The sequence below is a fragment of the Siphateles boraxobius genome, unplaced genomic scaffold (genome assembly GCF_051911475.1).
Source record: "Siphateles boraxobius isolate OS27281-9 unplaced genomic scaffold, OSU_SipBor_1 94, whole genome shotgun sequence".
NCBI lineage: Eukaryota > Metazoa > Chordata > Actinopteri > Cypriniformes > Leuciscidae > Siphateles > Siphateles boraxobius.
Window position 1 is genome coordinate 1,063,963 of NW_027509224.1, and position 72,089 is coordinate 1,136,051.

Below are 72,089 nucleotides of genomic sequence, written 5' to 3' on the forward strand. Positions count from 1 at the left end.
TTATTTGTTTGTTTTTCCAAATTATGAGAGACAGACAGAGAGGGTGAGAGATTTTTTCTCTCTCCTTTTTCCTTCTACCATTAAATTTGAACACTGGAGGAAACTGAATTTCACATGGCATCTTTATAGAAGTAAATAAATCAAAATTTGATCTTCACGGTCATGGTCATCTTGGTTCTTATTCACTTGGTCATTCAGCAGCTTCTGAAACACCTCATATTTTTACAGAATTACACATGACCAATTTGAATGGCCTTTACATCATCTTTAACACAAACACACAACTTCATGCAGAGTTCCCACAACTTTCGACGAATGAATAACGTTGTCCTCCTGTCATTTTTACAGAATGGGAAAAGCTTAATGTAAAAATAGTATATTTGCCATCGGGGAATCTGTTATCTTATTTTACAGGTTTAACACATTCGGAGGGGATGTAGCCTACAACTATCTGCACAAGTGTATTTACCTTGTTTGTGTTTGTGCGTCGGAGGAGCTGCGGTTATACAGGCCTTCCTGTGAGGAAACCTCAAGTTTCGGTTTCTGTTGTCATTCAGGACTGAACGACATATGATTCATGGGCGCAGCCAGGCAGAGTGACGTCACAAATATAGGCAGGTCGATTCATCGGTCACAGGTTTGGTTGTTAACTTGTCTAGGCCTATATACATTATATTGCAGATATTTTTCAACTTACCAGGCGGATAATATATATATATATATATATATATATATATATATATATATATATATATATATATATATATATATATATATATATATATATATTAATGAATTTACCATTGCTAAAAATAAAAACAAAAGAGTTTTCCGGGTTGGACAGTGTTTTGTCCTACAGGGGGCGCCTGAGGCCTCGTGATTTAAATTCCTCTCGTGAGTAGCGTGTGGAAATCTTTTCAAAACGACTTAATAAACAGTGCTTTGTACAATAATCACAACCACTGCCATATTTCTTCCTAAATGTCAAACAACATGGCAAAAACCAGACCAAACCACAAATATTTCAGCCAAAGAATAGAGCTGAGACGTGGTTTGTGTCTGAACAGAATGGGTCTTTATTCAGGAAATCAAAGAAAAAGATTGTAATCAACACCCCATTTAAATACAAAACAAATCAAAAAATAAGGAACAACATGATATTCAGTTTGCATATCAAAGAGCCATTCAGTATAATTACAGTCTGAACACTTCATAAACCACTTGTGTGAATCTATACACAAACTTGATTTAGAAACTAGAACATTAACATTATTACAAAGATTTTAGCTTTAAAAATAATTCAAATTGAAATAATATCTTAGCAGTTAGCATCATAAAATTATATATTCATATCTTTCCACATAAAAATACAAAATAATATTAATGACATATAATATGAAAAATTATCCCAAATATTTCGCTACTATTAGAGTAAAATTAAAAAAAAAACAAGAAATAAAAACAACCAACAAACAAAAAAGAAATAGAAATATGCATGAAAAAGTTTCTCCTTTTGTTAGCAAAACACTATCCAAAATAACTACAATCATTTACATCAGTACAAAGATATCTGGATTTAAAAATAGTTGCAATGAAAAAAAGGGGTTTCATCTTTTCTGACAGTAAAAAATGACACTGTGAATCAGAAATTTGCAAAATATGCAATGAAAAAAATAAATCTGCATTTAAAAAGGTATACACTGCAATTCTCACTTTTTTTTATACAAACATTAGAAACAGTATTGCACGTCACAACACAGATTCGAGGTTAGTAAGCCTTTCAAAATGTGTTATATTCAAGTTTCTGAGTATCAGTGAGGGGAGGGCTGATACCCCTCCATCTAACCAGGGAGAGTCTCAAGTGTTTTCCATGAACATAGTAGAACCCTCAATGCTTCCTTCCTTTAAATAAACTACACCACCAACTTAAATAGTAATCAAATCCATGTGTGCTAAGCAATAATACATAAATAGATTCATACACACACACACACACACACACATACACAACTGCACGGACGATGATGATTATGATTCAAGAAACAGCCTTTTGCGTGTGAACATAACCATAAATACGTGGGCAAATCAAGTGAAAGTCAGAGGTCTACAGAAATAGAAAAATACAATTTAAATCAAATAGTTATCTGTCTACAAAAATAGTCAAATAAATATGATTTTTCAAAACGACAACAACGAAAACCCACACATACACGTACGAAGCAACAGTGTTGAACACGGAAAAAGGACGGCGGGTTTCAGTTCCCAGAAACACCTTCGCTACTTATTCAGAGCGGATGACCATAATCTGGGTCCAGCGTCTTACACAATACATCAAATAAGTTACTATGCAAAAATAAAGATATTTAAATTATCCAATAGACTTAAAATAGGTCGCAATTCTTCTAGAATGAAATAGTACACACACACATATACGAAACAAAAAAGTGACGTGATTCAAAATAAAATAAAGACTGTTTTGCGTTCGACTCCAAACGTCAGGGAAAGAGGGATCGGTTCTCTCAGAGGAGAAAGGAGAGGAGAGAAATCGAAAAAGGTAGTGCATCACGTGTCCTCCAGAGTCTGGGACACGTCAACAAATAAATATACACATATGTACGCAATAAATAAAACACACTGTTGACACTCACGTTAAATCACATACACGACAGTACGACGAGGGCACTGAATTCTTCACCAAACCCGCCAACACAAGGATATATAGAGTGCAAAAAAGAACGACAGAAAGAACAGTACAGAAAGAACAGTACAAAAAGAACGACAAAAAGAACGACAAAAAGAACGACAGAAAGAACAGTACAGAAAGAACAGTACAGAAAGAACAGTACAGTACCAAACGGACGGCCGCTCCACTGCTTCTGTAGAGATTGTCCACAAGACTGATTCGATCAAACACAGAGAATCACCCGATCGCTCTGAAAATCAAAACGGCTCCGCTAAACAAATATAATCGCCGACAGGTTTCCTTTCGTAGCGTCTCTCTCCTCTCTTTTCTCCATTTCTGTTCATCTTACCGATAGTTTTTGAGTGGAAGCTTTTTCCGCCACGTAATAAACAATTTAAAAGATAATTGCGACTTATTATCTCACAATTCCGACTTTATTTCTTGCAATTCCGACTTTATTTCTTGCAATTCCGACTTTATTTCTTGCAATTCCGACTTTATTTCTTGCAATTCCGACTTTATTCCTAGCAAATTTTTTTTGCAGTAATTAGTTTATCCGGTGGCAACGGAATACAAAGATATTTACATGGGTTGTAACTCTAGCATGAGAGATTGCGCAAAAACTGCATGCGTCGAACGCCTGTGTAAGTGTATGAGTCAAAAGATGTAGAAAGGCTGTGCGTTCGACTGCATACGCGTAAAAAACGAAATATACTTTCTGCTTGACGCACCGTGGGAAATGCAGGGCTCAGAACTGTCACTGTCCCAATCGGACCAGTGCTGTGTCGTTAGCCTTGCTAATTTAAACATTCAAGCGCAAGAAGACATGAAAGATAACTCGCGCGCACTGTGTGAGAAGTTTTGTCTGCGCAAACTGCACATCCGAAGCACGCTCCCAGAATACTGAATTAAGCTCTCCTTCACATCTTCTTGCGCTTGAACGGACAATTTCACAAAAAATTGTCAAAATGTCCGTCTTGGGAGTATCCTAGTAAATTTCGACTTTATATCTCGCAATTGTGAGTTTATGTCACGCAATTCAGAGAAAAAAAGAATTGCAAGATGTAAACTCACAAGTGCAAGAAATAAAAAGTCAGATTTGCGAGATAAGTCGCAATTACCTTTTTTATTCTGTAGCGGATACAAGCTTCCATACTTTTTGTCCAGGGAATAAACTAGGAAACGCAGAGCTAGGCTCCGCCCACACACAGACAACGAACGACCAAAGGTACAATTCCTCCGCCAGTTCCTACCAACTACATCAGAGCTACCACAGAAAAAAGCTCTTGTCCTGCGCTCCAGCGACTACTGTAATACGAAGGTTGGAATTTAGGGGTGTTCAGGAAGGGCAAAGGTTAAATGTCGATCCTCTAGATCGTAGAGTTTAAATCGAACTGAAACCTCAATTCATAACTAGACTCACACTGCACGAAGACAAGACACGAAAACCACAGGACAGCACACCGTCTCTTGACTAATTATCGAGTTACAAAATGGCAGAACTCACTACTCTAAAAACTAACGTCACTTCTCTCGTAATAAGTTCGTAAAGGAATCATCACAACAACGCATGCAAAGGTTTACGAAGAATTTTACACAGTTTTTTTCCTTTCATTACTAGTATTGATTATCTAAGAGTCTGACCTTTTTTTTTTCGCCTCATGCTACATAAATTCCTCTGTTTATCGTTAATATGCATCTTTTTTTCTTTTCTTTGTTATATGTGCTGGTAACCTTTACACTGCATGCAAATGATGTACAGCCACAACCATGCACGAAAGATTTCACATTCTGTGTTTTCATGCCGCAGATCGGCCATGTCGTGCGAGAGGGAACGGACTGCATTTCTGTGTATGACATCGCCAGTGACGTCACAATGGCATTTCATAGAACACCGACACTATCTATTCGTTACATCCTATATAGCAGCAAAGCTTCTTCTATAGCTTGTGATTAAATTGCAAGAGTAGAGCAACAACAAGCCAGATTAATATTCTGAGGTATTGTCTTTTCTTTCTTTTTTTTTTGCCAGTGGAAAATGGAAAGTCTCAGTAATTCATTATTGAATCATTCCTATTCCTCTTAAGAGCACATTGGAGTGAAAACAATGGGGAGGGGGAAATATTACTCCTTATTTTGTATTCGGCGGCAAACGTCTCATTTTCAGGCCGCGCGTTTTGCTACCTTTGGTTCGAGATCCAGGGCAGGCATCAGAGATCACGTCACCAAGAGACAATTGCGCACTTTGCCCACTAGGGGGGGATTTAGCAGCAGACGGACACGCGACGGACAGAACGAATGAACAGAACGGACAGGCTGCCCCCCCCCCAAGCGAAAAACATTCTCGTTTCTACTTTTTTAAATCTCACATATAAAAATAATTTGAAAAAACTACAAAAAATCAATCTCTTTTTTTTCTTAATCTCCTTTTTAAAAAACACGAAGGTACCACAAAAAACTCTGTTCCGAGCCTGAGATGTGCAGGGAGGGAGGGAGGAGAAAGAAGTGGTTTGGTGAAATAAACTGAGGCTTGTAGTGTTTCTGGCTGCTACAAAAGATAAAGATATATTTATATATTTATAGACATATATATTCTCTATATACTGTATACGGTTAATTACTCTATACTGACAGCTTGGGTTCGGGGGATCAAACTAAGCATCTTTTTTTTTATCTCCCCGTAGCAGACGCGATGTTTCCGCTTCGTCTTGCATGCTGCCGTTCCCGGCTCTCCAGGGACTCCCATCTTTAGTTCCAGCGGAAGTGGATCTGGCGGGGACGGTCGGCTCCCTCTTTGACCAGCGGCTTGTGAAACTCGCGTCCGGCGCGGGAGTGGATGTTCGCCCAGCAGAACTCACAGTAATACTGCAGGCAGGTGACGTTGGCGCAAAAGAACGGGGCGAACTTTCCCCCGCAACGCGCTCCCTGGCACTCGTCACACAGCTGGTCGTCCAGCACGTACGGCTTCACCTCCACCTGTGTGACGCACACATTAGAAAAACACGATTGATTTCTGCTCTGATAAAGTACAGCAGCTGATGTAGTCATCAATAAACAGTACTGTAATATAGTTAGTGTGGACTAAAATGTGACGGGTGAAATAATGATACGTTTATAGCCTTGATTTACTGAAGATCTGTATATCATTCAAATGTTGTAATACTTTAAGAAAATAGGGTATTATGATTTAAAAAAAATATGATTACATGTAGTTAATGCTGTATACCACAATGCAATCCCTTGTGAAAAAGAAGTGCTCTTAATTGTATCGATTGTGCATTTGTAGTGTACTTCAAATCTTATAAGTTGCAGAATAATTGAATATTGAATGCACTTTCATTACTATGTTTTTTAAAGTCCCCCTGTGGTGAAAATCCAGCTTTTAATGTTGTTTATGTGTCTATGCGGTGTTTTTAATATGATTTTAGACAAATCATGTGGAAATTCATAAGTCGACAGCATTGCTGAGTATTTTCTCCTTAAAACTGCAGTGAACCAAAGACAGTCTCAAAAACACGGTTTGAAATCGCTGGTGTTTCTAACGTCACAAACTACCTTGTAACCAATCAGATCAACGTGTGATCGTCAACGAGTGGATCTCTGAGTTGAGTGAGTGAGTGGAGGCGGGGCTCATTTGCATATTCATAGAATCGCGTATACTAAATGAGGGAAGGGTGTAGAGTTACATTCAAGCTATTTTATGGCATAAAGATTTTTTTTTTAAATGTAATTTTGGTGATCAAAGATGAGTTTTAAGAGATAAATTATTGACTACAGAGGGACTTTAACATTTAAGTAAGCTTTTGAGCACATTATAATGTCCAGCACCAGCATTAAGTACATGTTAAATAGTCGTTTTTCATAATATTTTGTCGTGCTTTAAAGAAGTACATTTACTTCGATGTGTTGACTCACATACTAAAGCATATGTAAAGTACTTGATTATAATTTTACCTTTTGATATTACATTAAAAATTAATTTATTTGAAAAACTTACTAAATTCATTCCAACTGTGCAACTACAAATATGACACACAAGTTTCAATATAAATTACATTAAAGTAAATTTGGGTTAACCATAAATACTTGTGAGTACATTCAGCAGTACACTTTAACCATATTTCAAAGACAATAGAAGTCATTATTAAATTACATATAAAGGACTAAAATCATGATTATGGGTCAAAATAAGCTCTAAACTGTATTCAATATGAAATTAAATTATAATGCATTTTCATTTATTGTGTCAGAAAACATTACATTCAATTCACACTTAAGTATATTATTTCTGTAACAAGTACTGTTTTACATTTTCACATAAGATGCACTCATTTTGACCATCTATGTTCAATGTTATAGAAGAACTGGAGGAAATACCAATTGCAGTGTGGTGTACAGAATTTGTTGTTCTTTGTTATAATGCACCTTTTGCCAAATCTAGCACTTGGGTATTCTATGTACACAGAAAAGTAAAGCACAGAATGAATCCTATACACTGAAACAGCAAGTGTAAGTGTGTGTGTGTGATGTAGCTAGTCTCAAAGAGGCCTCTGGTTACCCGTTTGTCGATGTCTCCGTGCTGCAGCTGGACGAACCGGGCGCTGATGGCAGCGATGTAGCTCTGTTGATTGGAGAAGGCCACACGCCCCGCCCCCTTCGGGTACTTCAGCTCGGGATCCGTGTCGATGCCCGCGTAACACACGCCACCATACAAGCGGTCCATGATCATGGCCAGCTCCACTGCAGAGCACACACACACACACAGAAAGAAAACTCATAAAAACAATATATAGATAGAGAACATGATTTGAATTTTTCACATTGTTTGAGATAAATTGCGATTATTGGCACAGGTACCAGCTCTCAGTGGGCGGGGCACTCCTCCCACGAAGATGGTTTTGCGAGGGTCCAGCGGCTGAGATCCGTCCATCACAAAATCACTGTCACTCAGGTTCCACGGACGAATCTGGACCTGAAACAAACACCACACACAGATCGTGCATGTCAAACAAAGATACACCGCCAAAAAGAAGTTTGCACTTGTAGTGTACTTTAAAGGTGTATACTTGAAAAAAACTGTACTAACAGATTATGTAATATTAATTAAAATAAGTGCACTTAAATAGAGTACACTTTCACGACTGTTCCTTAATGCACTTAAAAAAAAAATGCACTTCGCAATAATGTCAAATTAAAAGTGTTACTTTAAAATGCATTTTAAAATCATTAGGTTTTAATACTCTTTTGTCGTGCTTTAAAGAAGTACGCTTGTTTTGATGTGTTGACTAACATTATAATATTAAGTGAGTTATTTAGTTTTACATTTAAAATATTTTAAGTGTACTAAATTGCAAATGTATTTTTAAAAATGTGTAATTACAAACATATTTAAATACATGACACACAATAGAAATGACAATAAAGTATATTTTAGTTCACCATAAATGCTTTTCAGTACATTTAGCAGTACACTTTAACCATACTTCAATAGAAGTAATTCTGAAATTACATTTAAAGATGTACTAAAGTCCTACTTAAGTGTTAAAAAACACTCAGCTACATGAATTTAATATACATTTAAACTATAATACATTTTCATTTAATTGTAAATAACATGTAATCAAGTGTCTGGAGACATTACATTCAGTTCGCACTTACATATAATATTTCTGTAACAAGTATGCTGAAGTGTACTTCTATTTCACAGTCAGAGCATATTCAAGATCAGAGCTGTCCCAAAGCAACTAAAAACACTTCTTTAAAACCCAATGGCGAGTGTTTATTCTCTGTTCTGAAGAACTGAAGTTCTCTTTACACAAACTGATGTTTTGCTGTGTCACATTCGGTTTAAATAGTTATTAAGGGTGTTTTCACACTAGAGTCCTCTTTAACAAGAACCGAACTCAGACTCCTGTAAGTGGACCAAGAGGAGAACCAAGTGAAAAAGGAGCCAGTTCTCTTTACGTTTGCACTGTCCCTGAAAGAGGACTCTGTCTTTTTTTGGTCCACTTAAGAAGGAATGTGGTCTCAGACCACATCTTTGTGTTCATACTGTTGCTTTTTGGATCTAGTTCAGTGCCAGCTGAAAGCAAGCCGTACTCAAACCGCCTCCTGAGATGGTCTTGGTTCGGTTCGCTTTTAAGAGGTCTGAGATAGTTTGAAGTGTTCACACATGGGCCAAAAATCATGCCCAGACCCCTGAAAAGATCCTATCATACAACCGGTGCAATGCAAGTGTTTTTTTGCTAGTTTCAGCCTGATGCAGTTTTCATTTTCACGTCCTGCGCCAAGTTATTCAAATATCAAATGGATTTGCGCCCATGGGCTGCGGGTCTGAAAATGAGATGTGTTTGGGCGCATTGTTGTCGCGTTGCTATTTTGAGGTGACTGAAATAGACTGCGCCATTGACCAACTAAAACCTGGTCTAAAGTCAGTGGCGGAATATTTTATTTGTTATTTAAAGAGCGCATTAGTAATGTGCGTCTATAAGCGGGTGCACAGCATACGTACACTCTGCTTATTACACACACAGGGACCTGCAGCAGCACACAAACATGCCAAATATGAAAAATAAAAGGATTACAATGTTAAAGATTAATATTGTGTACATAAAGATATGGTGAATCCAGCTTGTACCGTAGATGTTCTGCTTTTCCCGCCATGTAAATATTGAATCCGCCATAGCGCGAGCGCAACTGGCTTTTAAAGGGAATGGGAGGTGAGACTCTGATTGGTTCATTGCACGTTACGCCCAAAACACAACCATTACTCATTAAGAGAATAGGGACCACGCTTTTAGACCATGCGCCGGGAGCGCCGACCATTTTTCCTATCGTTAAACTAGCAAAAGTGGATTCGGACTCGCGCTGAATGCACTTGCGCCGTGCGCTTTAGCCCATGTGCTTAGATCTTTAAAACAGGGCCCAGTACGTGGACTCACAGGCTTGTCTTTGATGGTGGGGCTGGACACACACAGGTAGAGTTTGCCATCCTCCTCCAGACAGGCTTCGATCAGGGCCTGCACTGAGCTCTCCTCTTGAAACAGGAGGAAGGCGTAACCTAGACAAAAGCCCACCACACAGTTCATCCGTCAATCAAATGATGGCGAATTTGATGAAGATAAAGTATAGGAGGGTTTTGATGTGTCAGAGTTTACTGTTATTTTACAAAACAGTAATAATGACAGTGCAGCGTTTACATGCAGATCCTGGATTTACATTAATACATTGACTTTTCTAGACGTACCTTTAGGAGGGAAGTAAGACTTGCTCTCTGCTTTGTGCGGCCAGTCAACAACCAGGTGACCAAAGCGCCGAAAACTGCTTGTGATTTCATCTGTGTGAAAGATGAGGAACTGAGAATCAGAGAGAGCTGCAGGAACGCTTGTAGAAACTTTTGCATACAGGAAACATAATGATTTTAATCTCCACGAGTAGAGGGGAATCAAACATCCGGTAAATGTCTTTTGCATTATGTTTCGGTGTGGCTCTGATCAATATATCTGCAAGGTATTTGAATCAGGTCAAATTCTCTTCAGACTGACAGTAAATCAACATCTCTCATTAGCGGCAGCCATTTTGTTCTGCTTTGGGTTTTTGATCTGCTTTGGGTTTTATGTGTCTCAGTGCTGTTATCAAGTAATCTGCTACCAGAGAGATGTCAGAAAGATTTCAGTGGCTTCAGGGCAAGACTGAAACAGGTTTGCGAAGTCTTTTGTACATCTGAAAGACTGTGGATCAGAGCTTGATAGTAAAGAAGACGAAACCAGAGAGTGTAAGAACAGGTGACGAGGAGCGAAGAGGTTCATGCTAACTAAAACATATAGACAGAGTTAATATAATATAATATAATATAAATTTTAGAATTAGTTATTATATTAAATCGTTTTAATTAATACAAAGAATTGGACTAGCAGGCAGAAAGGAGGTATACAAACAAAAACTGCTTTCAAAAACATCTAGACGAAGGGAAATACAATATTACATAAAACATAAAATACATTTTTAAGAATCTATTTTTTGTAAATTCTATAATAATAATAAATATATAATATAATATACGGGAAATGTAATATTATTAAAAAAAATTAGAATCCATTATTATAAACTCTATAATAATAATTAATATATAATATAATATAAGGGAAATTTAATATTAAAAAATATTTTTTTAGAATCCATTATTATAAATTCTATAATAATAATGAATATATAATATAAAGGAAATGTAATATTATAAAATAAAATACATTTTTTAGAATCCATTATAACAGATTCTATTAATTCTGTAATAGAATAGAATAGAATTGTATAATTATTATATATATTTGTTTAATTAATCCAATTAATTGGACTTCCCAAACAGAGAGGTATACAAACAAAAACTGCCTTCAAAAACATCTAGACGGAGTGAAATATCATATAATCATACTATTATTATTATTACATAATCAAATAACACAACATTTTCAGAATCCATTATTATACATTATTTAATATAAATAATAATAATAAAAATAATATCATTTTAGAATTAATTATTGTAATATGTTTTTATGAATTGGACTGCCATACAAAGAGGTGTACAAATATAAAATATTTTCAAACACCTCTATAAATAAATACTTTAATTAATTAACTATTAAAAATGTTTAAAAATATAATATTGTTGATTTTGAAAAATGTGACATGGCATTTTAAACACCACATACAATTACATGTGTGTACGTTACAAATATCTCCCATGAATGCAAGCGTGACAGTTCCCGAACCTTCATCGATGTCGGGGGGCAAGCCGCCCACAAACACTTTTCGGGAGAACCGCTCGATGCGCTCCCCGTTCTGATGGGGGTAACAGTGAGGAGAGCCCAGGACCCCCTGGTTGCCATGGCCGTCGTCCAGGAGACCGTCGTCGATGGGGAAGAGGGAGGAGCGTCCTGTTAAAGAGTGAATGACAGGTGAGACACCCATGGTATCATCATCCATCTTGAGTGATCTGATCCGCATTATGCATCTCAAACGGCATCTTCTGACACGGGAAAGTGTCAAATCAATATACATCATGTTAGTAAGTGGTTATTCATGTCTAAGGTGCAATAGGACACAAACTCGTTTATCTTAGCACATTTGTCTCGGACTAACTCTGAATGTGGTTTGAGAGATCCGATCAATCTGAACCCGGTTCACACTTGTGATCAGCGCTGTTCAGTTGTGATCAGACCACCCGAGATATATAATGGCAGTATAATTATTGTATGTGTGTCAATAATGCCTGTTTGCATCATGAACTGCACAGTTCTCAGTCATCATAAGCCTCAAAAACACACGTATGACTTGTGATTACACCGATAAACTGATCAAGTTATTTCTAGTGGTCAATGAAGATAGAAATGTCACAGCGGGAGCACTGTACACAGACACATAAAATGTTGCCATGCTAACACAGATAGCGTAATGAACAGAGTTGATTTTACCTCGTCGTCTCCCATAGCTCCTGGCTGCATGTGGACAGAAACAATACAGAACACTATGAAACAGCCGACTGAACGCTTAACTTCATGATTGTGTAAAAACAGATAAAGGTTTATGGATGAAATGTTCAGTACAGCGGGTCATCATGGCTAGACCTAAAAATGGGCGATGTGACCAAAATGTCACATACAACGATATTTATCATGATATCATTTTTTTTTTTTTTGCAGGAAATAAGGCTGTTGAGACACCAAGCTTTTTGATGCTGACCCGATCCAGTATACTGACGCATATCAGCTGTTTACGATAAAGACACTGACTGTGTTTATGTGTATTTTTGCCAAGACAAGCATTTTGACAAATGTTTGTGTGTATTTGACCATTTAAGCGCCAGCTGATTTTACTCCAAATTCGTACAATGTGATTTAGAGAAAAACATATGAATTGTATTAAAAAAAAAGTTAGCATCACCCTCAAGCCCTAAAACTAACCTTTCCGAAAATGTACGAATGAAGTCATACAAATTCATATGAATTAGCCGAAACATAAAATAGTTACTGCGGCTTACTTTATTTCTCAACAATCACGACTGTTTAAACTGACATGAATGGCATTTAAAAAAAAAATGTAACCGGTTACACCGCCCACCCCTAGCTAGACCAGCATCAAAACCAGTAAACTGGTCTTTTCAGATGACTGAAAGTTCAATGTAAAGGTTGTGCTCAAGATTTTAACTGTGATAGCTTCTCTTAAGAGGAGTGCCTTTGTTTTCTTATACCAAGTGAAGAAACAAGAATGAAGCCTCGCTGCTGTCATTCCTCAAAGCACAATATCCCAGAAAACCTCGTCCCACTGTGTCACTCCACATAATCACGTGACAGACAGCACATGTTTCAGTGGATCAACTGACTAACATTAGTGACTGCTCTTAGAAATCATGTGATCTATACTAGCGCACGTCCTTCTCGCTCATGTGACCCAAACTAGCTGCAAAACCAGTTCAACAGCACATATACGTCTGTCAGAGCTGTGGTGCAGAGGGCTATGCACATGCTCAGGTTGGTTCCAATCCCATTACCCCTCTTTAGCCCCAAATATTTCTATCTACACTTCACTTTGATATAAAATAAGTGTTAAAGCCTTTCGAAGTACACTCCAATGACTGTGAGTGCAGATAAACATAGTCCATAGAGGACCTTTCTTTTTAAACTATCAAATCACGTGCGTATCAGCTGTTGTCAGGACAGACGTGAAAATCTGGCTGCACGCGGACTGTGCACATTAAAAATAAAAGTTACAAAAAGGTTTTTTTTGCAGTGATGCAATAGAAGAACAATTTTGGTTCCCAAAATAACCTTTAAGTGAACAGTTCTTAGAGTGAAGAATAAGTCTAAAGAACCCTTTTCCACCAGAACCTTTTGTGCACTGGGAAGTTTCCATGGATGTTATAAGGTTCTATATGGATCCATCGATGCCAATAAAGAACTTTTATCTATTTGTAACCTATGTGTATGTCTAGTACATTATATAAATAATATAATAATTATCAAGGGAAGGAATGAAAGAAGGCATTTTGAATAATGACCTCGAACCTCGTACACTGTTTTTGTGTATTTATGTGAAAAATTTACAAGGTGTATTTACAAGGTGAAACCCAGTTGTGTCGGAATTCTAACATAATACACCGACATAAGCTTAATATGTCACGCGAGCAGCGGAAAGTGGACAAGATAAGTGTTAAGTGTTCTTTTCAAAAGTTATTTTGTTGACCGTACTTAGCTTTTCAAGTTTTGGTCCAAAACTTGTCCAAATGTTGTCCCAACTTTCCAAATTGAGTTATCTGAACAAACAATTTTATATTGAACAATGTTGCGATTTTTGTTGTTTTAATAAATAGAAACTCCAAATATTACGCTATCTGAACCACATTATCTAAGTTTGGCAAAAGATAAAAGTTGTGATAACAAATCAAGAAAATATTTTTTAACAGTGTAGTTTTAGTTAGCTTTAAATATCAAACATGGAGATGAAAAAACAAGGATTGTAGCTGCTTGCATTGCTAAATGCAAAACATTCTGTAGTAGCCTTGACAAAAAAAAAAATAAGTTCAAAATACTGTTACTGATTAGATGAATAACAGTGTTTAAGTTGACTTTAATTGGAGTTAATTAGTTTAGTTAACTTGAAAAGTTGAAAGTGATAGGTTGCCTTATTTTTTTAAGTTAGCACAACTTTTTTTTTTTACAGGGTAGTGGTCGAATGATATATTGCCATGGTCGATATATCAGTTGATATTTTTAATTATCCCCATTGGCCGTTACGTATTTAGGTGAGATTTAGATTTTGACAGCAAAACACTTCTCCGTTATATTGTCATTTTCTGCTAGTCCGGCACTTTGCTACAACACGACTTTCTTTTGACTTTTTGTCACATGAACAACGGGAAACAGATTTCCAGAAATGCTATTTGAATAGGATTTCAAACCCCATGAATGTAGTTCAAAACGGATTTGTTAATCAAAATGTTTTATATAAGTCGACGACTGGACCAATTCCAACTCCATTCCCAAATGGATAGATATGGCTCAGGTCAATCCATCAGTGTAAATCTGTGGGGGGTCCGTTAGACTAATATCGTATGTGTAATGCTTCTGGTTAGGAGTTAGTTCAGATTACTAACCCTTAATGTGTGCCATAGTAATAGTGATGCTTGTCTTGGTAAACACCACTGATTAAAGACACAAAGCAAACAAAATGAAGCCTTTTGGCTACAATCACAGTTAGTTTTAGAGGATAATCTATGATGATCCAATTATCCAAAAAAGAAAGCAACAGCTGTTACTGAAATATGGCATCACGAGAGAGCAAACCACAATTTTGCGAGGCTTCAGAGACTGTGATCTAAACCGAGCATAGCCAAACACAATGATCAAGAGTTCAGTCACGCTGGATAAAAATGGACGGAGCCCTCTGGATACAGCGAGCTGATTGGTCACTGCAATACACTATGCATAAAATGCAATAAAATGCAAAATGGTTGAAATTCCATTACGACATAATTCAAATGCGGTAGTATCTGTAACATAACATTACGACAGCAATATGACATAAACATAAATGAGTTAAACGAGAACATTTGAGAGTGGCAAAGTGAGCCAACTGTGGTTATATGACTAACACGTGAAAGACTTGAGAACATGCAGAGTCTTTCAGATTGACAGACGAAGACATCAAGCCTCAAACTACATTGGGGCCTCAATTATAAACATAAAACCCTTCCTTAAAATCTTCTTTAAAATAATTTCTTGTGGTCCAAAGGTGACGTTCAAAGTTCTTAAGACTATGCAGGACGTTTAAAGGTTTAGCAGCATTTCTCTAACAATTAAATAGCATTATAACTACTATAATAATAATAGTTGAGGTCTGGATGCTAACAGACATCCAGTCATGCTAACACACACAGTACAAGAGTATGTCACATCATCACTGGGAATAGTAACGTCATACTAATAAATCAAACACATCTAGATTCCCAGATTCCCATCTTTTTATCAAGATGGCCTCTGCTATACACAGGCATATTACAGATAGAAGAAAAACATAAAACTGTAGCTCACTGTCATAATTACCATTGAGCATGAGTAGGCCATCAGCGCCGGGGTGGGGACATCCCACACGGCCTGAACATGAGAGAAGAGAGAGAGCAGTGTGAAACGTGGAGCCATGTGTCAATCTCACAACACCTGGAGAGCTGCCTATGTAGGGAGCAGCGTTAGACATCTCGAGAAGGCAAACCCAGATTGCACTGTTACGAACTCAGTGGAACAGACCAGAACAACCTTTGCATTTTTATGCTTAGAAAATCATATCATTAGCTTAGCATTATGTTAAAAACAGAGAATGAATAGGAAGTTGGTTCTCTCATGCGCTTTACATAAAGAATGATGCTTTCCCTGACGTTTTGAAGCTAGCATCCAAATCAGCCATAGAGCGCAACAGTCGTGTCCCTGGGCCGGTTGTATAAACATAGCCATTATGTTATGACAGTGTGACCCACTAGGGGCAGTCAGTTTTCTTTTCAGTATTAAATTAGGCAAATCTACGTTTTTATGTAACTGATTTAAAAAAGCTATGAACAGTCTTAAATTAAAAAGTATGGTGTCTAAGACTAGTCTTAGCGGTTTATGCAACTTGCCCCTGAAGTAAAAAACTAATTTCCTTTTTTCCATAGGAAAATAGATTTTCAACGATAACTTATAAACCTTTAAAGACAGAACTGCTGAGAACTCAGAGGTTGTTAATGGACCCCTATGGGAAAAATGAATGGAAAAAAAAAATACTACCAGAACCAAAGCCGCCGGCACTAATGCACTTTATTAAAAGCCCATACACACAACGGATGATAACTATATCAATAACTACAAAGTTTTAATAATCGTTTTAATTTAATGAGAATGGTGAGGTCCACGCCACAGGTATAGAATGATAATAACACAAAGGAACGACAACACTGGAACCACTTTCAGATTATTTTTTTTCTAGCTGATTAACGATAAAAACATTGACAGCCAATCAGAACTTGGCTGGGGCATTTAAAGTGACAGACAACAAAACTGCAGCAAAACCGTATAATACAATAATAACATATATTAAAACAATAGCATACTGTAAAACATGTAAAACACAGAACGTTATGGTTTGCTGGTGTGGAGCTAATATAGTTATCACTATAATTATCATTCTTTGTGTGAACGGGGCTCAATGGGTTTTGAAACAGAGCCCCTGTCTGTCATGAGGAATGTTTCTAGCAATGATGCACTAGCTTTGCTGTGTTATTAAGGACATCCTTAAGTTTGACCCCAGTCACATGACAGACGTAAACTTAGAGAAGCCGAAGATCTGTCACATGACACATCCCAGTTTAACATGTGAGCACTTAAGACAGAAAAATTCCCTTTGAATGTGTGGCTGTCAGGGACTCTGTAACATTGGGGGGATGTTAGGATGAGTCAAGGGCCCGGTCAGATGGGTGTTACACACTTAAATGTTTGGTTTTCTGTGATGTGTTCTGTCTTGTTGCAAAATCTGCAAATTCCCAGGTTATGTTATCTAGCCTGCTAACATAGACAAGGATTGCGAAAATTGCAAAAATCATCTTGAAAGCAGCAGTAAAAACAATTAAAAAAACAACAAGCCAGTCATTAATTGTTTGCATTGTGTGCCATTGTTTCAAGCGAGAGTTTTTTTTTATAAATGTATGGAGTTACTTAATTTCTAGATTTCTAGATATAAATGTTCTCTTTTCTAAAGAAAAAATATATTGTTCTTTTGTTTTAAATAAAAAAAGCAAAAAACTATAAAAACGTCTTTATGCAAAATGTATTCAAAATATTTTGATTTTGGGGCTCAAATGTGACCTGGACAAGATGTCCTGAGATTTATCCCTAATCTAGCCTGACAGATTTTTTTTTTTTTTTAGAAAAAACGTCCAGGTACACACACACAAACAGACACACACAAACAGACACACACACACACACCATCTGTTGACAATTACAATGTCTCACAGAGCTCTCATCGTCCTTCCATGGTCAATCAAACTATTGTTTCGTTTCGTCTGCTTTGTGATTACATACAATAACATCACAAGACAAACCAATACTGGTAGTGGTCCGGTATCTCTGCCAAGTGTTTAATATTTCAACAGCGGTGTGTTGTTTTGAGCGCTTCAGCTAGTGTCAGCACATTCCCTGATGCTGGCAAACACTCGTGACGACCCATTAACTGAGCCTTCGTTTATTGAGCATGTTTCTCAGGAGTGGTTCGCTCAGCACATCTCCCACGATCTGTTCGATTAAGCGAACGTCGGCATGTAAGAAAAGCTAAAGGTAATGCATAGGTAGCTTAGCTACACCACAACTACAAAAAACTTTTAGATAATTTGGTGGTTTCCTACTGTTAACCCTGCAATTCCCCGATTAAAGTCAACATGAAATGGCATTTGAAAGCTGTAATACTGTATATACTATATAATACTGTAAATACCTGACTGAAACAGGATATTCCAGAGCATCTCAGTGAATCCAAATAATAATATTTCTATATCATATTGTTATTTGCTTTTATTCTTTATTCAAAATTCTTGTTTTTTTTAAAGAATACTGCAGTTTTTATTTTAAATGATCTATCTGTGCACATCATTATTTATTTATTTTTTGTATTTATTTCATACATTTTTGTAAATATTTTATACACTGTTATTGACATGTTCCTACACCGGATGCGAGCGTCGCTTCAAAGGCAAAAAGAACCCATTTATAATGACTGGCGCTGTCTACACTGATACAGAATACAGATGTGCGTTCAGTTTCTGAAATACCTCACACACTTGAGTCTGTCGACTACAGGACGACTGGAAGAGGACAAAAAAACGTTCATTTTGACTCGTCCAGTTTAAACAGCTATTTTACTCATTTGTGTACGGACTTCAGAAGGATCCTGGCATAGGAAACAAGTGGATGGTTTAATTAAATGGCGTCCCGGATCTCGTTTGAGGATTATATGTTTGTTCGGGGCATTTTATTTTGTAATCGAGGCACAGAGTAATGGAGAGTTCACAGAGAAACTTGTTGCCAGCTGTATTGAATCTGACAGCAACTGCATCACAAAACGCAAGTAAATGCTTTCATAATGCTTTGTCTGTAAATGACGTTTTGATATGGATAATGTTTTCAAAACACTTAATCATGTGGACTAGTGAGTAGACGTTGATACTGTTTCCTATGCGATGACGTCAGCCAATCATAACAGTGGCCGTTTACTGACAAGCCTTAAAGGAGCCATGCCTTAAAAACGGATAATTTTAGAGTGAGGGTTGAAAATAATCCTTTTTCCTCACATATATTTGTTTTTTGCACAAAAACTTTAATAAAATTAGAAGTTAATCTCAAGAAACATAATAATAAAAATATCCATGCCATGACCCCTTTAAAAGAGGGCCTGTGGAAGCTGTAGAGAGCCCCATTCACTCTCCTGTCCTTTATCTGTCACACACAGGGTGGCATGAGCTAAATATAGCCCGTATACCCACGCCCTTCCCTCTCTCTCGGTCTCTGCAGTGAGTGCCGCCCCATGTGTCTGGTCCATCTGCTCCAGCAGGCTGAGCGAGAGGCTCCAGTGAGAGACAGAGAGACTGTAGCGCAGTGCCACACCCAGATACACAGTACCACACACACCGTGAGGCTGGGACTCAACACACAAACAATCATCCATTCATTCATTAACCATTTCAGTCCTATCTGACTCTTGATCATTCTTTCTATGGGCCATATCTCCTGCCATACGCGAGAGACTGTCCGTGAATTTGTTTGGGGTAGGTCACCAGGTCTTTCCCCAACACTCCCAATTAAATGGCATGGGGACTATGGACAATTTAGCATCTCCAATTCACCTATACTGCATGTTTTTGGATTGTGTGGGAAACCAGAGCACTCGTGGACACAGGAGAACATGCAAACTCTGGAAGTATCAGCCGGGACTCGAACCGAGGACCTCGTTTCTCTGAGCCACTGTGGACACAACGATGCTTGGGCCCAAATTAAGCAAAAGGCCATGAGAGGCAGTGCCACGATTCTTACCCTGATTAGGTGCTATTAAACTTTCAACTTTATGAGTACTTTAAGTTAGTGTTTGAAACCTCCAACATAAAATGCTGTAACAACCTATTTTACAATAAGATATTCTATGTGAAAAATGATTTTTAAAAAAATGTAAAAGGGAACTTGTCTGTCAGGAATTGTCTGGATTGTGAAAAGTGGGCGTAAGATACCAGAACGGACAGAGGTGGTTGAAGGGGAAGGGTTGAAAACTAAGAGGGTTTGTGATGTAATGCAAAAGGGAAAGTCGTTTCAGGGGCAGAGACGTGCACTTACTTTTATTGAATATTCACTTGTAGTGTACTTCAAATCTTAAAAGTATATATATTTTTAAAACTGTGCTTACAGATATTATAATTCTAATGAAGGCCACTTACATGTACTTAAAGAGAGAACTTTCATGACTTTCACAAAACAGAACTAAATTAAATGTAACTGACTGAACTTAAACAGGGGAACAAATTAATAGACCTGGCCACAAAATCTATTTTTCTTCTACATGTCATGTGCGAGAAATAGAAGTAATTATGAAATTACATATAAAAATGTCCTTCTTAAGAGTGTTTTTGACCCACTTGCATTTAATATACATTTAAACTAAAGTACATTTGAATTCCATTGCAAGTAAATTTAAGTGTCAGAAAACATTACATTATTTTTTATTTATATTCATTTAAAGTACATTATTTTCATAACAAGAAGGCTACTCTTTAAAAGTGTATTCTTTTTCACAAGGGAAGTTGCTCTTGATGAAATATAATAACAATACTTTTTTGAGTAACATGAACGGTTGAATATTGCAAAATATTTACTTTTCCCATGGTAAAATCCACTAGTTCACCGCGCTTCAAATAGCTTATTTAATATCAGAATAATGTATTAATAAAAAACTGTTGCAAGACACTGTCAAAAAAAGTACATTATAATCCTAATTTAACTGTTGTGTGTCCATAGGTGTGCGTATTTTGCAACCCCTTTGAACATCATCTAATCAGATTTAAGAGCCAAAATGATCAATTTTATAAGCTCACTTTTTGATATTAAGAAACATTTATCTATAGAACCAAAAGTGGCTAGAATCACAAAGCTCAATGCAACCCTCAAAATTATATGAATGAATCAAAAGTGCAGAAAATAAGCTAAATCAGTTCAAAATGCTGGTTCTTCTCAGACAGTGATGAAGACAGACCTTATGTGTGAACCTCTACTCCCTCAATGTACATGCAGTCTGTCTTCCAAAGCCTTATAACAGTCCCTCCAGGATTTCACGATTTTTTATGTGATTTTTGCGATCAAAATGACTGATTTTGTGGTGGTAATTTCCAGAAATTTGCGAAAAAATTTGCAATTTTTATATTTTATAATTAGGACATGACATTTACCATAATAGTATTATGTCAGATGCACAATAGTCATACATGACACAAATCACAAAAAAATGCATAAAGCTTGTTTATTTGGTCTAATCATCAAAAACTTTTTTAAAAAATTGTGCTGTAGCCTTTTGTTGTTGCTTGATTAACATTAACAACAGCAGGTAAATTAGGTTACTGTCACTTTAAGACCTACTACAGTAATGACAAACGTCCCAATCAGTTATTACTGATTGTTTTTATGTAAATACTTGCCAAGATGAATATTTAGAAGTAATTGTAGCTATGTGTATTTGTTCAAGCGCTATAAAGAGAATTCAATATTCTAACTAGGCCGACAGGCGGTGACACGCAGTCAGTCGTTCAGTCAGTCACACACACACACACACACACACACACACACACACACACACACACACACACACACACACACACACACACACACACACACACACACACACACACACTTGCAGTCAGAGACAGACTGTCACTCGACTGGCTGAAATTAGTTCTCTTTCACGGTATACTGCGCTTTTAAAAATTATTTTTAGTACCATTGAGCATATCATATTTTTTGTTATGTCATTCAATCATGTTAAACGCGTTAATGAGTTTGCCGTTCTGCCCAATGAAAACTGTGCTTATGTGAGAGGGCAGGAGAGACGCATTTTCTTTCGCCATGTTTCTGACAGACCGCACACAGACATCACGCGTGCGCAACATCTGTACCCACGTAAAAATGCATTGAAACTTTAATTAACTAAAGATATTTCAATTGGGTGATTATAATTTTTATAGTTTTGTGAGGTCTTTTTTTGAATTTTTGTGATTATTTTGCGGTTAAATTAGGAATTATTCAGGTTCGCAAAAAAATGCGACATTTTGTTGATTTTGCGTTGTATTCAGCGATCGCAGAATCGCGAAAAACTGGAGGGACTGGTATAACACTCCCATGACACAAGCACCATGATTAGGAAATATATCTTACCCTTCAAAGGGTCCTGCTCCGCCCTCATGATGTCGATCAGAGAGCTCTCCAACGAATGCATGTTCAAGCTGTCATACATCCTGGACCGATCCTGAGGAAGTTAAGGGACGTGTCAATATGTGCAATAATGTTGAATAGCGATAGCGTTGTGAAATGATGGGATTACATGCACACAGTCAAGAGCAAACAGGCTCCCTCAAATGCATTCTTTCCGAGCTGATCGCTCTAAGCAGGAATAGAGCATGTTTGTGTAGGCCAAGCAATGCCTTCGGTCACCCCTGAATCCCAGGAATACTGCGGCAGACCGGATTCTGGGACACAGAATTCCGACCCTCTGGAATGTTGTTTGTAGAGCTGTCACGAGTGGAATTAACCAGGCAGGTTTGTTAGCTTTAGTGTATTTTGGACTGAAAGTACAGCCAAACTGGTCTCGATGCGTGGCTGTTTTAAGGCAGAATGTATGTGTCGCTTGTTTTTGATATTCGGCTAGTTTACGAGAATATCCTTCTTTCCTTTTGTAGGGGCATCCCATCTCCCTATCACAACGCCTGCCTAACAACATGCCACAGATATCTGTGTCATTACCGCAATAAGACCAAGAAGGAATGTTAACATAAACACAGTTATATCCGCCACTAGACCTGTGTGTGCACACACTGCAGGAAACACATTCACGGCTGACACAAACACAGCACACATGCAAGATCAAGTCCAGGGGACCCTCATTATCACCACCCTTGTGGAAAAGAAGTGCACTTAGCTGTGGTGATATCCACTTGTATGTATATTTGTGTATGTGTACTGACAGATTAAAATAAAAGTCCACTTAAGTGCACTTAAAGAGAGTACAATTTCATATAGGGATGCACGATATATCAGCCACCATATCGGTATCGGCCGATATGTTCATTTTTGGTGTTATCTTTATAGGCCTGATAAGAAAATTTGTCCGATATATTAAAGCGGATAAATGATGGATTATTCCCTTTAGCTGAGACACTTCAGATGAGTACTGTTCGACATGACGGTTTTGAATTTGAATAGTTTGAAATATGATTGGAATCACTTCAAAAAGAAAAAAAATTGTAGAGTGCAACATGTGCAACACAAGTCTGTCATACAGGCTACATAAAATTATTATGCGAACATCATTATTATTGTGTGCTTGGGACATGTGTTTTGTTTTTGTAATCAGGCTTCATAAAGTTGAGTCACTGTATTTTCTAGTTGTACATTATGGTGCGGTATGAAGTGTTTTAGTATGTGGTCCATCACGGTGAATCTTCAGCAAACACACATACACCCATTAACCAACAGCAGCTGCTGTGTGGCAGGATAATACCAGATTACTGCCGCCTGCATCACTTCCTATCACCCACTTTCAGCCCAGCTTTACAGTTATTCTAATGGAAAATATATATAAAACAATCTGTGTTGTGTTTTATGCCACATTGTATTAATTATTTTTATCGTTAAGTTAAATCGTGGCCACATTTTCTAATTCCTTTCGTTGTTTAAGTTAAATCGTGGCCACTTTGTACAGATTTTTTTGTCTGTTTAAGTTAAATTGTGGTCATATTGTACAAGTTTGTTTCGTTGTTCAAGTTAAATCGTGGCCACATCGCACTCATTCGTTTAGTTGTTTAAGTTTAATTGCGGCCACATCGTACTAATTCGTTTAGTTTTTTAAGTTAAATTGTGGCCACATCATACTAATTCGTTTAGTTGTTCAAGTTTAATCGTGGCCACATCGCACTCATTCGTTTAGTTGTTTAAGTTAAATCGTGGCCACATCGCACTCATTCGTTTAGTTGATTAAGTTAAATTACGGCCACATCGTACTAATTCGTTTAGTTGTTTAAGTTAAATTGTGGCCCAGCATACTAATTCGTCTAGTTGTTCAAGTTAAATCGTGGCCACATCGCACTCATTCGTTTAGTTGTTTAAGTTAAATTGTGGCCACATCGTACTCATTCGTTTAGTTGTTTAAGTTAAATTGTGGCCACATCGTACTCATTCGTTTAGTTGTTTAAGTTAAATCGTGGCCACACCGCACTCATTCGTTTAGTTGTTTAAGTTAAATTGTGGCCACATCGTAATCATTCGTTTAGTTGTTTAAGTTAAATCGTGGCCACACCGCACTCATTCGTTTAGTTGTTTAAGTTAAATTGTGGCCACATCGTACTCATTCGTTTAGTTGATTAAGTTAAATTACGGCCACATCGTACTAATTCGTTTAGTTGTTTAAGTTAAATTGTGGCCCAGCATACTAATTCGTCTAGTTGTTCAAGTTAAATCGTGGCCACATCGCACTCATTCGTTTAGTTGTTTAAGTTAAATTGTGGCCACATCGTACTCATTCGTTTAGTTGTTTAAGTTAAATTGTGGCCACATCGTACTCATTCGTTTAGTTGTTTAAGTTAAATCGTGGCCACACCGCACTCATTCGTTTAGTTGTTTAAGTTAAATCGTGGCCACATCGTACTCATTTGTTTAGTTGTTTAAGTTAAATTGTGGCCACATCGTACTAATTCGTTTAGTTCTTTAAGTTAAATCGTGGGCACATCGTACTCATTCGTTTAGTTGTTTAAGTTAAATTGTGGCCACATCGTACTCATTCGTTTAGTTGTTTAAGTTAAATTCTGGCCACAACGCAATCATTCGTTTAGTTGATTAAGTTAAATTACGGCCACATCGTACTAATTCGTTTAGTTGTTTAAGGTAAATTGTGGCCCAGCATACTAATTCGTTTAGTTGTTCAAGTTATATCGTGGCCACATCGCACTCATTCGTTTAGTTGTTTAAGTTAAATCGTGGCCACATCGCACTCATTCGTTTAGTTGTTTAAGTTAAATCGTGGCCACATCGCACTCATTCGTTTAGTTGTTTAAGTTAAATTGTGGCCACATCGTAATCATTTGTTTAGTTGTTTAAGTTAAATTCTGGCCACAACGCAATCATTCGTTTAGTTGATTAAGTTAAATTACGGCCACATCGTACTAATTCGTTTAGTTGTTTAAGGTAAATTGTGGCCCAGCATACTAATTCGTTTAGTTGTTCAAGTTATATCGTGGCCACATCGCACTCATTCGTTTAGTTGTTTAAGTTAAATTGTGGCCACATCGTACTCATTCGTTTAGTTGTTTAAGTTAAATTGTGGCCACATCGTACTCATCCGTTTAGTTGTTTAAGTTAAATCGTGGCCACATCGTACTCATTTGTTTAGTTGTTTAAGTTAAATCGTGGCCACATCGTACTAATTCGTTTAGTTGTTTAAGTTAAATCGTGGCCACATCGTACTCATTCGTTTAGTTGTTTAAGTTAAATCGTGGCCACATCGCACTCATTCGTTTAGTTGTTTAAGTTAAATTGTGGCCACATCGTACTCATTCGTTTAGTTGTTTAAGTTAAATTGTGGCCACATCCTACTAATTCGTTTAGTTGTTTAAGTTAAATCGTGGCCACATCGTACTCATTCGTTTAGTTGTTTAAGTTAAATCGTGGCCACATCGCACTCATTCGTTTAGTTGTTTAAGTTAAATTGTGGCCACATCATACTCATTCGTTTAGTTGTTTAAGCTAAATTGTGGCCACATCGTACTCATTCGTTTAGTTGTGTAAGTTAAATCGTGGCCACATCGCACTCATTCGTTTAGTTGTTTAAGTTAAATCGTGGCCACATCGTACTCTTTCGTTTAGTTGTTTAAGCTAAATTGTGGCCACATCGTACTCATTCGTTTAGTTGTTTAAGCTAAATTGTGGCCACATCGTACTCATTCGTTTAGTTGTTTAAGCTAAATTGTGGCCACATCGTACTCATTCGTTTAGTTGTGTAAGTTAAATCGTGGCTACATCTTACTCATTTGTTTAGTTGTTTAAGCTAAATCGTGGCCACATCATACTCATTCGTTTAGTTGTTTAAGCTAAATTGTGGCCACATCGTACTCATTCGTTTAGTTGTTTAAGTTAAATCGTGGCCACATCGCACTCATTCGTTTAGTTGTTTAAGCTAAATCATGGCCACATCGTACTCATTCGTTTAGTTGTTTAAGTTAAATCGTGGCCACATCGTACTAATTTGTTTAGTTGTTTAAGTGAAATTGTGGCCACATCGTACTCATTCGTTTAGTTGTTTAAGTTAAATCGTGGCCACATCGTACTCATTCGTTTAGTTGTGTAAGTTAAATCGTGGCCACATCGCACTCATTCGTTTAGTTGTTTAAGCTAAATCATGGCCACATCGTACTCATTCGTTTAGTTGTTTAAGTTAAATCGTGGCCACATCGTACTAATTTGTTTAGTTGTTTAAGCTAAATTGTGGCCACATCGTACTCATTCGTTTAGTTGTGTAAGTTAAATCGTGGCCACATCTTACTCATTTGTTTAGTTGTTTAAGCTAAATTGTGGCCACATCGTACTCATTCGTTTAGTTGTTTAAGCTAAATTGTGGCCACATCGTACTCATTCGTTTAGTTGTTTAAGCTAAATTGTGGCCACATCGTACTCATTCGTTTAGTTGTGTAAGTTAAATCGTGGCCACATCTTACTCATTTGTTTAGTTGTTTAAGCTAAATCGTGGCCACATCATACTCATTCGTTTAGTTGTTTAAGCTAAATTGTGGCCACATCGTACTCATTCGTTTAGTTGTTTAAGTTAAATCGTGGCCACATCGCACTCATTCGTTTAGTTGTTTAAGCTAAATCATGGCCACATCGTACTCATTCGTTTAGTTGTTTAAGTTAAATCGTGGCCACATCGTACTAATTTGTTTAGTTGTTTAAGTTAAATTGTGGCCACATCGTACTCATTCGTTTAGTTGTTTAAGTTAAATCGTGGCCACATCGCACTCATTCGTTTAGTTGTTTAAGTTAAATTGTGGCGACATCCTACTAATTCGTTTAGTTGTTTAAGTTAAATTGTGGCCATATTGTACTACCGGCAATTCATTTCGGTGTTTAATTTAAGTCATGGCCATATCGTACTAATTAGTTTTGTTTTTTAATTTAATTTGTGGCCATATTGTACTAATTAGTTTTGTTTTTTAATTTAATTTGTGGCCATATTGTACTAATTAGTTTTGTTGTTTAATTTAATTCGTGGCCATATTGTTCTAATTCATTTTGTTGTTTAATTTAATTCATTGCCATATTGTACGAATTTGTTTCGTTGTTTAAGTTAAATCGTGGCCTCATTGTTCTACTTTGTGGCCAGAATTTAACTGACTGAACTTAAAACGAGGGAACAAATTAATAAAGCTGGCCACAATATGTATTTTTTCTTCCACATGTCATGTATGAGGCTCCGTAGTAAATATGTAAAGATACCCTGACTGACACATAAATGTATAATGGACATTGTTTGGAAAGAACACAGGGAGCAAGTGTTGACTGTGTCAAGTGCAGATGCTTCCAATTGGATAAGTCACGGTCATCTGCCTCACACAGGTAGAGCAGGTTTTAAAACGCAAGCTCTTATATCAGTCCTGTGCTGTTTTCTGTCTCCAGTCCTATTCCCAGGCCCTCACGCCGGAGCTTACAGACAGCCCGAGGCTGGAAGGTGCTAAATATAGTTTTAGCAACATTGCCAGAAATAGTGTCTGAAAAGCAGCTCAGTTCTCCAGTGAAGAACACGAGGCCTGAAGACTCATGCTGATCTGAGACTTTGGGTTATTATACTACGATTTAATATCATTCAAATTCAAAATGTTTACAAAAAAATATTTATTTTTATAGCCTTCAACAGCTACAGTTGTAGACGAGACCAGCTCATTCGAGTGTGATTGAAGACTGAGACCACATTTTCAGTTTATGACAAGACAAACACCATGAAATATGAAGACTGATGCTGCGTGCACACCATGACTTAATTACAAGGTGACGTGTAGAATTACAACACGTGGCATTCTATTCTGAACGTTCCTCGGAATTATGCAATTCTATGGCAACACTATCAATGGCAAAATGAATCTGCAACTGTCAGGTGGTACAAGTCGGATCTCTCAGAAAATTCCAAGTTCTACGAAGACAAGAACACTTTTAACAATTATGGTAATTACGACATGAATCTCGAGTCCAAGACCATATTACATATGGATTCAGACTCGACCCTGTCTTGATTCAAACGCATTTCGACTACAATCCTGTCATTAACATTCAAATTTAAACATTCGAAGTTAAAAGTTCAAAGGAAATCGAATGAAATCTGTATAGCCGCATTTTATCTCTGTCCTTTCCTCCTCCCTCCGTTTCTATCTTTTTTGTTTCTCTTTTCGGCACATGACGCATTTGATCACTGGAACGCAGAGCAAACACTAAGGAAGGAGAGGAGAGGAGGAGAGAGGAGAGGCTCGTGGAATGCGAGGAATCCCAAACGGCACCCTGTTTATGGAAATGAACAATACCGTAGATACTACTAGAGTCGGATCTGTTTCCTGAGAGAGGAGGAAAGAAAGTGATGAAGGCCAGACCACACTCATCGCAGGTTCCTCATTTCAGTTATGTTCGGCCCGGCTTTAACAGAATGAGCAGTGACGTGCCAAACACAGATCTGGTCCGAAATAAAGTACAAACTAACAATGAGTTATTCTGTGCCAGACCATAAAACAGCTCTTAATTACAGAACGGCATGTTAAATATGTCAAAACTAAACTGGTTTAATTCAATAGCCCATCTATAGCCATAAGTACACAGGGCCTTAATAAGATAAGCCAACTGTAGAGAGTAAGCATGGCATAAATACCAGTAGTCATGTGATATTAAGTCGATACTGAAATAAAAAGTATCAGCAGAGTTTTAAACATGGAGTGTTTCCACGTACACTTCAGTGATTCACATGTAATTGACCTGCTGTTTCAGCTCATCATCAAAACAATGGGGCAACACGACAGAAATGTGTTACTCTCGCCTTTTTCCCCTTAAGCCGCTCACACACTCACAGTTTCTCACTTGAGAAACTTTCAGACTCTCACTTAAATTTGCTGGACAATATATTGAATATTTACAATATGTTTGCAATAATTTCCCTGGTATTATAAAACGTGAATATTACAAAATCACAAGCTTTTTTTCTGACCATCATTTTGCGACTTAAGTGTGGGAGCATTGAAGTAGTATAGCATCAGCTATTTTTATTTAAATTTAATTTAAATTTCAGTTTGTGTTCATGTATTGGTTGTTTCAATTAATTAATTCAAACAAATTCAATGATTCATTTGCACAATCACTCAAAAATGTTCATGGAAGTATCTGTGTGGCAATTTACATGTAAAAAAAAAAACATTCCTGAATTAATTTTCTTTTCTTTTACTTTGAGCATTAAACTTTATAAATCTACATTGCTACAGCAGTTTAGTTGAAATAATGGTTCCTCCTATATATGTGTGTTTATGAAAGAAGTCTCTTATGCCTTCTACAGACTGTGTGATCTAAGTTTAAGCGCCATGCCGCGTTGATCAATACGCCATTTCATGTTGCATTTTTATTGGCTAGTCAGCAGACGTAGATCGTAGCATCAAACACACACTGTGAGAAGATCATGTTAAATTTCTGACACTGTCAGAAAATGATTGCAGACTATATTTGGTCCCAAGACCGTGACAATAACCGTCTTTGAATCACTCTACGACGTGGAGCCACGATCACAGAAAAAATACGATTGCTCATCTTTCCTATGCGACAGCCCAAAATCATACAGTGTGCACCGGACATTATGGTCACCAAGGCTGTATTTATTTGATCAAATAAACACACACACACACACACAAACATATATATACATGTTATTTCAGAACAAATATATACCTCCCAGCCCCAGTGGTACGACACGTTAAAAAAGTCAACCTCATAAATAAAGGTCATACGAACATGTGATTGCACTTGATATTCATGATAATTATGAACATTTCATAGTCCCATGTGTCCCATCTAACAGCAAACTGGAGATCAAATAGGTTGAATTCATTTTTCCAAAAAGCACACAGACACAGATTTCCAGAACTGAGTTCAGACTGCCACACACACAATAATGAAGGGAGAGGACAGGTTCCTTCAGGATGAAACCGGCAAAACCTCTATGACCTCAGTGTGAGTCATCATTGATCCTTTAGAAGGTCGTTGAGCGTCCTATTGAACTCAACAGCCACACACAGGGCGTACACACAGACGACGTCTGATGCTTATGTATATTGAGCAACAATTAAAAAATAACTGGCTCCCATCCCAGCCCGAGAACCTGCAGGCACATGGCCAGCTCACACACACACACACACATACCTGCGGGGGCAGCAGCGTGTTGCTGTTGTTGTCGGTACGGAACATATTTTCTTCAATCCAGGATTTAGGTCCCATGGAGCCGGCGGAGCGGGGAAACTTGGGTGGAGCGATGACGTTACTGGAGAAGGGTTTCTTCATGGGAGAGATCTGGTTGCCGGAGCCTGGCACACCCATGCCTCCTCCACGCCGATGGTCCCGGCCCCAGGACATCCCGCCGGAGTTCCAGCCGCTGCCCTGGTGGGAGCCCCACGGGGACTGCTTCATCATGGGCTGCAGGCACACAGGAAGAGGAGTTAGGGACGAAACGCAATGCAAAGGCTCGACTTGAAGTTCAAGTCCATTTTAAAGCAATCAGTTCACTCGGCGGCCATCTTGGGGACGCATCGCATCTATTGTTAGTCATGCAAGTACAGCTCCTCTCTAATTGAATAGGGAAATATCAAAATGACTCACATTTCTGTAACATATTTTAAATCAGCAATACAATCTGACATTAATTGTATTGTAAATGTTGTTTATTATCCTCAAATAGCACGGAAAACTGTACATTTCGGGTTGATGTAGCCAGTGAACATTAGTGGTATTAGAGGAAGGAGACATTCTCAATCTAAAAGAGCATTTCACCGGACACAAATATGGGTATCCTTGTAAAAAGAAGTGTGATTAATTGTATTGAATGTGCACTTGTAGTGTACCTGCAGATAATGTCATTTTAATGAAATGAATACACTTTAAAGAGAGCACACTTTCACGGCAGACTGATTTACACTTTTAAAAAGTGCCTTTTGCTGTGCTTTAAAGTACACTTATTTTGATGTGTTGACTAACATGTTCTAAAGCACATGTAAAGTACTTGACTATAATTTTAATGTTAACATATTTGAATGTACTTAAACTGCATCTTCGACATGTAGTTATCATTTCAGCTATATTTCAATGCATGACATATAAGTTTCAATAGAAAATACATTAAAGCATATTTCGGTTTACCATAAATGCTTATTAGTAAATTCCCAGTACACTCGAACCATATTTCAAACACGAAATAATTACGAAATTACATAAAAAATGTAGTCAAGTCCTTCTTGAGGGTAAAAAAGCACTAAGCTCAAATAGTTGCATTTAATATAAATTTAAGCTATGATACATTTTACGTTTTTGCAATTAACATGCAAATAAGTGTGTGAAAACATTACATTCACTTCACAATTAAGTATATTATTTTAAAGTATATTGTTTGCGCTCTTATTTAAGTACTCTTTTTAAAAGTATGCTAAAGTATACTTTTTCTCAAGTATAAGATAAGATGATGTCATCGATACTTTTGTTGTGTTTTCCAAAAAGAGAAAGACTGGAAATTTGTATTGTATATGTTAAAGGTTTAATGCATTAAGGAGTAGCACTAGCATAGATGACCTCAAAGACAACAGAAATAGAGCGAAAGCTACAAATTTAACACGTGTGTGGGAATCTGAATGAGAGTGACTGGTGTAATCGCCCGTATGCGCGCGCGTGTGTGTGTGTGTGTGTGTGTGTGTGTGTGTGTCACTTTGAGCATGGCCAGGCTTTGCCTTGCTGTACATGTAAGAAGATTTAAAGCTTTACATCTAACACTCCACATCTCGCGAAGAAAGTGGTGACAACACACACTGTCTTTATACTAGAATATAATGTTAAAACACACATGGATGCACTTCTTCGCAAAGCGTCCACACCAAACAATGACAAAAAGAAACAAATTTTCATTTCCAGCAGGTGTTGTCATTGCATTGTCTGCACAACTCTCCTGAAATGAGAGTCTCACCCATCTCCGTAATGTCTTTGTGTGTAATTGGGTAATGGCCTGAGTGTGCGTGTGTGTGTGTGGGTGTGCGAGACTGCGCGCACATACAATCTGGTTGAGTGTTTAAGGGATAGTGAGAGATAATTACCGCTGATGGCGTCTAGACACAGCAAGAAGTAAACCACATACTAAAGCTTGCGTTGGCAATTTGACGTATACATGCGACAGTAGAAATGTATCAACCAGTAGAGCTGATGCTATACAAGGCTATACTGCTTTACGTTACTTAAACATACAACAGATCAAAGCATCAAAATTTGAAGTGTCCCAAACAAGCGAGTTGTTTGGAGTTGCCAAGCAACATTTCAACTTGCAGCAATAACACAGGTTGCATCCAAGAGTTTAGGCCGTTGACTTATTGACTTTCTGTCCTATCATATTGATTTCATTTGTGCACAAAGATATCCCGCAAAAGTGATTTCGAAGCATAACGATCTAATGAGCTGGAACAAAACAGAGAAGTTTTAGTGCTAATCTAACATATATTCACTATGTTTTACTACAATGACCGCAAACTACGACTCATGCCTACGACAGATTGTGTGATTTCAGTCATCCTATAAGATTATTACAATATCACACTGTGGATCTAAAAAACTTCTGTACGACATGTATGTAGACTGTATGTACTGTATGACGCAAGTTAGTGTAGAAGAATAAAATGTCATTAGTGCTAGTGGTGAACATATAGAGCAAGATGAATCACACTCTCGCAGTTGTAGTTTTTATGTGCACTGAGAAAAGTGAAAGAGGAGAATGTGGATGCAGTCATAGCTCTCAGAAAAAAAGGTACAAAAGCTGTCACTGGGACAGTATCCTTCAAAAGGGTCCTAATATGTACCATTTAGGTATTAATATGTACACTTTTGGTATCAATATGTACCTTTGAGGGACTAATAGGCACTCTTTAGGTACAAAGGTGTAACTTTTGAAAAGGTACCGCCACAGTGACAGCTTTTGTACCTTTTTTTCTGAGAGTGGGAAGAGAGGCTAACTTGGGATGCTAATTTTGCAAATGGAGCTTGAGGAAAGTAGTTTTAAGTTTAGTGCCATGTCATGTTAATCAACTCGCCATTTCACGTTGCATTTTTATTGGCTAGTCAGTAGACGTAGATCGTTACAGCAAACACACTGAGAGATGATCATGATAAAGTTCTGACACTTACAGAAATACTCTGTCATAGAACTCTATGCATATGCAATCACAGGTGAGCATTTATTGGCTGATTAACTACGGCTTTAAATATGGCACATCCAATCATAATTTTGAATCAGATCTATTTATTTTATAATAAAAGATTTAACGATTTGAATGTTTGATTTTGAGCTCAAGTGTTACAAAATGTAATGCGATATGTATCATTCATTTGTTATGATTAAGAGTTACCTTATCTTTAGGTTTATGTCTATCATGTTCCAAATAAAATGTGCAAATAATTAATATGATATGAAGTACCATTCATTTTTAAGTACTTAATTGTCATAAAATCGTGTATCACCACACAATCCATTCGTTTTGTTTAATTCATAGCAAAACACTGATGAAACACTGTTTTGGGGTCATGAGATTATTATTTTTTTGGAAGAAGTATCTTATGCTGCTCACCAAGGCTGCATTTATTTTATTAAAATAAATAAAATAAATAAAGGCTGCATCTTATTATTGTCATAGTCGTGCTGTTCATATTTTAATATATATTTTGTGGAAACAGTGATACAATAATTCAGGATTCTCTAATTTCATTTATTTAAAAATATAAATCATTTGTAAAAATTATAATTGTTTACTGTCACTTCAATTTAATGCATCCTTACTACTCTTCCTGACCATTTTCCATGACTCATATGGTGTTATAAGATTATGGTCAAACCTCTCACACCTAATAAATACATACATACAAAATTCTCGACTCCTGAAAAAGGGTGTCTCCAGCTTAGCTGCCATATCATGCTAAAAGACATTTACTCTTAACAGCTGTTAGACCAGCATGACTTCAGATGTACAAATATCCCAGTGACAGATATAGGGCCACTCCTAAACCATGTGACCATCTCTACCCCTCCCCCACACGACCAAACCCGCACAGGCCTAGAATACTTCACCACCAGATACCAAGATATCAGATCTGCGGCGACGCAACTAGCTTCTCTAAAACGCTGTTCGTTGCATGCGAGTGTTCTAACAGACGATTGACTGATTGAAATCAGTATCGAGTCTTTTTGACAACACAATAAAAGACATGAATGAATTGCAAATGCACAATACTGATATAACAGAATATAATTTATTCTGTGGTGTTGTAGATTCAGTAGCGATGCAGCGCAGCAAACACTGTCATAAATGTGGAATATCTAATATAATATCACAGACATGCTGAAATGTAAAGGAATAGTAGCATTCACCAAAATGGCCACCATGCCATATTAGTGAAATGCCAGTGCAGAGTGAAGCTTGGACTGCAGATTACTGTAATAACAGCTTTTTCAGACCGCGCCGTAGTTTAGCAGGGTGTTGACACCTCGAAGCTCTCGATGGGAGATTTCACTGAATGCCCCACAGGTCAAGACATCCCTGGAATGTCACGGGAAGCCATTCAACAATATTACCAATATTACTCGTGCTCGAGGAGCCGCTGTCCCCTTCCAGAAAACAAGTGGAAAAACATACTACTGTTTTCTCTATTCCTGCATTATGCAGAGTGCAAATCAACCACTCTTGCCAAAAACGTGTAGTATAAAACCAGAGCAAGCTGTTTTCAGTATCCCACAATGCACTGAACTAGGCCTGACCTTGCATTTCCACTGTGACTCATTATTTGATTGTACTACCACAAGTTATTTTGACATTACACCATATTGCTTTAAAAAGCACAAAATGACAGTTGTTATGTCTTGAGATTATAACTGAATGTCATTCTCAATGTTTCATACTGCAATTAAGATTACTGAACATTTACTGTTGTATAACGCATACTGTTACACATACTGGGATCGGTAAGATTTTTGAGCTGTATGGATTACTTTTATGATGGATGGATGCGCTTTGTGGGATTCAAGATCTAAGGCACCATTCACTCCCTTTATAATGCTTGGAAGAGCCAGGACATTTTTTTATATACCCCAGATTGTGTTTGGCTGAAAGAAGAAAGTCACATACACCTAGGATGACTTGATGGTGAGTAAAATATGGGATAATTTTTATTTTTGGGTGAACTAACCCTTTAAATATATATTTTTTTTTCAAAGAAGTCTCTTCTGCTCACCACTACTCCATTTATTCGATCAAAAATACAGTAAAACAGTCATATTGTTAAGTATTACTATTATGTATTATCATAATAACTTTATAAACATACTAACACTAATTACAATACTATTTTTTAAATCCTACTAAGCAGTGCAGTAAGATAGTAGCATTTGTATTCAACGCACACACGTCACAATGGCTTCACTCACTTAGCGCTGCATTATGACGCAACAGCAGACGTTCCAAGGCCGCGATTGCGTCACAATGACAGTTTAACAGCCTTTAGAATTATGTAAATTCTAGAATTCACAACGAATGTACGCGTTTTCTACGCCATATACAGTACGTATGCAGTTGAACTGAACGGGCGATGAATCGAGGCCGGTGCTCTCACCTGGTGGTGGTGGTTGTAGTTGTTCCTCTGCTGCAGATAGGCGCCCTGCTGCGGGGGAATCTGCGGGCTGACCGGGGACCGGCGGCTCTGCGGAGGCTGCGGGGGGACGTTGATCTGCGGGGGAAAGGGGCTGCTAAACCCCTGCACCGGGCACGGGTTGGCCGAGAAGCTCTGGAAGAAGCCGGGGTTAATAGAGGAGGGGATGCCCGGGTAGAAGTTGTCAGGCTCGGTGTTGGGGATCGGGTTTATTGCGTTCGCGGAATTGGAGACGGGCGGAGGAGGGGAGCTCGTCTGAACGGACCACGGCGTCCCGAAAGCGGGCAGGGTTGGGGAAGCTGAGCCGCCGCCACCCCCGGGGTTCTGCATCTCCGGGAAAGCGGCCGCGAGCATGTTATTGCCACCGGTGCCGTTGTTGATGTGGTGCGCGCTGGGGGACTCCATCGGGATCTTCACCTTGGACGATGGCGCATCGGTGTCCAGGCCCGTGGAAGAGGAGGAGGAGGAGGAGGAGGAGTACGGCTGCTGCTGCGGAGGATCACCCTGCTGATGTATGTTCCGGTCGTGCTGAAGGTCACCGGCTGTCTGTGCGTGACCTACAGCGGAAAAACTGGACTGAGAGGCTGTCAACCCCGCAGGCTCATCCTGCATGTTGCGCTGATGTGACGGGAAAAGAGGGGACACCAGAGGCGAGCTGCTGGCGCGCACCGGAGACGGGCTGGAGTAGGGTGTGAACGCGCCTCCGCCGAACAGTGTCGAGCTGCTGCTGATGTTCGCTGTCTGCAACAAGCCGAACCCGTAATCACCCATTTAATTGCGTCAAAAACAGCGCAGCTTTCCTATTCCCAGGCCTGGTCTGGAACAATAAGAGACGCGCAGTGTCCTATAACTTCCTAAAAGCCTGTTTGGGAGCGAGAGAGGAGGAGCTTTCGGTCGAGTCGGTCACCTTTTTTGCACACTATAAATATTGTTCGCGGATTTAATTGTCTGCGGCTTTTTTTAGCCGTTCTAGCCGTCCGTCCGTCCGACCGACCGTGCATCCCCCTCCTCGCGTTACCGGCTGATCTGCTGCTGCGGCACAGGATTAAAACTCCTGCATGCGCGTCACAGCCGCGTCACAATGCGTGCGCGACCCCGCCTCCCTCCCAGCCGCAGAGTAGAGAGAGCCGCAATGTGCGCGTCACTCATTCATTATTCAGGAGGTGCAGCACAGCAGAGAGCAGTCCGCGCGGTGTCCTGAACGCTGCTGAGCTTTGACACTGACTGTCGGAAATATGGCAGCTGTTTGGCCAACTGCTCATGCGGGTGTCTTCCAGTCTTCTCTCACCCTTAGCCTTTATAATCTGCCGCCGAGGCCACTCAGGCCATGCGCATGGCTATAATAAACTGCTTACTGTGCTTAATGAACATTCACATATCATATTCCTGATCACTGATACAACATTTGGATAATGTTAGCGCATGGCAGTATAGCAGTAGGCTGCACAGTATGCAGTGTATTCTATAGGCTACTGTGTAGCATACTACATTACACTGTTTAGCTAGGTAGGCCTGTTTAGTAGCCTACATTGCATGGTGTATGCTATATAGCCCTAGTGTAGTGTTTTCTTTATAATGTAGGCTACTATAGAATATATATTATGCATTTGGTATTATTTAGTACATAGTAAGTACTGTATTATGTTCTTTGTAGTGTTCTATATATTATCCAGTTGTTTATTATTTAATATATTGTGTAGTGTATACTAATGTACTATACAATCTAGATTAGACCATAGTATTTTCAGTACATATTATGTAGTCTTGTATATTCTATGTACTGTACTAGTATGCAGTCGTTTTTTAAGTATTTTGTATATTGTATAGTGTAGTCTATACACTATACACTATAGCCCTAGTATAGTGTATTCTATATTTAATGTACTATACAAGATTATATGGTAACACTTTATTTTACTATCATTGCTGCATGTTACATGTACTTACTGTAGTAATAACAGTAAATTATTCATAATTACATACACCACACCATAACCCTCATCCTATAGTAAGTACATGTTTTTAATTAACATTACTCAGTTCTTAAATGTATAGTTACACTGTAACACGGACACCATAAAATAACGTGTAACCGATTATGCATTTAGTATTCAGTACATAGTAAGTACTGTAGTATGCTCTATGTAGTACTCTATATAGTATGCAGTTGTGTATTATTTAATATATTGTGTAGTGTTTTCTATATGATGTACTAGACAATAGATTACACCATAGTAAGCTATTCAGTACAGATAATGCAGTGCACTATATTGTATGTAGTTTTTAATAGTGATTGTGTATACTATATAGTGCAGTATAGTCTATATAATATATTGTGTAGTATACAATCTAGATTACATCGCAGTATTCAGTACATATCATGTAGTCTTGCTTATTCTATGTAGTGCATTACATAGTATGCAGTCATTGATTAAGTATTTAAGCTATTGTGTAGTGTACAGTACATATATTCTACATAGTAAATCTATATACTGAAGTATTCAGAATAGTGTGGTGTAGTGTATATTCTGAATGCTATACATTCTGGGTTATTCATACTGTGGCATTTAGTATGTTAATACATATCTACTACATAGGTTGTAATGTTCTCTGCTATATAGTATACTAACTAATTCATATTGAAGCGTTTCGTTTTTTGTTTATTCTCTAAAGAATAGCGTATAGAATAAAGTATTTATTCTATATAGTGTACATATAAAGTCTAGATTGTACAGTATACAGTTACTGTGGTTTTGCACTATATAGTGTACAGTCTAGTTTATACTGAAGTATTGCATTGGGCCTAATATGTAATGAAGCACACAATGAAGTGTGTATTGTAAGTATTCTGTATAGTGTACTCTATTGTGGCATATTATATATTGTGTAAAAAAATAAGCTAGTATAAAATCTACTGAAGAATTAATTATACTGTTTAGTGTAATAGCCTACATAGTGAGTAGAATATTCAGTAACCCTTTATTTTACAGTGTCCTTGCATGTACTTGCTATAGTAATAACAGTGAATTATGCATAATTACAAGTAACGTAACCAAACCAAGCCCTAACCCATTAGTAAGTACATGTACTTAATATTACTCAGTACTTAAATATATAATTACTCTGTAACAATTACACCTTAAAATAAATTGTAACCCTTTATTTGAAGGCGTCTTTGTTACACTGTAATTTTACATTTAAGTACTGTGTAATAATAAGTAACTACATGTACTTACTAATGGGTGAGGATTAGGGTTTGGTTTGGTTTAGGGTTAGTTACTTGTAATTATGCATAATTTATAGTTATTACTATAGTAACTACAACATAGGTAACAACGACAATGTAAAATAAAGTGTCACCAAATAGTCTACAGGCTACTTCACAGAAACAAACAAAAAACTGGCTAATAATGCTATTATCATGTTTTTTTGTGTAACCATTCAGTACCATGGTATATATCAAAATACCACAGGTATCATCACCAAGGTACTTCTTTGTAGCGATATTTTTTTGTTTAGTACATACTGTAGTGCATACTTGAGTATATACAGCTGTGTATGAGAAAGGAGATAAGTGAATATGCGGTATGCGTCCTGTCCTCACAGTGTGCAGTGACGATGGCGTCTAAAAATATCTCATTAAAATGCACCCGGGTGTCAAGGAGATTAATTCCTTATGCATGCTTAAACAGCATCCTCATGCTTCTAACAAGAGGACATTATTCTGTCCCTCTAGTCTTTGTCCACCTTTTACAGCAACTGATCCCGTTTGACAGCTGGTCGTGTTTGTACCTCCCACGTCAAATGTGACATTTGTTTTAAGCACTTTCTCTCTCTCACTGCTGGGGTCTCCACAGCCCTGATCAATAATGGACGCGTTTACTGGAGGTGTATGAAGGGGGTCATTCTGTCACTAAGCACAGTTCATTATGGTTATATAGATGTCAATCCAAGGGCCAACGGATTCCCTTTCAAAATTCCCTGAAATGTCTTACTTTCCTTTGATGTAATCACACGTCTGAAACACTGAGGACAGATTAATCATATAATCATAGATCTAAGCCCATCACGGCTTCACCTCAATGCGGCGACTCTTGAGACAGTTACAAATTAACCAACACGTCGCAATTGATCAAAGTCTGCTCACTTTTCCTATTTGCATGCCATCATTATTCCTGAGGTTTTCCACGCACCCGAAAAGCTAAAAGACACTTCCTGTGATTTGTTTCTGGAATTTATGGGCTTCAATCCCTGTGTGTGCCATGTGAAAAATGCATTTGAGAAGAAGATGATGATCAGGTTGGTCCTGAAACAGGAGCATCAAACCCTGCAGGCTGCCTTTGTAATTGGTCATTACTGGCTGGTGAATGGTGGTTGCGTTTGGAGATAAACTGGAATTACCAGGACTAGCAGCTGACGAGATGCAATTGTCCTTTTTGAAATTCATTTTCATCACACATACACAAAACGTTGTATAGTAACAGAGATGGATGATTGTGTTTAAATGTGGACACAGACAGAAGAGATAAGAAAACAGAGTTACTCAGGAATGGGATTGTGTTGGATACGGGGGTATAGAGAGTCAAGAGATATGGTGAACAGACATTGTACACAATCTAATTTGCTGATTACCAGCGTATAGATTTCAACCTACAACTAAATACCAGCTGCCCTTCTGTGTGTGTGTGTGTGGTGTATGTGTGTGTGCGTGTGTGTGTGTGTGTCCACATCCACTTATTCAAGCAAACACTTACCTGGCTTCGTTAAATCCCTTTTTAAATCTTTCTTATAAAGTCTATATTAAAATCAGTTTTATATATGTCCATCCAGGACATAATCAAACTCTATGCACATCACATGTGGCCTGCTGTTCTTAAATATATTTATGTATAAAATAATTTCCCAGATAACACTCAATCATCATGTTAAAGAGCACTTCATCTGGATCATCTGATCCACTTCATCTGATCATCTCAAAAAAAAGAAAGAAGCAGTTTTACATACATTCTTTAAAAAAATTGTCTAAATGTCTATTAACATCTGACAAAAAAATATTTTAGGGATTTCTTAGAGATGACACCTCCAAAAATACATCTTGCAGACACTACTGGTAAGGACAGTAAAAGACGCTGGCTCATTACATATTGGGACAGTGATTACACCTTTTTTTTGGCGACATGACAACATTGTACAACATCACTGGTATTTATGTATGACAGCAGAACTGATATCTTTCTGACATTATGTTTTAATATTTTGTAAAGTACATTATGATAAATACTTTACATATACCTGCAACGTTTCAGCCATAAATAAATTATAAATGTTAGGTAGATTATGTTCATTACCTGTCTAGTGATGTATGTTTATGCTGAAATATAATTTAATAACGGGTTGTTTTAAAAAGTTGGCTCACGTGATTTAAGTTTCATGCTTCAGAACTTAAACAGCCCTTAAAATGGACGACTCCCTGATTAGTGCCCCGACTACTGAACTGGGGAGATGATTGAGTGATCATCCCAAACCCAAGATTTGAGTGGTGTTTGGTTAAAACTAAAGTCACAATGCTAGCTGTTCAGTGTTTTTAGCATGTAGCTATGCGGTTGCAAGCAATGGTATTATGGTCTCTAAATATGGCTTTAACATTTTTTTAACATTTAACATTTAATAATTTAGGAGACGCTTTTATCCCAAGCGACTTACAAATGAGGAGAGCAATAGAAGCAATTAAACTAACAATAAGACAATAATATGCAAGTGCTGCGACCCTTTCCAGTTTAGTCTAAAGCAGTATATGTAGGCCTACAAAAAAAAAAAAAAAAAAAATCTAATAGATATAGAATAGAAGAGAAAAAAGAAAAGAGAGTGTTAGTATTAATGGATCAAGTTTTGCTGAAGAAGATGCGTCTTCAGCCGTTTCTTGAAAATGGCTACTGACTCAGCAGGTCTGGTTGAGTTGGGCAGATCATTCCTCCAGCAGGGAACAGACCAGGAAAAGGTCAGAGAAAGAGATTTTGTGCCTCTTTAAGATGGCACCACAAGACGACTTTCACTTGCAGAGCGCAAGTTTCTGGATGGCACGTAAGTCTGGAGTAATGAGTTTTGGTTAAAGGGAGCAGAGCCAGGGGTTGTTCTGTAGGCAAAAGTCAGTGACTTGAATTTGATGCGAGCGGTAATTGGCAACCAGTGCAATTTTGTGAGGAGAGGAGTGATGTGTGCTCTATTCGGCTTGTTAAAGACACTCTAGCTGCAGCATTCTGGATCAGTTGCAGAGGTTTGACAGAGCAAGCTGGAAGACCAGCCAGGAAAGCATTACAACAGTCCAGTCTGGGTTAAACAAGAGCTTGGACAAGACGTTATGTAGCATTCTCTGATAGGAAGGGCCTGACCCTCCTAATGTTGTATAAGGCAAATCTGCAGGACCGGGCAGTTCTAGCAATGTGGTCTGTAAAGTTAAATTGATCATCAAGTACAACTCCAAGGTTCTTGGCTGTCCTGGATGGAGTTATGGATGAAAAACCTAGCTGAATGGAAGTTGTGATGAATTGTTGAGTTGAGACCACAAGCAGCCGAGTCTTTGCAAGGTTTAGTTGAAGGTGGTGGTCCTTCATCTAGCCAGAAATGTCTGTCAGGCAGGCCGAGACACGAGCAGCCTCCGTCGGATCATGAGGCTGGAATGAGAGGTAGAGTTTTGTGTCATCAGTATAACAGTGAGAGGAAAAAACATTCTGAATGACAGATCCTAGTGATGTCATGTAGATGGAGAAGAGGAGTGGTCCAAGCACCGAGCCCTGAGGCACCTCAGTAGCTAGATGTTGGACTTAGACACCTCACCCCTCCACTATACCCTAATGGACCTACTTGAGAGGTAAGACCTGAACCACTGGAGTGCGGGTCCTGAGATGCACTTCATCCTAGGGATTGACAGGAGGATCTGGTGGTTAAATGTGTCAAACGCAGCAGACAGATCAATCAAGATGAGTACTGAGGATTAGGAGCAGGGCAGTCTCAGTTGAGTGGCCACTTTTGAAACCAGACTGGTTGTTGTCCAGGAGGTTGTTCTGTGTAACAATAAGACCATCATTATTGTTTTTTTAATTGTTTTTATTGTTTATAATTTATTGTTTATCATGTTAATTCCCTTAGAAAAGCAACAGCACTCCTCTCCTCTATAAGTCACATAATTCGAAGGATAATTCATGTGAGTAGCACAAGCAGTGCGGGATGAGAACATGAATGAAATATGTGTGGGGAAATCTTTCACCCTCAAGCTAAAATCCTAACTGCAAAAATCCGATTCCTATTGGAATAACTGGATTTTGCCTGCAAAACTTTTCTGAGCAACAATAAAAGTGACCGCTCCTTAAGATTTAGGGGGTAGTTTAAATATGGAATCATAGTGAGCAAAAGTAAAAGTAAAGGCTTGTTCATACCAAGTATGCCAACTAATATAAGTATATATTTGCATCCTCACCATGTGTGTGCTGCAGTTTTGGCGCCTGCCACATTAAATGTGTTCTCATTGCTATAGTTGTGGTGTGGGTGTTTCTATTCTCATAAAATTAGAATGATTATTAAAACTTTATAGCTATCATTATAGTTATCTTTCTTGTTGTGAACACAACTAGAAACAATGCTTTTGCATTTCTTCGGTTCAGAATGTTCTGCTTAACAGTGAGAAAACAAAATGGGAAATTCATGAGGCCTAACACACACACACACACACACACACACACACACACACACACACACACACACACACACACACACACACACACACACACACACACACACACACACACTCACACTCACACACACACACACACACACACACACACACACATCTTCGTCATCACTTGTATCCTCTTGAGATCTCTGTTTTTCATCCCCCTTCCTCCATGTTCCTCTTCAGCTGTTGGGCCCATAAACTCCTCCTGCGCTCATTGCCCAGATGGGGCAGTTCTACCAGTTTAAGGGCAGGTGTGGCGGCCTTGGCCGGTTCTGAGCAATCATTGGCTGTGATTAGTGTGTGTGATTTCTGTGTGCGGTTGAGTGTGTATCTGTGGTGGTGTTTGGGGGGGGATAATAGGGCTAGCTGCCAGCTGCTGTCCCCTTCTCAATGTATAGCCTTCTTAAACAGGATGGGGGTTGTATTTGTGTGTGCCTTAGTGTGTCAGCTGCCACAAAACTGAATGTGACACCTCAATCTGATGATGAGCACATACTTTGGCTGCGTTCCAAAACATAGCGAGAGCGCCTTACAGTCGACTTTCTACCTAGGAGCCTACCTGGTAACCAAAATGTAACCTTATAAGTGACTGATTTGGAGTGCTCTTCAATGGCAGCTGCACTCAAAATAGCATGTTGCACGTAAGACGAATTGGTTCAATACAATCTGATGTTAGCATGTTGCTAAGCTAACAACACGTGTGGTCACGTTTACTTTTTCGTCACGGTTACTGAATTGGGAATTTTGCTGTCCATACACAGATTTCATAACGGGTTAAAGTTTGTTCGCCACGTTGAACCACAGACAGCTGCTTGTTTTGAAAGTGACTTTCTTTGTGAGCTGTGCTTCGAATATCACTACACTATTGACAATAGAGCTGTTTTGCCGTGAAATTTCGCAGAAATGCCACTAATGTGACCTCATCTTTATAATAGTTTTATAGTTTAGCACATTTATTGATACTTATTTCACTTGACCCATCCGCCATCTTGGATGGATATTTTTTTTATTACACTAGGCTTGTCGCAATGCATTCTGGGGTTGCCTTATCCAGAAAGGATGCCTCAGGAATTTGGTTAAAACAGAGTATCTTAAAAGGCAATAACTACTGTTTGCTCAGCCAGGCTTTTAAAACAGTGTTGGGGGACACAGTTACGATACCTTAAAGTGCTTCCTAAGTTGGCCTTTTTTTGGGCACAGCTTCTCAGGAAGGGGGACACTCAGTTGGCATGATTGTTGTGCGGAGCAAATCTATATTTAGATCGATGGTGGACTTGCTTACCAGACAGGCTATTTTCAGATTTCTGAGAAGACCTCTGTCTCACTCCCTGAAGCGTCTAACATGTAATTAAGACTGAACCAAATGTTTATAGTGATGTTGTTAATGATATTGAGATTTCAAAAGATATGTATCTGGGTTTATATGCATGAGTTCATATAATTAACTGAATGTAGTCAGGCATATTTAATTCATGCAAATGAAAACATAGCTGTGAGGGATAGACGTACAGCCTGTTGCATAGTTTTATGGTCATAGGTCTCGTCTCATTTGTTTTCGTGACCAATGTTTTCCAGGGTTTTCTGTCCATTGATTTCAGCCAAATGATCAACACAACAGTATAACCCATTGACTGTACATTTATTTCTCAAAGTGTTTTTATTCCTCTCTCACTCAATCAGAAAGGCCACCATATCTGTACCTTTGAATCCACATCTTAACCTGAAATAATTTTGTTCAAATAAAACTCTCAATTCAGGTTTTTAATTTTTTATTATTTAATGGGGTGATGACAACAGCAATCAAATAATCCCTGTCTACCAGTATTAAGTTTTTATCACTATAAAGTAATGTTACATATGCACACTCAAATCATTAGTGGTGTTTGTAAAGGCAAGTATTGCTATTATTATTGCTATTATTATTGCTCATAATTAGTGTTAAAGAGATTTTTGTCTATTTTTGGAGTGCTATTTTGTTGTTGCATAAGGCCAAATGTGTTTAATTGGTTTAATCACGTACAACCTAGTAACAGAATGTAATGTACAATATTTCAGTACATACACGTTTTGACTATGTGGACAACTCTCATAGCAATTTCATTGAACTTTGACTGTATAAATTTGACCATTTAATACCCTTTTTGGAAAATTGTATTAGTTATGTTATGATTAGTTAAAAGTAAAGTGTGTCCTTTGCTAAACTGAGCGAATGAATGATTGAAGGAACAAATGAATCGGTGAATGAATGAGTTGTTCAGAATAGTCTAGATTCTAGTCTAAAGAGTCTATTCTCTTTCTGTTACATTTCACACTAGACTGATGAATGAATGAGTATATTGAGACAGACACAGCTGTTGAAACTCTATGGAGACTTCACAAGTGAACAGACATCTATTCAAAGAATCAGAACAAAAGACATGACATCCTCCATGATATCCGTAATGAAGCCGTAGATATGTTTTAATACATTAAAAAGAGAACATAAAATCCCGGACGAGCCCCCAGTAATGTTACGAACACTTTTGGGTCGAGGGGAATTGGGTTGCGTCATTTGACACAATTAAAACACTGTACAGAGAAGCAAATCACTCAACAAGAATCAAAATAATTTAAAATAATAGGATTTATTTCAAAGTATAAATGGAAAAAGATAACAACTGACAAGTGTATTTCCATACATTTACAACATAATTCAACACAGCAAACATACAGCCAAAGATAAGAAAAAATGTGAAAATGGAAAATGACTCGGATTGTGCCAAAACAAAGAAATAAACAAAACACTTTATTTTACAGTCCTATTCTGCATGTACATACTATGTACTCATTACAGCAATTACAATAACTGGGTGATAACTAGATAGGCTACTAACCCTGAACCAACTCCTAAACTGAACCTTAACCCATGTAGTTAACTTATTTTCTTGGGTAAGAACATTGTAAGTATACATACTGTCACGATTAGCCACGCACTCCCTGGGTGATCACGGTCTACATTTCCCATCATGCATCTCCCAGGACTGATCACACCATACACCTGCACTGCGCTGATTACACACACCTGCATCTCATTCACACACACACACACACACACACACACACACACACACACACACACACACACACACACACACACACACACACACACACACACACACACACACACACACACACACACACACACACACACACACACACACACACACACACACACACACACACAAATAAAACACTTCCAGCACTTCTTCATGTGGATTAATTATTACCTTGACTTTGGACTGTGTATCCCGTTTCTGACTGTTCTCTGCCCGCTCTGACTTAAATTGTTTACTGGACCTTGCTTCTCGCCGCCTGCCTCGACCATGGCCTGTTATCTGGTTTGTCTCTGCCTTGTCTCCGTTGCCCTGTTTGCTGTTGTTGATTTCTGCTTGTTTGAGTACTCTAATAAAAGCTGCAAATGGATCCCCTTGAGTCTGATGGTTCATAACAGATACTGTAAAATAATCTGTAACCAATAAAACATTGACCAATCTTTCTAAGAAAAAGGAAACCCTTCTGAACTAATTCAACACACAAAAAAATTAATCAAAACTAAAAGGTTTCTTTAGCGTCTATGACGCCCTAAATAAACAGTTCTCATTGAAAACCAAAATTACAAGGAGTGGTATATGTCCCTAACTTAGTGTTTTATACACCAATAAAACTAAGGGTTGCACTAAAAACTGAAAAGTTTTTCTAATGCGTTTTTCGCATACAGACGACAACGCTGTCAAAACGATCCCCGTTCACACTGATCCGCAATAACTGTATTATTCATTTTTGTTGAAAATTATGTTGTGTAAACGGCTCCTCAGGGTGGCATCACGTGATATCTTACACGTCCTTTTCTTTTTCCCTGCTCTTGCCTGTTCTTTTTCTTTTGTTTTTCACAACACATAACCGACAATGGTAAATTAACCCAAATAAAAGGAATGAATGAGCCACCATATACCAAGTTTTATAAAACACAGACTTAACCAAAATTATACCAACAAAATCAATCAACACGATACAGAGTAATTAACAACAAACACGTTGTACATAAGAATGATTCAAATGAACTCTATTCCTCACGCTGTTTTATACACTCATCATGGCCCGCTCTCATTGCTGGAGACCCGGCGCTGTCATCAAGCGTCTCCATGATTGACAGACGAATGAGCCAATAGAAACTCACGCCAACCTGCTGAAAGCAAAACAAGAAAACTAACACGCCAAAAAACACGTCACACTTATAAGAAGGGACGTAACATGTACCACATAACTATATATAGTTAAATAGAAAAAAAAAATTGTTAACTTGCTCCTTTTCTGGAAATTGTGCTTTTCAGGCCAACTTAACCAATTTTACGATCCAGTCAATACATAAAGTCCATCATTCTTACTAATACTACAGACATGAATGATACCTCAAATCTCCCCAGTGATTTGCTTTAAAGGAGCAATATCTATAGACCAGAATATCATTCAGAACACCCAAACAAATGCATAGCAACAGACTTAAACCAATCAGAACTCCATAGCAACCACACAATAACACATTGCCAATCACCAACAACACCTTACTCATAACACAGGCAAACATCACACATTTTCCTCAGAAAGTGAAAACCTTGAGAAGTGTGCTTAATTGTATTGAATGTGCACTTGTAGTGTATTTCAAATCTTAAAAGTATAATCAATTATTGTAAAGCACTTGTAGGTAGTATAGCCTAATATTAATGAAATAAAAGGTAATTTAAGTGCTCTTAAAGAGAGTGAACTTTCCTTTACACACTCAAGTACACTTTTAAAAAGTGTGCTTTTTAACAATCTTAAATCAAATGTTTTACTTTAAAGTCCATTTTAAATCATTATGTTTTAATCTTTTGTCGTACTTACGAAGTAAACTTATTTTGATGTGTTGAATAACATATTAAAGCACATTATTTTAATTGTACTAAATTGCAATTTCATCATTACGAATGTGTAATTACAAACATACTGTATTTAAATACTTGACATACAATTTTTAATAGAAATGACATTAAAGTATGTTTTAGTTAATATCAGTACATTCAGCTGTACACATTAACCATATTTCAAAGACAACAGAAGTCATGATGAAATTACTTGTAAATATGTATTTAAGCCCTGCTTAAGTGAGTCAAAAAGCACTCTAAGTAATTGCATTTAACATAAATTTAAAGCTCCAGTCCGTAATTTTTTTGGGACAAAAATTATCCAAAATAAATGTTGAGCAAGTACATAACCAGCCAGTGTTCAACACTATCTGCTTGCCTTAGCTCGATTCAAAACGGTAAGCTTGTGATAATGTTTTTAACTCCAGTGGTACTGGTGGATTTCCACGGGAAATTTGAGCATGACTTTGTGTCATTACGTCACATCTGTACACATACAGAAGAGTCTCGGCTAGTAGACTATGAGTGTGAGGATGTTGGAGGCGGAGATTTATAGCCTTTTCTCACAGCACTTGATATAATTAAACTTAGCAATTTGATGGTGGATCCAGAAAGGTTCAAACGACAATCACCAGTGACAACTGTAGACTCACCCGCTGTAAAATGCAGTGACTACGGAAAAAAAGAGACTGCAAGCGGCCCATGCGAAAACAAGGATAAATATGCATCTGATTACAGATACATGTGTTTGTATTTCAAAGAGTATCAGTTCTAAGGAACATTCATTTGTCGATTAGAAATGAGACTGCACAGAAATGAGACTATCACATGGTTTGACGTGATAAGCGATCGTTAGATTTAATCAGCGTAATTTACTGCAATGCTTTTTCCCCCTTAGTTGATCAGAACAAAAGTGGATGTTACTTACTTGTTCAGAGGACATTTTTCGGTGAAAATTCTTGTTCAAACCATGTTGGTCAAACTTCTAAAAAGTATAATCTGTGATTGTGGTATAACCAAAGAGTAACCCAATCTGTGATTGTGGTATAACCAAAGTATAACCCAATCTGTGATTGTGGTATAACCAAAGTATAACCCAATCTGTGATTGTGAATGCCAGTCTCCACACCGACTGACAGCCGCACATTCTCCTAAAAACATTGGATTCATCCGCGCAGTGGCGTGTCGAGGCACAACCCACACACATTTTAATTTACAGTTTTTTTCAATCGCTAACAAGCGCTTACCCATACTTCAGATACTTTTTCTAAACTCTTAACACAGACTCACACCTACAAAACACAATTGGCCAAATTGATAGTTTTCTTCTCAAAAACACATTTTGTTAAATATATACTAACTCTTCATTTCAAAATAGAACACATCTTTCTCTGCACACACTAACTTTACCAAAACACTGGAAATCTGACTCAGAATGAAATTATTCTGTCAAAGAATAACACTTGTTGTTTTCACTTCACAAGGTACATGCAGTCAATCAGAGTACACCAGGTTTCAAAATACTGGCTATTGTTGACATTACAAAAACTTCATAGACTTTTGTGTTTCAGTTTTACAGGTATTTGCATGCAAAACATGCAATCCACCGTTTTTACACTAAATGTCTTGGTTGGGAACTGTATGTCCACATGTACTGTAATGTTCACATTCAAAAGCATTCCAGTAAAAAGCAAATCATTTTTTTTCCTTTACTGTTTACCAGCCTCTCTTAGTGAAAGACCGTGGTTGATTACATGGTCAATGATAGTGGCAATTTCATCACTGACTACTGTTCTTGCAGCCCTTGGAATGCCACCACCACTCATTCTTACACCTCTACCTTGCCCTCTCCTTGGGTCTGCTCTTCTCCCTGGCCCTGCACCTCTCACTGCATCTCTCACTGCACCTGCACCTCTCACTGCACCTCTCACTGCACCTGCACCTCTCACTGCACCTCTCACTGCACCTCTCACTGCATCTCTCACTGCACCTGCACCTCTCACTGCATCTCTCACTGCATCTCTCACTGCACCTCTCACTGCATCTCTCACTGCACCTGCACCTCTCACTGCATCTCTCACTGCATCTCTCACTGCACCTGCACCTCTCACTGCACCTCTCACTGCACCTCTCACTGCATCTCTCACTGCACCTGCACCTCTCACTGCACCTCTCACTGCACCTTCACCTCTCACTGCACCTCTCACTGCATCTCTCACTGCACCTGCACCTCTCACTGCACCTCTCACTGCACCTGCACCTCTCACTGCACCTCTCACTGCATCTCTCACTGCATCTCTCACTGCACCTGCACCTCTCACTGCATCTCTCACTGCACCTGCACCTCTCACTGCACCTCTCACTGCACCTCTCACTGCACCTGCATCTGCACCTCTCACTGCATCTCTCACTGCATCTCTCACTGCACCTGCACCTCTCACTGCACATCTCACTGCACCTCTCACTGCATCTCTCACTGGACCTCTCACTGCACCTGCATCTCTCACTTTACCTCTCACTGCACCTCTCACTGCACCTCTCACTGCATCTCTCACTGCACCTGCACCTCTCACTGCACCTCTCACTGCATCTCTCACTGCACCTGCACCTCTCACTGCACCTCTCACTGCACCTCCACCTCTCACTGCACCTCTCACTGCACCTCTCACTGCATCTCTCACTGCACCTGCACCTCTCACTGCACCTCTCACTGCACCTGCACCTCTCACTGCATCTCTCACTGCATCTCTCACTGCACCTCTCACTGCATCTCTCACTGCACCTGCACCTCTCACTGCATCTCTCACTGCATCTCTCACTGCACCTGCACCTCTCACTGCACCTCTCACTGCACCTCTCACTGCATCTCTCACTGCACCTGCACCTCTCACTGCACCTCTCACTGCACCTCCACCTCTCACTGCACCTCTCACTGCATCTCTCACTGCACCTGCACCTCTCACTGCACCTCTCACTGCACCTGCACCTCTCACTGCACCTCTCACTGCATCTCTCACTGCATCTCTCACTGCACCTGCACCTCTCACTGCATCTCTCACTGCACCTGCACCTCTCACTGCACCTCTCACTGCACCTCTCACTGCACCTGCACCTGCTCCTCTCACTGCATCTCTCACTGCATCTCTCACTGCACCTGCACCTCTCACTGCACATCTCACTGCACCTCTCACTGCATCTCTCACTGGACCTCTCACTGCACCTGCACCTCTCACTTTACCTCTCACTGCACCTCTCACTGCACCTCTCACTGCATCTCTCACTGCACCTGCACCTCTCACTGCACCTCTCACTGCATCTCTCACTGCACCTGCACCTCTCACTGCACCTCTCACTGCACCTCCACCTCTCACTGCACCTCTCACTGCACCTCTCACTGCATCTCTCACTGCACCTGCACCTCTCACTGCACCTCTCACTGCACCTGCACCTCTCACTGCACCTCTCACTGCATCTCTCACTGCATCTCTCACTGCATCTGCACCTCTCACTGCACCTCTCACTGCATCTCTCACTGCACCTGCACCTCTCACTGCACCTCTCACTGCACCTCTCACTGCACCTGCAGCTCTCACTGCACCTCTCACTGCATCTCTCACTGCATCTCTCACTGCACCTCTCACTGCATCTCTCACCGCACCTGCACCTCTCACTGCATCTCTCACTGCATCTCTCACTGCACCTGCACCTCTCACTGCACCTCTCACTGCATCTCTCACTGCACCTGCACCTCTCACTGCACCTGGACTTCTCACTGCACCTGCACCTGAACCTCTCACTGCATCTCTCACTGGGCCTGCTCTTCTCCCTGGGCCCCTTGCTCATACTCTTTCTCGTCCAGACATTACAGTGTTTGTCTTTTTCTGTTTCTGTGTCCAAAAAAATAACTCCTCAAAGTCCTCCGTTTACTGTATAAGTGTCAATGTAATAGAAAAAAATAACCCCTGCTACTGAGTCTAAGCCAGACTGGAATCAGCTATGGTTGGCCCAATTTACCCAACATAAATCAGCTACGGTGTGTCAATTATTCAATTGTTTGTTTATAATCAGCTGAGATATATTGTTTTTGAACTGATATAATTGCAGAAGCAGATGTTTTTGTACTGTATCTAAGGTTTGGAATATTGTTTTTGCTATTGTGGGATGGTGTGTGTTAACATTTGTAAATACTACAAAAACAATCCATAATTTTGTTGGGAGGTATAGCTTGTCTGTTAAGAAAATGTAAGCATTGTGGAAATGTGTTCACTGACTGCATATTGCGTGAAAACGACATGAAATGTGTGAATGGTATGGCCACAAAAGACCGATGCTGTGCTAATTGTGTTTAGAGTTTTGAAAATGTGACAACTGGTTGGACAAACGCTTGTTAGCGACTGAAAAAAACTGTAATTGTAAATAACATGAACTTAGGTATGTTATTAAAGTATTTCCATGGTAAGTATTGTTTTTAAAAGTATACTAAAGTGTACTTAATTTTCACAAGCATTACAGAAGAAATGGACTGTGATTTGTAGGTACTGTTTCGTGTGGACTTTAATTTTCAGAATGAGAGTGCATGTGTGTGTGTGTGTGTGTGTGTGTGTGTGTGTGTGTGTGTGTGTGTGTGTGTGTGTGTGTGTGTGTGTGTGTGTGTGTGTGTGTGTGTGTGTGTGTGTGTGTGTGTGTGTGTGTGTGTGTGTGTGTGTGTGTGTGTGTGTGTGTGTGTGTGTGTGTGTGTGTGTGTGTGTGTGTGTGTGTGTGTGTGTGTGTGTGTGTGTGTGTGCGTGTGTTTAAACTTGTCAATGAAGCAATCTGTTCTGAGGATTAAGACTAGACACACGTGAGCTTCCTGCGCACTCAGAGGAAGATGTGTGTACACATGGGCCCATGTGTGTTGTTGTTTGAGGTGTGCTGCTCTCTGTTTGCATGTGTGTGGGGGTGTTCGGCAGGGTTTGTTTATTTATTAGTGGTGTTTACTGAGGTTAGCCTGCACTATTAGTATTGCACATACTTCAGATTAGTGATTTGAACAAACCCATAACCATGTAAGTGTTCTGTAAGTCATCTTTCTTAATTTGTGAACACACACACACACACACACACACACACACACACACACACACACACACACACACACACACACACACACACACACACACACACACACACACACACACACACACACACACACACACACACACACACACACACACACACACACACACACACACACACACACACACTTTAAAAAAAAATGTTTCCAAAAGGCTGAAGTGATGCCATAGAAGAACCATGTTGGGTTCCCCAATTAACCTTTCCATTATCAATTCTTAACAGAATCTTTTTTTTTCTGTGTGTTAAGAACATTTGAGATAATCCAAAGAACATTTTTCCACTAAAATAATCTTTTGTGGAATGGAAAGATTCTATGGATGTTAAAGATTCTTCATGGAATCATCGATGCCAATAAAGAATCTTAATTTTGAAGAGTAGCAAGTTTAGTATCGATCAGCACCACTCACATTTTCATCAGAAACATTTCCTTCTACTGTCTGAGATACATATGATCTAAAACAGTTTTTCAGATGACAGCATTCATCCGTCCTCTGTAGATCACAGCATGATTTGCAATATTTGAGGAGGGTGAGGGGATTATTCACTGTCTGACCCGTGAGAGAGGAGAGAAAGCGTGAAGAAGAGGGGGGGGTGGTAATAAGAGGAAGACATTTAACGTGATCAGGAAGAAAGTGTAATATGTGTCTTCCTCTCATTACCAAAAGGGACATTTCCTCATGTAGTTCTAAACATGTGTTCCTTGCTTTACGAGGAAGACAAAGAGACAATCAGCAGAAAGTGAATGTGGATTGTCGAGGTGCACATTCAAAGAATGTACCAGGTGTTTCACGCTAGGCCAAAGACATGAAACATCACATCAGCATATTATAATGATTTCTGAAGGATCATTTGACACTGAAGACTGGAGTAATGATTCTGAAAATTCAGCTTTTATCACAGGAATAAATTACATTTTAACATATATTTCAAGAAATCAGTTATTTTAATATATTTCACTATATTACTGTTTTTACTGTATTTTTGATCAAATATATGCAGCCCTGAAGAACATAAGAGACTTAATATCTTACCGATCCCTAACCCTAACCCCAAACTTCTGAGCAGTAGTGTTATTAATAAAATTAAATTATTAGTTAAATCACACAAATGACTCCGGCAAAGATCGTTATCCTCATCATCAGGATCACAACCACTACCACTCTTATATTTTTTTTGTTATGTAAGTAATTAAATGGTTTTTGCAATCTCACATGTGTTGAGTGTTCAGTTTAACAGATCTGATAAGTGTGTGTTTGACACATGACATGCGCTCACTTTAACAGATTTGGGCTACTGGACACCTGTTTACACAGCACACATACAAACCATTATCTGCAACTTACAAAATAAACACAATCATCTGCTTCATAGAGCACATTTAAAGGGACAGTTTACCCTAAACACAATTCTGACATTTACGTCTAGACACATTTATGTAATTTACTCTATGCTGTTCCAAACCTGTTATTGCTCCTTTTAACATTAAACGTCATTGGTTCTTGCATGTCTTGTAAATGATCATATAGCATTTTGTTTAAATTGAACATGCACAAATTAAATTTTAGACCTACAATAGAAGGGAACATTTTCAGTAAATCATGACTTAGTAAAGAAGTCCCCTAAAGGCAAGTAGTGCGAACCCAAGTGCAATTAATTAAAATACAGATTAAAAAAAACAACAACAACACAATGACTAGAACTTGGCTTGACTGAAAACATAATTTGAACATAACTCTTGTCTAGACTCACCATTGGTTAAAGCAAACAAAGCTTGACAATAGACAATGGTAACATGAGGGCTATATACACGCGTGAAAGCAACTAACAATGAACAAATGAGAATGTGACACATAGACAAGGGAACCAATCAGAACATGACACATGAGAGAGGGGAATCACATGACAAACAGAAACAGGAACCATGACTATGAAAACTTAAAAATAAAACACGTGACATATACCCCCTTCAAAGGACAGCTCCAGATGCCCTAACAGCACATGAACCTAAAACTTAAACAAAGAGTCCCTCTGGAGGAGGCAGTCTTGAGTGAGGGATAGAGGGCCCTGGTTTGACAAGGCCCTGGTGTGACGAGGCCGTGGTCTTGACGAGGCCCTGGTGTGACGAGGCCCTGACGTGACGAGGCCCTGGTGTGACAAAGGCCATGGTCGTGATGAGACCCTGGTGTGACGAGGCCCTGGTGTGACAAAGGCCATGGTCGTGATGAGACCCTGGTGTGACGAGGCCCTGGCGTGACGAGGCCCTGACGTGACGAGGACCTGGTTTGACGAGGCCCTGGTGTGACGAGGCCCTAGTGTGATGAGGCCCAAGTGTGACGAGGCCCTGATGTGATGAGGCCCTGACATGTCGGCCGTGGCATGACGAGGCTCTGGCATAGTCAATATATTGTGATGAGACGAGGCCCTGACGTGACGAGGACCTGGTGTGACGAGGACCTGGTGTGACGAGGCCCTGGCACGACGAGGCCATGGCGTGATGAGGCCCTGGTGTGACAAGGCCCTGACGTGACGAGGCCCTGGTGTGACGAGGCCCAGGTGTGACGAGGCCCTGGCATGACAAGGCCCTGGTGTGACGAGGCCCTGGTGTGACGAGGCCCTGGTGTGACGAGGCCCTGGTGTGACGAGGCCCTGGTGTGATGAGGCCCAAATGTGACGTGGCCCTGGTGTGATGAGGCCCTGGCATGTCGGCCGTGACATGATGAGGCTCTGGCATAGTCTATATATTGTGACGAGACGAGGCCCTGACGTGACGAGGACCTGGTGTGACGAGGACCTGGTGTGACAAGGCCCTGACGTGACAAGGCCCTGGTGTGACGAGGCCCTGGTGTGACGAGGCCCTGGTGTGACGAGGCCCTGACGTGACAAGGCCCTGGTGTGATGAGGCCCTGGTGTGACGAGGCCCTGGTGTGACGAGGCCCTGGCATGACAAGGCCCTGGTGTGACGAGGACCTGGTGTGACGAAGCCCAGGTGTGACGAGGCCCTGGCATGACAAGGCTCTGGTGTGACGAGGCCCTGGTGTGATGAGGCCCAAGTGTGACGAGGCCCTGGTGTGATGAGGCCCTGGCATGTCGGCCGTGACATGACAAGGCTCTGGCATAGTCTATATATTGTGACGAGACGAGGCCCTGACGTGACGAGGACCTAGTGTGACGAGGCCCTGACGTGACGAGTACCTGGTGTGACGAGGACCTGGTGTGACGAGGCCCTGACATGACGAGGACCTGGTGTGACGAGGCCCTGACGTGACGAGGACCTGGTGTGATGAGGACCTGGTGTGACGAGGCCCTGACATGACGAGGCCCTGGTGTGACGAGGACCTGGTGTGACGAGGCCCTGACGTGACGAGGACCTGGTGTGACGAGGCCCTGGTGTGACGAGGCCCTGGTGTGACGAGGCCCTGGTGTGATGAGGCCCAAATGTGACGTGGTCCTGGTGTGACAAAGCCCTGACGTGACGAGGCCCTGGTGTAACGAGGTCCTGGTGTGACGAGGCCCTGGTGTGACGTGGTCCTGGTGTGACGAGAACCTGGTGTGACAAGGCCCTGGTGTGACGAGCCCCTGGTGTGACGAGGCCCTGGTGTGACGAAGTCCTGGTGTGACGAGGCCCTGGTGTGACGGGGCCCTGGTGTGACGAGGCCCTGGTGTGACGAAGTCCTGGTGTGACGAGGCCCTGGTGTGACGGGGCCCTGGTGTGACGAGGCCCTGGTGTGACGAAGTCCTGGTGTGACGAGGCCCTGGTGTGACGAGGCCCTGGTGTGACGAGGCCCTGGTGAGATGAAGTCCTGGTGTGACGAGGCCCTAACGTGACGAGGACCTGGTGTGATGAGGCCCTGGTGTGACGAGGCCCTGGTGTGACGAGGCCCTGGTGTGATGAGGTCCTGGTGTGACGAGGCCCTGACGTGACGAGGACCTGGTGTGACGAGGCCTTCCTAAGGCTGTAGAACTAGTTCTACTGTTTCTGAACATTATAACCTCAACATATATCTGTGCACTGCACATTTGATGGAGAACAGCTTGTTTTCTGTTGTTTTGTAAGCTCTCGCTTTTGTAAGACTGTAAACCGCTCGTTAGAACAATTAATGGTTTTGTGATCGATCGAAGAACAGCGTAAATATTCTTCATAATATCTCCTTTTTATTTTCCAGAGAAAAGAAGGGTTTTTTGGAGCAGGTTTTGAATGTCGAGGAATTACGAAATTACTTCAAATCCTTGTTATACACACATTTTATGCTTACCAAAATTCTCAAGATTTATTTATACAGGAAGCGAGCAAGATTTGTGCAAGACACAGAAAAGACTCACATCCCCTAAACAAACACTACATGATACACAATAGAATTTGATTCAAAACCAGCTTTAATTTCTCCCCCAATTGTTGAATGCTTGCCAAAAAAATCCTCTCAAAGCTTACTGACAGGTCTGTCTCTCTCTCTCTCTCTCTCTCTGTGTGTCTGTGTGTGTGTGTGTGTGTGTGTGTGTGTGTGTGTGTGTGTGTGTGTGTGTGTGTGTGTGTGTGTGTGTGTGTGTGTGTGTGTTAATTACACAGCTCTAGCTAGGGGTCAGGGGTCAATAATGACAGGTGTCTACAGCTCCAGATGCATTCTGGGAGCTAGGCAGGTGCAGTGAGAGGGGTATTGTGCCTTTATTAAATAAAAAAACAAAAAAAAAACAGATAATGCAGAGTAAACAAAAACATCTCTTTGTCTCTCGGATACTGAAAAGAAGGTTGGTGGAAAAGACAGACCTCACCGAGGCCACAGCATTTGGTTTATTTATGATCTGTTTATCTTATAAACAATGGATGTCATTAGGTGAAATGGTCCTGATTTGGTTTCACGATGAAGCTCAGCTGATATAAAATAACCACACAAATCACAAACTTATTACTGCGTGATTTTCAGACATTATATATATTGCAAATGTCAAGAAATATATGAAATAAAACAGCTTATATAAATATTCTTTTGGATCTGTATTAAAACCAGATTTTTTTTGAGTTTCAAGATGTTATTGTACATTATTAATGTAAACTGCCTAAATTGTGCATCTGGAAATGAGAATTGGTTCTATAAATGTGACCCTGGACCACAGAACCAGTCACAAGGGTCAATTTGTTACATCAATACATACATCATCTGGAAGCTGATTAAATAAGATTTCCATTGATGTGTGGTTTGTTAGGATATGACAATATTTGGCCGAGATACAACTATTTGAAAATCTGGAATCTGAGGGTGAAAATTGCCTTTAAAGTCATCCATTTATGTTTGCGCTTTTGCTGCATCCACTCACAATTATTTTTAAAAAATTGTTTTACTTTTTTTTTACGGTAGGAAATTTATTAAATATCTTCATGGAATAAAGGGATAGTTCACCCAAAAATGTAAATTCTGTCAGTATTTACTCTCCCTCATGTTGTTCAACCCCGTAAGACCTTCGTTCATCTTCAAAACACAAATTAAGATATTTTTGATGAAATCTGAGAGCTGGATCACTCCTCCATAGGCTTCTAAGGGATTGAAACTTGTTCCCTGAAAAGTTATTAAAGACATCGTTAAAATAGTCCAAGTGACTACAGTTGCTCAATCTTAAGTTTATCAAGCGACGAGAATACTTTTTGTGCGCAAAAACAAACAAAAATAACGACTTTATTTCAACTATTCATTTGCTTCTCTGTGGACCTCGAGTCAGTTAAACTAGTGTAATAGCGTAGAGCTACGTCACACGTAGGCTCACTATTGGCAGACGCTGGTCATGTGTGTGATGCGTGTGACGTACAACAACAGAAGCTTACGCTATTATACTAGTGAACTGACTTGAGGCCCACAGAGAAGGAAATGAATAGTTGAAATAAAGTCATTATTTTTTTTTTTCGCACAAAAAGTATTCTCGTCGCTTGATAAACTTAAGATTCAGCCACTGTAGTCACTTGGACTATTTTAACGATATCTTTAATAACTTTTCAGGGAACAAGTTTCAATCCCTTAGAAGCCTATGGAGGAGTGATCCAGCTCTCAGATTTAATCAAAAATATCTTAATTCGTGTTCTGAAGATGAACGAAGGTCTTACGGGGTTTAACAACATGAGGGTGAGTAATTACTGACAGAATTTACATTTTTGGGTGAACTATCCCTTTAATATCCTAATGATTTTTGGTATAAAAGAAAAATCTTTAATTTGATCCATACAATGTAATGTTGGCTATTGCCACAACTATACCCGTGACTTGTGACTGGTTTTGGGTTCCAGGGTCAAAAATATACTCTCAGTCAGTGGTTAAAGTGGGAATTGGTAGGTGGGGGAACCCTCAAATTTTGTGTAGGTGCAACAGGGAAAAATGACTCACCGTGAGACAACATATTGAGTATCGTGGTATAGCAATACTTTTTGAGACAAGAGTGTCACTGTGGCACCATATATAACAATACTTATTTACTTGATATTTTAATGGTTGTATTTTGGTCCATCAACACTGATATGATGACGATACTATGTTAAAATTGCTGAACACTGCGCCAAAAATTGAGCCCTGGCACTGTAGCCACATGAGCCCACATTATCCCCCCACACCCCACAGCCATGTGCATTTAAATGTGAGGTAGTTAGGTAGAACATTTTGATTTCTCTGACCTACATATGTGCAATTTAAGACTTTTGAAGGCCAAAAAATGGATAGTAAATAGCTTTAAAACCATGTCAGTGTGCATTAGATTATTTGTCAATACCTGCTCTCTCATCTTAATCTTTATTTTTCTCTTAGTCTCCTTATCCTGCGGTATTTATTCCCCTCCAAAAGCTGAACTTTGACTGATAGTCTTTTCATTTTCGTCTGTGTCAGTGAAGAAAGTAAACATAGGCTAGACTGATGAGTTTTACATTTATCTGACGCTTTTATCAAAGCGACTTACAATTGCTAGATATGTCAGAGGTCGCACGCCACTGGAGCAACTAGGTTGCCATGTTAAAGTGTCTTGCTCAGAGACACATGACATTGGTGTCTCACAGTGGATTCGAACCCGGGTCTCTCACACCAAAGGCATGTCTTATCCATTGTGCCATCACCACCACACACACGTTTTATGAATAATTTTCTTAGATAAGTTAATTTACTCAAGGCTACCAGGTCAGTATAGCCAATAGGAACCTTCTACAAGCTTTGGAATTTGAATGGTAATTTTAAATAATACAAATTATAGGCTACGTTTAACGGAGTTAGTGGAATTGGCAGACAGTCCCTTAGGCATTCGTTGTGGAAACGCGTCAAAGCATTCTCAGGTATAAATCTGCAGCATTAATGCACGGTGATTTTGAACGAATATTTGTCGATAATGGCTACATAATGTTAAAACTAATCCTGCTATTGCTATCTTTGTAAGACTGCCGACCCATAGAACAGTGGCAAGGGAAAACAATGTCCGGCGAAATATCGAACCTAAAACTAACGTTAACTTTACCGCGCTCAACCACCGTGAGTGCATTTCACGCTTATTTTTTATAATCACTCCCGTTCAGCGGGGAGGAAGGGAGATTGGTCGGTACATCTCGGAACCAGCGAGATTCGTTGAGATTAATGAATCTATTTATTTAATAATTTATCTGAGGTGCCGGAACACAGTTCCGGACCGCTCCGGCCCACTTTAACCCCTGCTCTCGTGTCTGTCATTTGTTTTATATATTTTTCTGTACGAGTAAACATAAGCAGGCTGCAGGTTGGATGTATGTACTTATTTATTTAGAAATTAATCTGTTGTCTTATGGTCACTGTAAAACTACAAGTAAAGGAAACTGTCACCTGCTTCTCAATAATGTATTGGGTAACTCAAGCTTCAAACAGTAAATTATGCATTAACACAGACAGACATGGACACACACTGAGACAGATACATTAGCATTATAGAGATAATGGGGTGTGTGTCTGTGTGTGTGTGTGTGTGTCCTGATAAACCCTATTATGGGGACAACCCCCCCCCCCCAGCTCCCCCTCCTTATGGGAACATTTTTTTGGTCCCCATGAGGAAAAAAGAATAAACACAAACTAAGTGATGTTGTTTGAAAATGTAAGAATGCAGAAAGTTGTGTGTGATGGGCATATAGGGGTAGGGTTAGTGTAAGGTGACAGACAATACAGTCTGTACAGTATAAAAATCATTATGTCAATGGAGAGTCCCCATAATGATTTAAAAGGGTTTAGCATTATTATTATTATTTTTACATGAAACTGTGTTGAATTAGCGCAGATCACTCCTGAATCTAAACCTCTTCACTCCTGAATCACACACACACACACACACACACACACACACACACACACACACACACACACACACACACACACACACACACACACACACACACACACACACACACACACACACACACACACACACTTTTTTATTTACTATTTAACCTTGAATCCTTGTGCTATTTAAAAGATCATTGAAGCAGAAGAATAATTGTGTTTTGTCTCCCTCTACTTGTGAAAACCGATCACTACAGCGTTCAAAATCCAACTAGATGAAAAAGGTCCAAAAATGTGAAAAATGTAATGGTAGCCATTTTTTTTATCATGTATTTAGGGTGTCACCTGTAACTATAAAGGCGTGGTGTGTTTAACTTTTAATTGTCTGACGAAGAGCTTATGTGCTGAAACATTACCACCTGTGTGTGAGCCTGTTTTTCCATTTTTATTAATTTCCTTCTTTAGCACCCAATTTGAGCAACATATTGCTTTGCTGTGGATGTGCATGCTTTGGATCTGATTTCTCTAGACTAGATGGACATTGTCCATAATCTGCAGTAAATATGCCATATTTTATTTTGCTACGATTTAACTGTTTATGTTTAATCGTTATTTAACTGTGAATGTTATCTAAGTGTAATTTGATATTTAAAAAAAACGACTTAAATCAGAAAGCAATAAAAATTGTTCATATTAAAAATGTTTTATTGAGGTTTTTTGATTGAGGCAATTGATTTCTGGCATTCAGTGCCTTTTGTGTCCCCAGTAAAGATAATGATCTTACTGCCTTTAAATGCTGAATAATATCAATTTTAAACCTGTCTCGTTCAAAAATAACACCATTTGAACTTTAAGCATTTTGAAGTTGATTAAAAATTATAATTTGGTTAATTTACAGCCTTTGAACCACTGTATATCACCATTTTCCTTTGTCCCCAGGTTTGTGCAGCCCAATTTCATGATGAATATAACACTTACTTTAGGTGAGTTTTTCCCTTTTTTTCCCCATTGTTGGGTATTGATAGAGCCAGAGGACTGCCCCCCCGACTGAGCCTGGGTTCTGCCAAGGTTTTTTTCTCCATTCTGCCCTGATGGAGTTTTGGTTCCTTGCCACTGTCGCCTTTTCCACCTTTATTGCCATTGGCTTGGCTTGCTTAGTTGGGGACATTAAATTTAACATTCATGTAATATTCAACAATAATATTGATCTGCCTGCATTGAAACTATTATACAAGAACTGAACTGAGCTGGACAATGACATCACGGTTTACTCAAGAGCGGCTATATATATAATAATATTAATAACTTTTTTTAAAACAAAAATGAAACATCACTGAACTTAAGCTGGACTGTGACGCTATTTTCTTCTGGAAACAAACTTTTTTGCATTATTTTCCTGTTATCTCTGTAAAGCTGCTTTGAAACAATCTGTATTTTAAAAAGCGCTATATAAATAAATGTGACCCCGAGGTGGTAATAATAATAATATATAATAATAAACTTTATTTTATATAGCGCCTTTAAAAAGCATCTCAAAGCGCTTCACAAGAATAGAAACGTGATAAAACATATAATTAAACAAGCAGTGCATTACTGACAAAAAAAAGATAAAATACAAAATGAAAGATTATGAAATGTTCGATTAATATTAATAATAAGGCAATTATAAACAATTATGTGAAGCTACCCTAAAACAAAATAAGTTTTAAGGGATGATTTAAAAACACTAAGGGATTCGGTTAGTCTAATCTCAGCTGGCAGGGAATTCCAAAGTTTTGGAGCATTCGACGAAAAGGCCCTATCACCCATGGATTTTAGTCAGAAAGCAAAGAATTGTGTTATATTCGTCCGTTCAAAAGTATGCTAATGTTTTAAGCACCACACTTCTCGCTCTCCCTCATCTATCTCATCTACCTAGCATGCAGTCAGAATTCATGTCAAGATTGCAATGCTGGCGTGTGTGTGTGTGCGGCGTCTATGGTGTGCGCCCGCGATAGAGATAGGCGCGGGCGCGATCGAACTGTGTGTGTGTGTGTGTGTGTGTGTGTGAGAGAGAGAGGGAGAGAGAGAGAGAGAGAGAGGCGCGGGCGCGATTGAACAGTGGAAACAAAAACATACTCCGACATTTTGTTCATAGAGGTTATCATTCAAACTGCAAAGTGTTTGCTTATATTTGTGTAACTTACACTCGCAATAAAACACAACATTGTGCTTTTGTCACACTCTAAACTCTTGTCAAGCTGTAACATACAACTGTCACCCAACCAAACACACACAGTTTTAAAAGCAACATCCAACCCCATTTCAAAACAGTCTGTGGGCAGAGGCGGATTTGTCAGGGTATGTAGGCTGCTCTTTGTGTGAGCCCCCCACTAAAAATGTATTTAGTGCCATATATGGTCCATACGCAACTACTGTGAACTGGCATACACACACATTGAGACAGCTAACACTACACTGTTTTCTTTACATTCCTTCAGACTGTGGGTTACATCTTTTGGACATTAATCATATCGCATTGGTTTTCATTTCTTGTCTTCAGAGCAGTTACACATTGTACACTGATTAAAAAAGAAAATCAAATGTGTTTTTAATGGTAGTATTATTTTATACAAAAATCAATTATTTACCATTCAGATGAGAATAAAGTTAGGGTTCATTAAAATTAAGGAAAACAAATATATTGATCCGTTCTTAAAGGATAATTCAGGTATTTAGCACTTTGAGTCTATTTTTCTAGTTTGTTTTGGATGAACCAAGTTAGAGTGGTGGGTAGAATTTTGACGATGGTCCTGTCTCGACTTTTTGACTCTTTAAGAATCGCCTCTGACCGCTTCAGTGTGGCTGTCTACGAGCATACACAAACATGTCCTTAAAATAACCCTTAACGTTCGTTTTCAAAACTGTGCAATAAGGACTTTTGCAGTTTATAACACAGCAGGTACGGCATCTGGAACAATTCTTCACCCCCATCCACAAATATGGAACTTGTGGGTTTGGCCTCTGTTACCCCTTTTCCACCAAAAAAGAACGGGTTCGGAACTGGTGCTGGTTCAAAGTTGGTTCGGAGTTGGTTCAACTTGCGAACCTTCTCAGAACCGGTTTGTTTTTCCACTGACTAGAGCGCCCAGCGAACGACGTCGTTACGTCACTGTGTACGTCGCTTTACGTCTTAGCTAGAAACGCTTGCAAGTACAACATTACTTTGGGATTATCTCTAATTTGTGTACCAAGAAGGCTTTAAAAACAATTGAAATATGTAAGTCTTCTGTAAATCTTTTCCTTTGATATGTTATCTTTTCCGATTAGTCATGTACCCCTGTCTTGTGTCTTTTTTTTCTTTCCGTTTATTTGTTCTATATTGTGACTGTTTTCTTCTTTGCTTACATAATGTTTTCAATAAAAAAATTAAAAATAAATAAAAAGCTAGAAACGCTTGCGCCAACTTCAAGCATAACAATTACAATGGCGGACTACATCGTGTTTCTGCAAATGTTTCTCCTGGCTTTGCGGTCAGAAAAGATGTTTAGAACACATCTAAACCCGCCTCCAGCCCCCGCCGTAAGCATGACGTGGTAAAAGAACGGTTCTCTGGTTCTAGTCCAGCAAAGAGTTGGTGCCGCTTTGCAACCAGTTTTGCCTAGAACTATGTGCTAAATGGTCATGTACAAGTATGGTAGATCCGCAGTTCTGCCTAGCCAGCGCCAAGAAGACGACAATGTAAAGAGTGACATTACGGTGCAATTTTAATGACGTGAATATTTTCTAGAAAAAAAATTCCAGATACAGCATATTCATTTTTCATTGATTCTTGCATCCAACAACACAACAAGATGACATTTAATAATAATACTACTAATTTAAGCTCCTTATTATGTAGCCAAATCTGTCATGGTTTGTATTGGCCGCCTCCAGTTTCCCCTTTGTTTTGCCTCCAGCTAGCGCCGTGACGTAACTGTGACGTCGGCGCAAAAGGGGTCTATATGCTCTGAAGTGGAAGGTTTTTAGTTTTTGGTCTAATCGGCGTCAGTGGGATCCAGTTAACTGCCCAGTACTGTTTGAGTTCTTGCAATCGTTTTTCAGCAGGGTTATCTCCATCCACCCTTAAAGTTTATGTGCCGGCCATCAAAGGCAGTGAAGAATAGGTTACATCTGAATACCTTCAGAAATCGATCAGATGACAGTATCTCTGCAGACAGGAAGTGACATGATCAATGGACTCCGATGTGCTTCCTACTTCTGTATGCCGCCTGTGGAGGGAGCATTTTCCCACAATTGGACGCAGCCGCTGAGTTTCAAACTAGTAACTCAACACAAACCTGGTATTAATCTTGTTGCTGAGGGTCCATCATGTTCTGATTAAAAGGTAAAAGCCCATATGTTCTTCCTCTTATTCTAAACAACACAAATCAACAGCAGAAGAGGTTGTTGTTGTTCAAATTATGTGCTCGCAACATTTTAGGCATACACTTACATAAAAAACATGCCTAAACTCTGTCAGCAACATCAATAATGAACAGATCTCAATGTTGTCCTCTAGGAACTTTTTTTTGCAGCTGTAGTGTCCTATGTTACAGACGGATAAAATTGTTTGCCCTTTGAAAACACATTTCATTTGTTTTAACAATTATTTAAAATGTTACTATAGCTTATGTGACAATATAACTTTATATGGCAAGTGTTTAAATGTATAATTCTCAAGACTTTTCCCATGGGCACAGTTTCTGTTTGTTTACAATCTGCAAACCGTCACTGGCTACATGTAAAAGATGTTTACTCTCTTCTACAGAAGTGCAGATGTGTGTAAATAGCCGATGTTCAGTTGATCGTAGTGTGTTTGGCCTTTTCACACACAATCTGTTTTTGGGAGAGAGAAAACAAAACCCACACAGAAAACACAAAGTTCTTTAAAAATAGAGTTCCAGTTCCAGACACTAGTGAACCTAATGAACTTCAGTCAGCATTTTAAAGCATATAGCTGAGCTCCCAATGCAAAGTCTCAATTATTTCTTAAATACTCTAAATATAACTATGTGAAAAATAACTATTTTGTCCAAATTTTTTATTCGCACCATAATGAGACTCTCATGACAAAAAGTGAGCTTCATTTAACAGATATGGGCTGATATATTTTGCAGTGTCCGTGACTAATTGGCCTATTTCTTGTGAATTTTACTTGGAGCACATGAACAACAGGACATACAACATTTTATAGACTTATGATGCTACGAGGATTACAGCCATTTGTAAATGATCAGCCATTTATGTCAAGGTAACCGTGATTCTGCCAAATAAAGGTCAATTCACACCAAACCGACAAATGCTGACCAATGCGATCACCAGATTACAGAATATCACTTCTCAGATATTCCATGACCCAACAAGAGCTGATTCAACATGTTCAATCTGTGAAAACAAACTCCGACAAATGCCAACATTAGGGGTACCACACTGATCCGACAAAACCCAACGAAGTGTTTATTCCCGTCCGTCAGCATGGTGTGATTGGCCTGAACACATTTTATTGGATCAACAGATTTGTCGATCCTGGAACAACATTCCTGTCCGAACATTTAGTCCTAACCCAATCCCTATCCCTAAACCTAACCCTACCCATAAGTTATCCCCTAAAATCAGAGGGAAATTATAGCACTTAACCCTGGTTGTAAGACAAAACTTGAAATCAGCTGTAAACTTGTCCCTCAAATCTGATTGATTGATATGAATGTTGTTCCAGGATCAACAAATATGTTGATACAGGAACATGTTGCACTTGGTGAAATCAGGTTCAGGTGTGTAGAAGGTTCAATAGCTTCACATACAATAACAAAATGCAAGGAAATTAATTTAATTTAATTCACCATCGGTTGCCAGACATGACGAATTTTCTTCTGCCCTAAAAGTCCCAATCTCTGTGAATTTGAGAGCAAAATTCTCTCTCCTCCTTGACTGTTGGTCAGACTTGCAGAAAGTTTGGGAAGCATCATCTCAAGACCCTCATGACAAAAACTTCTAAAAAGAGTTTAGATGTGTGTTGCAAAAATATAAACCTCAAATATTTGTAAGTTTGTATGTGTCTGGCTTATAGTGTAATTTGCTTCCAGTAATTTTTAGCTCTGCAAGACAGCTTGTTATGTTGCTTGTTATATTGCAAACTGATATTTCTTACCATATTATTTTGATTGTACTTTTAAACACAGGCTTGTAGCACGAACACGTTGACCATTTCCTGCACTTTGTTTTTCTTCTAGTTGCGGCTTATGAATCGGAAGTCTCACACATTCACAGAAAACAGCTTGCTTCCATGTTGAAAAAATAAGGTGGATAAGCCATTTTAACTAATAGACCTACATCTGCTGATGGCAAAGTCCAAACTTAAAAGAACTTGACTTCTCTGCTCATGCAATATGATGCTCATGGCAGCAAACTCTATGTAATCAGCCATTTATGTAAATTACAGATGTGGGGCTGTAATTTTTCCACAGTAAATCGTTTTAGGTCTAATATTTTGCAACCAATTTAAATGCTTTTATTAAAGGGATAGTTCACCCAAAAATGAAAATTCTGTCAGTAATCACTCTCACTCATGTTGTTCAACCCTGTAAGACCTTCATTCATCTTCAGAACACAAATTAAGATATTTTTGATTAAATCTGAGAGCTGGATCACTCCTCCATAGGCTTCTTAAGGGATTGAAACTTGCCAGCCCCGAAAAGTTATTAAAGACATCGTTAATATAGTCCAAGTGACTACAGTGGTCAATCTTAAGTTTATCAAGCGACGAGAATACTTTTTGTGCGCAAAAACAAACAAAAATAATGACTTTATTTCAACTATTCATTTCCTTCTCTGTGGGTCTCAAGTCAGTTCACTAGTGTAACAGCGCAGCGCTTCTGTGTTGTACGTCACACGCATCACACACATGACCAGCGTCGGCCAATAGTGAGCCTACGTGTGACGTAGCTCTACGCAATCACACTAGTGAACTGACTCGAGGCCCACAGAGAAGCAAATGAATAGTTGAAATAAAGTCGTTATTTTTGTTTGTTTTTGCGCACAAAAAGTATTCTCGTCGCTTGATAAACTTGAGATTGAGCCACTGTAGTCACTTGGACTATTTTAATTGGCAAGTGTCAATCCCTTAGAGGCCTATGGAGGAGTGATCCAGCTCTCAGATTTAATCAAAAATATCTTAATTTGTGTTCTGAAGATGAACGAAGGTCTTCCGAGGTTGGAACAACATGAGGGAGAGTAAATACTGACAAAATTTTCATTTTTGGGTGAACTATCTCTTTAATTTAGAAGTCAGTTGTCTCTTTTGAAACAATCATGCATTTTTGTAAGCTGTTTCACCAAACTTAGAATATCAGTGAAGGTGACTGTTGACTTTGCAGTAAAGTGAAGCAATTGTATCACCTAATCATCGATTTGAGCCATTGGTGCTTGAACCCTGATGATTGCTGCTTGCTGCTATATTTATGTAGTCAGTAGTGAGCAAGGCGACAGATATAGATAGATAAATTCATCTTTGCCATTACCTCACACATTTGAGCAAAAACACTTTGCATATGTATGTGTGTTTTCACTTAATGAGTCACAGAGACTAAGACCTTCATTCATGTTTCAAATCGTGCTCCCTGCAGAGATCAGACATCACAGACACGCAACTGTCTGATTTGTTAATAAGGTCAAACTCTGCTCTGATTGGATAATGACGTGTATAAGCCATCGTGGCATCTGGATCCAATCGAGGCTTCTTCTTCCACTTTAATTCAAGTTCTGCCTCTTTTCCTTCTCTTCCTTTTAGGAGAGCATAAGCTATTGCTCTGGTGCAGTGTTTCCCAACCCTGGCCAGTGGATAGAAAATCTAATTTTAGAAACAGTCCATGTATATCAACAAAGAGGAGAGCGATGCATTTTTGTGAATGTATACAATCATGTCTCTCTGCTTATGAGTAACTTTTATGAGTCTTAAAGAAACACGGATAAAGGCAAACATTTGTAACATTTTCTGAAGAAACTGTGAGAAGGGCTTTTCAAAAATAAAGCTCGCCACTAGGGGTGTGCAGCAGAGCAATATTTGTATCTGTGTATGTAACAATCTCAAAATGATTTGTATCTGTATTAGGATAAATCCAGAAGTAGGTGGGGCTTGAACGGGAAGTTCATGAAATGACATGAGAACCCCATTTTAAATGTAATTCTGTTCTCTTCATAGTTTTCATTTAACAAATATTCATTGTATACCTCATAAAAAAACTTTTTTTATTATAACTATACAATGTATTGATTTTTTTTTCTAATTAAAACAAGACATGTTAAATAAAAGGGGAACATTAATTATAAAATTTAAATTCTGTCAGTAATTACTCACCCTTATGTTGTTCCAACCCCGTAAGACCTTCGTTCATCTTCGGAACACGAATTAAGATATTTTTGATGAAATCTGAGAGCTGGATCACTCCTCCATAGGCTTCTAAGGGATTGAAGCTTGCCAGCCCCGAAAAGTTATTAAAGATATCGTTAATATAGTCCAAGTGACTACAGTGGCTCAATCTTAAGTTTATCAAGCGACGAGAATACTTTTTGTGCGAAAAAAAAAAAAAACGACTTTATTTCAACTATTCATTTCTTTCTCTGTGGGCCTCAAGTCAGTTCACTAGTATAATAGCGTAAGCTTCTGTTGTTGTACGTCACACGCATCACACACATGACCAGCGTCGGCCAATAGTGAGCCTACGTGTGACGTAGCTCTACGCTATTACACTAAGTTAACTGACTAGAGGCCCACAGAGAAGCAAATGAATAGTTGAAATAAAGTCGTTATTTTTGTTTGTTTTTGCGCACAAAAAGTATTCTCGTCGCTTGATAAACTTAAGATTGAGCCACTGTAGTCACTTGGACTATATTAACGATGTTTTTGATAATTTTTCGGGGCTGGCAAGTTTCAATCCCTGAAGAAGCCTATGGACTAGTATGGAGGAGTATCCAGCTCTCAGATTTTATCAAAAATATCTTAATTCGTGTTCCGAAGATGAATGAAGGTCTTACGGGGTTGGAACAACATGAGGGTGAGTAAATACTGACAGAATTTTCATTTTTGGGTGAACTATCCCTTTAAGGAGGAATGTATGATCCCTCTCATTGATGCCAGAGAGGTTCAACCATAAAGGCCTCTCCATTGTTACCAGCACTGCGATGAGCGGCCGATGGCTTGGGTCGTCTCTTGGTGGCACAGAGAGACAGATTGTGGCCCAGCGTAGCTCTTTAATATCGTGAGGCCTGACCCCCTTGCCCTCACCAAGGGCCCTGTTACGACCCTTGGCTCAAGGGAAGCAACAAAAACAAGGCACATGCGAAAGTAAATGCAATTACATGTAAATGCAAAAGGTAACAAAATACAACGCATCCAAAATCCAAAAACAAAATCTAAAACCAAAGTCCCTTCTCCTGGCTCAGTTGATGATCTCTTTTAAGAAGCCGGTCACAGGTGTTTACAGTTGACTGCCAATTGAGGTAATTAGTGGGCAAAGGTACCAAACAGCAATTTCCAAAACCAACAGCAGAGGTCGTCACATCCCTAAGCAAGTCTGCCTGGTAAGCCTGCATTATGGCCATAGCATGCAAGGATGCACCGGCACGATTAGCAGCAATATATGCCCTGCCCACTAAACTGGAAGTTGTTCTTTGATGAAGTTGTGGAGACGGTGTGAAAAATTGTGGAGACGGTGTGACGCTGTAACATATACTTTATATGTTACAGCGTGAGCTGGAAGTGAGTCTTCCGTCCGGTCACTTTCTGATTGTGTATTGTTTCGCTTCACGTGATGATCTCCAGAGCGTGCGCTCGTTTGTCCTCGGGGATCATCCCACACAGCCGTATTCCTGCTTTACTGATTCGAGATCAGGGTGGCTCCAACATTCTTCCACGCCGATTCAGTCACTCCTAACACACCTCACACAACAGGAAAATCTGATAAAATAATCTGTAGAACTATCAAGATAATCAGACTTTACCTAGGATTGTCGGACATGGAGAAATCTGTCCAAAATCAACCCGAATATCTTGTAGTGTGTACTCAGCAT

The 72,089-nt window shown here is 39.0% G+C and overlaps 3 protein-coding genes across 5 annotated transcripts in view; 1 reads left to right on the forward strand and 2 right to left on the reverse strand.

The window, feature by feature from the left end:
* LOC143733271 (NACHT, LRR and PYD domains-containing protein 3-like) overlaps positions 1 to 559 on the reverse strand; it is an 11,993-nt gene extending 11,434 nt beyond the window's left edge. Inside the window, exon 1 of the mRNA XM_077224899.1 lies at positions 470 to 559. The gene's annotated coding sequence lies outside the window, so the exon portion shown is untranslated. The remainder of the gene's footprint in view (positions 1 to 469) is intronic.
* A 4,031-nt stretch (positions 560 to 4,590) lies between these two features.
* cpeb2 (cytoplasmic polyadenylation element binding protein 2) lies at positions 4,591 to 37,161 on the reverse strand. 3 transcript variants are annotated; one of them, XM_077224900.1, is made up of 11 exons: positions 35,926 to 37,046; positions 30,442 to 30,711; positions 22,171 to 22,261; positions 15,784 to 15,834; positions 12,157 to 12,180; positions 11,455 to 11,619; positions 9,930 to 10,019; positions 9,625 to 9,743; positions 7,541 to 7,655; positions 7,242 to 7,423; positions 4,591 to 5,659 (listed from the first exon to the last, which is right to left on the reverse strand). In XM_077224900.1, the coding sequence occupies exons 1-11, from the start codon at positions 36,730 to 36,732 to the stop codon at positions 5,432 to 5,434; spliced, it is 2,142 nt and encodes a 713-aa protein (XP_077081015.1). In that variant the 5' UTR covers positions 36,733 to 37,046; the 3' UTR covers positions 4,591 to 5,431. The 3 variants fall into 3 exon arrangements, with proteins under 3 accessions (XP_077081015.1, XP_077081016.1, XP_077081017.1); XM_077224901.1 differs by lacking the exon at positions 12,157 to 12,180; XM_077224902.1 differs by lacking the exons at positions 12,157 to 12,180; positions 15,784 to 15,834 and having other exon boundaries at positions 35,926 to 37,161.
* Positions 37,162 to 66,287: 29,126 nt separating this feature from the next.
* ndnf (neuron-derived neurotrophic factor) overlaps positions 66,288 to 72,089 on the forward strand; it is a 39,233-nt gene continuing 33,431 nt past the window's right edge. Inside the window, exon 1 of the mRNA XM_077224945.1 lies at positions 66,288 to 66,369. The gene's annotated coding sequence lies outside the window, so the exon portion shown is untranslated. The remainder of the gene's footprint in view (positions 66,370 to 72,089) is intronic.

Bases quoted from the DNA above. Each gene is read 5' to 3' on its own strand.
- cpeb2 (XM_077224900.1), bottom strand. From the start codon at position 36,732: ATGGGTGATTACGGGTTCGGCTTGTTGCAGACAGCGAACATCAGCAGC. The intron at 15,835-22,170 runs GTAAGATATATT...TCTCATGTTCAG, and splicing joins GGAGCAGGACCCTTTGAAGG to GCCGTGTGGGATGTCCCCAC. The intron at 7,656-9,624 runs GTGAGTCCACGT...TGTTTGTTTCAG, and splicing joins CCACCATCAAAGACAAGCCT to GTCCAGATTCGTCCGTGGAA.